The sequence below is a fragment of the Diabrotica undecimpunctata genome, chromosome 3, assembly GCF_040954645.1.
Source record: "Diabrotica undecimpunctata isolate CICGRU chromosome 3, icDiaUnde3, whole genome shotgun sequence".
NCBI classification, from domain to species: domain Eukaryota; kingdom Metazoa; phylum Arthropoda; class Insecta; order Coleoptera; family Chrysomelidae; genus Diabrotica; species Diabrotica undecimpunctata.
In genome coordinates, this window is record NC_092805.1 from 66,421,567 (window position 1) to 66,493,655 (window position 72,089).

Below are 72,089 nucleotides of genomic sequence, written 5' to 3' on the forward strand. Positions count from 1 at the left end.
TAAATATGACCCGTTGCTTACTTTTTGACAGTGAACTGCCTAAGAATTTATGGGGTGAAGCTGTACGAACAGCAACATATATAATTAATCGATTAAAAACCACTGCAGTGCCAAGTGGTAAACTTCCAGCAGAAATTTGGTTTAATAAAATAATAGATCTAGAAAAGTTACGAATATTTGGATCAAAGGCTTGGGCTCATGTTCCTCAAGAAGTAAGAGGAAAGCTCGATGAAAGAAGTCAAGAAAAATATTTAGTAGGATACAGTAATAATGGATATCGTTTATGGAATCCATTAAATAATAAAATTGAAGTTTCTCGAATAGTGATATTTGAAGACAATCAGTCATGCATAAAGATTGCTTGTACTTTAGAAACAAAACGATCTAAACACATAGATGTTCGTCATCACTTTATTAGAGATTGTGTTTTTGAGAATAAAATTAAACTAGTATATGTACCCAGCGAACAGCAGTGTGCTGATATGATGACAAAAGCATTATCTTGTGTTAAGTTTAAAAATTTTAGAGACTGTATAGGTATCTGTAGTATTGCTAATGATAGTGATCTGTAGTATTGATACTTATCCAATACTGTTGTTTAGTGAGAGATTTAACCGAACTGTTTTAAATATGACCCGTTGCTTACTTTTTGACAGTGAACTGCCTAAGAATTTATGGGGTGAAGCTGTACGAACAGCAACATATATAATTAATCGATTAAAAACCACTGCAGTGCCAAGTGGTAAACTTCCAGCAGAAATTTGGTTTAATAAAATAATAGATCTAGAAAAGTTACGAATATTTGGATCAAAGGCTTGGGCTCATGTTCCTCAAGAAGTAAGAGGAAAGCTCGATGAAAGAAGTCAAGAAAAATATTTAGTAGGATACAGTAATAATGGATATCGTTTATGGAATCCATTAAATAATAAAATTGAAGTTTCTCGAATAGTGATATTTGAAGACAATCAGTCATGCATAAAGATTGCTTGTACTTTAGAAACAAAACGATCTAAACACATAGATGTTCGTCATCACTTTATTAGAGATTGTGTTTTTGAGAATAAAATTAAACTAGTATATGTACCCAGCGAACAGCAGTGTGCTGATATGATGACAAAAGCATTATCTTGTGTTAAGTTTAAAAATTTTAGAGACTGTATAGGTATCTGTAGTATTGCTAATGATAGTGATCTGTAGTATTGATACTTATCCAATACTGTTGTTTAATAATTAGTTTTAAGTTATTTTGGCGGAATTGAGGGGAGGTGTTAAAATACCACAATTCCCGCCTTGATTTTAAAAGTGACATATGTCATGTCATACTGTAACTAGAATATGTCAGTAGAGTTCATTTTTGTATTGATTCATTATTATGGTATTGTTATGGCCGTTTGCTATCAACATTCTTTTTATTAAAAGCATTTAATAATTATTGTTTGTTTTACTTCTTCGAATCCAGTAATCACTTCAATAGGTAAGTTTTTAATATATTAATTGTACTTACATGTTTCGTATACCTTCAAAATCATGTATATGTTCTTATTTTATTGTAAAAATTTTGACTTAATACATTTTTTCTTAGACAAAATATCAAAATACAGTGTTGAGTAATATGGCCAGGTGAAAAGTAGGGTTATATGGCCATGGCCATATTTATCTTACGTGGCCATATTACTCTACAATGCATATTTTGTTTGCTGTATTGATATTATTTCTTTTATTACAGAAATAAAAAATGCCCCAGTATCAGCGCAGGGGCCTACGAGGCAACTGGACGGAAGAAAATTTGTCAGCAGCTTTAAGAGCGGTGGAAAATGGGACCGCAGTTAACACAGTTAGTCGTACATATCACATCCCAAGGCGGACACTTCGACGATATTTAGAAGAGGGAAAACAAGTAAAGTCTTGTCTAGGGCGAAAGACTATACTTACAAATGCCCAAGAAGCAGAATTAGTTCAACGTATTATCCGTCTTTCGCAAATCTTATCCACTTACTGCAAGGGTACTTTGTAAGTGTGTATATCGGTTTACAGAACTCAATAATATCCCAAATTCTTTTCAAGAAAGCAAAGGAATAGCTGGTCGTTATTGGCTACGTGGTTTTATGAAGTGCAATCCTCAAATCAGACCTAGGAAAGCACAAAACTTAAATACGGCTAGGGCACAAAAGCTTAATAAATTTATTGTAAAAGATCATTTTACTAAGCTGAAAGGTATTTTAAGAGAAATGGACATACTTGATAAGCCCGAACGGATATATAATGTAGACGAGAAATGATGCAGGTTAACACTTCACCACCAGCAGAAAGTTTTGGCGCAAAAAGGAGCTAGAAGAGTACATGTTGTTGCAAACGAACATGAAGAAAGTGTTACCATTGTTTCTTGTGGTAATGCTCTCGGTACAGCAATCCCTTCAATGGTACTTTTTAAGGGTAAACGTAGTAAGCCAGAATGGGTAGACTCACTACCTCCAGGTGCTGTTGTTCAAATGACTGCGCATGAATATTGAAACGTTTTCAGTTTGGCTTCAACACTTTCCAAAATTTAAGGTTGCTGGTCCATGTATATATATATTTATATATATATTTATATATATATTTGATGGTGCAAGATGCCATTTGGATCACACTATTGTAGAAACTGCCGAAAGATACGAAATTACTCTATACTGTTTACCTAGTAATACTACTCACGAGCTACAACCAATGGACAAAGCTGTATTTAGAGCCTTTGAATATTACTGGGATGATGAAGTTATGAAATATTATTCTATTCATAGCGATCGTGTTATTACCAAACAGAGATTTGGGGCAATTTTTTCTACAGTTTGGGACAAAACAATGACACCATCTAACATAAAATCGGAATTTTCTTCAACGGGAATTTATCCATTCAACCCAGAAGCTATCCCAGAGATAGCATTTGCCCCTAGCACTATCACATACCAACATCAATAAGATAAAGAGAATGTCACATTATCAGAAACTAACGCTTGTAATAAAGCAGATGATTTATCCATGCCATCAACTTCAGGCATTCAACAAAAATATTACCGTTGTCATTCTACTTTGGGATTACAACCGAAAAATAACTCAAAAGAAGTATGTCTGGTCACTGATAGTAGTAACTCTTGTCGTCCCTCTACTTCGGATTTTCAACCGAAGAATCGCCCGGAAAAACCGTTTCTAGACACTGATAGTAGCAACTCTGACTTATCCTTTAGTTTGCATGATTCTAGCAGTGATGAAGTTATTGATTCAGAAGACGATCACAGTGATTTCTTAAACATCCAAAATACTTCATTCACAATTATGCTCGAAACACCTGAAAATGCAGCAATAAAGAACGATAACAAAAAGCCTAGAAAACCAGCTATCAACAGTCGATCCCAAGTTGTTACTAAAGATTTATTCGGTAGATGTATTGGAAAAAGTGATTCAGAAAATATTGAAGCCAATACGCATACTACAGATGGTAAAAGAGTCTCGTCGATGCTACGAAAATTACCCAATCCAAAAAACAAATTTAAGACCTTGCCTGCTAAGAAAAAGGAAACAAAAAAACAAGAATCTTGGTTCTGCAAATTATGCAAGGAAGACAGGATGGTAGATATGAGACTGTGTAGCGTATGTAGCACTTATATCCACGAAGAGTGCATGGGTCTCACAGTTAAAGACAAAATTGATACGTTCTTATGCCCTGATTGTAAAAAATAAGACAATATTAAGTTTCTGTACTGTATTTGCTTAACATGTAATAAAACTGTTAAAAAATCTGAAACTATTTTATTCTATTTTGTGTTAAGCTTCATAATTAGATATAAAAATTTATTTTCTGTAGAGTGGCCATATTAGCGACACCATGTTGGTAATATGGCCAATAGCAGTATTTTTTTAATTAAGTCATAAATATCATATTTTTATCAATTTTTGAAAAATTATACAATAAATATATATTTAGATAACCCATGTAACTCTAATAACAGTTACTTTTTAAAAAAATTATATTTGGCCACAAATACGGACAAAAGTTCTTAAGGTGGCCATATTACCTGCACATACCTTACAATTCATCACAAATCCATGCGAATCCTTTCATTTCCTTTTTTTAACTGTAAATATTTTCATTATAAACTTCACTATCGAAATCCTATCCAACTTAATTTTCAGATCTCAAAACCGTTTAGATAGGCAGATACGTCTAATAGGGCACACCGTAAGAAACCCGATATTAATATCTATTTTAGAGCAGCTTGTTTAAAATAATTTCTAAATTTAATAAATTACCACATAAACGAGAAGTGTAACAGGTAACAGGCAATTTTTCGCATTAGAAACCAGCGCCTTGGGGCAAAAATGCTGGTGATGAGTTTACCTATCTACGGTGATGAGTTTACGCACAGAGTGCCGGTAATCAGTTTACTATTATATCTCGGAGGGTCTAATAATTTTATGAGGGACTATAAAGCGATGAGTTCGTACACGTCCGATTTTAGAATACTTGTTGAAAACAACAATACTAAAATTCTATAATCAATCTAAAAACATCCAATAATATTTTTTTAACAGTTTAAATATGTGTCCAACAATGCTGTTAATCTGTTCTTGTTTTCACAAAAATAACGCATTTTTTTGTGCTGCCATTTTTGGGTTAGGGATGGCGGTTTTTTACAAAACACCGGTTTTCGGTTATACCGGTTTTTTTTGCTTACGGTTTAACCTGGCGGTTATAACCGGCCAAAAAACCAGTTTTCGTTTTTTTTTAATAAAATAGGTTACAAAGTTACATTTATAATGCACTTTAGTTTGCGATACTACATTCGACTCGATATCAATATAATCAAAATTAGTACTATCTAAAGAACATCAATATAAATTTAAATAAAACACAATTTTTAATAAAACCATTTTATTCTACTAATTATTATATTTATTTATTATTTTATTATTATTATATATTTATTGATTAATATTAAATATAATATAGCGTAAGATTAATATATACATATTACAATAATATACAAATATACAATAAAAGTATAATATAAGTAGAATGAAGTAAAAGTTTAGTGCCTCTCTCTTGAAGGCTAGTTATAAGCTTTTGGCATAACTTTTGGGCTGTACTAAGGTTTGGCTTGAGGTTTTTTAAAGATCATTCGATAATAGACACAAGGGGGATAATATGGCTAGCAGTAATGTACTGGGAGTGGGAACCCGAGATCCCCTTTGTGGCCTCATCGAAAGGCGATAAAATTTCAGTAGTCAGATGTAGAGAACAGTAAACCAAAATTAATGTACTACTGCTCAACAGAGAGCGCTAAAATAATTCAGATTCTATTGTCATTGAATATATTATGAGAGTAGAATATAATATGCAACTATTGTATTTAATTAATGATGCAAATTTAATTTACCATTTAAAAATATAATCTTCTAAAATACCCACCAATTTTCCTCTCCTCCCAAACCCAAAAAATTCCCCACCCCAACCATTTCAACTTATAAAAAATTTCCCAGACTCTTTCAAATGGGATTTAAAAAAAATATATCAACATAAATATTTTACTTAAATAAATTGGATAATGCAATTCATCTTTTATTTTTACTACCATCAAAAAAAATTTATCATGTATAACTTTTAACACGTTTTTATATTTGTATAACAGATACATTTTAACTCATTTAATACTTCCTGTATGGGTGTATCGTTTTTAAAACGTAGAAAAATGCTTGGAGATTCGTATTCGTAATCGGTAATTCGATATTCATAGTCAGAACATTATTTTTGGTAATCAGAAAAAGCCATTCTCCCACTTTCAATGTCAGGAGTCAAGTGTGAAAAATTGATGATGTACCAGATCGCTTCTTATGTAAATATTACGACTACAAATACCTTTTCAACGAAATATTATAATAAAACTTAATTGTTTCTGGCTGATGTGAGTTTGCACTTTCAGTTTGTTTCTGTATTTATAAAATAAAATAAAATTTGAATTATGGTTTTTATGGAATAATTACTTGTGAATAATAATTATGATTGGTATCCAAAATAATACCTAACCTAATCCTAATCACGGTAAAAACCTAATAACCGGTTTTTAATTTAAAAATAAAAAACCGGTTATAACCGGGACAAAAAAACAACCGATAAAACCGGTTATTGCGAAGTAAAAAAACCGGTATTCGGTTAAAACCGGTAGGTCTTTCCCATCCCTATTTTGGGTACTGTATAATAATTAATTGTATAACGAGCGGAAGTAAATGATCAAAAGTCATAGTTACTACTACAAACTGTAAATCTGGCAGTCACGCTCGTAACTTCTACTCGTGGACGTGTACATACCCATGAATCAGCAGATCCTTGACGTCCGCTAGCCGATTGTAAGGAGCATATGCGGGGGAGACGAACCACAGGCACGCGGTCGGCACTTTGAACGGCAGCCACCCGCGGTCAGGGGCGGAACTTTCCCACGAGCGTGAGCGTGACGCACACAGGCACGTGTAACGGCCGAGGTCTCATTCTGTTATTCTCAGTCGTAAGATCAGTCGATTATATGCAACGTTGCCCTTCTACCAATAAATGGAGAAAATGAAGTTATAAATTGTAAATTTTTTGTATGATTTTCTTTGTTTCTTTTTAGATGTCGTATTTATGAATTCTGCTTTTTTAAACTTTTTCTCTGGACAACATTTTTGAGATCTAGGGTCTATTTAATTAATTATATTCTAAATATTTTGTTGGATTTTATTCCAACAAAAATATTGTTGGAAAAGTAAAAACAAAAACTTAAAAGTTCATTACTTCACAAAATATTGAGGTTAGATATTAAAACACACTAAAAAATATTACAATATGTATATGTAATAACAACTTTAGAAACTATGCTGTCAATTTTACTCGGTACAGGTGGCTACACAAGTAAGGTAAACTTACCATTAAAGGGAGTGGGGGGGGGTATTTTGGCAGGTAATAATACAAAAATAATGACTTGCGACCTAATGCCGTATAAAAGTATAAAAATATTGGTACCATTTCGGCAATTTGATACAGTACGGCATTCATACACATTGTTTCGGATCGTTATTTAGATTACTTTTTTGCAGTACATATATCGACTGAGAATGATGACTAAATGATTACTTACTGCGTACAAGAATTTTTGGCATCTATGCCATCTAAAAGTTATGGTACTTGCAAATATATTATAAACAGTTATCTATTGGGGAATAGAATTGTTGTTTTTTTCGGTAAGATATTTATTTATTGTAAGGTAGTCACTTTCTGGACAAAATATAACTGAAAATTATCAAACTAATTCATAGCCGGATATAATAAATGGTACTTTTGAGGTGTTTTAAAAGTAAGTAAGTACTATATATAAGCATAAGTTCAAGTTTGTGTGTTCGCCACCTTTGTCCCGCGGTCGTTATCTAGGAAAAAGGGGTGCATAGGATTTTCGCGCCATATCTATCTATATATATATATATATATATATATATATATATATATATATATATATATATATATATATATATATTGAAGGTTGTGGTATTCAAAATTGCAGGGTAAAAATATTATTTCAGAGATTATAGAAAATAAAAAAATGGAATTAACCAAAGGTAATCTTAGTCATAAATAATCTTTTGTATAAATATAACAAGTGAAATAGTGCGGGTACAATGACTAGAAGTTAACGATGGTTTTTCCCCATAAGCCATAAAGTGTTCCGTAAGCCGGATTTGCGCCATGAAAAGGACAATAAAAACAGTTAATAAATAAATGATTGTTCGGAATATGTAAATACCCAGTAGAAATTAAGTGTCCTTGTAGAAATAATATGAATTAGGAAAGTTTGTAGATATTTCTGATTTTATGTGGGAGTGGTATGCAAATTTCTGATTGGCCGAGAATTTGGAAAGTGGTGATGGGTGTGTATAATGAGAGGTTGGATGAATGGATAGAGGAGATGAGAGAGTCAGTTAGTTCCAGTTTTCTTAAAGGGAATGGATGGTTTTCGAGGTGGTATCCAAGGGTAGTAAGTGATAAAGAATAAGTTGTGATTTGGTGAAGTAATTGTGTCCGACGGTAGCTGATCTGGTACAAATTTGTAAGTAAACTTTTCCTACTTGTATTCTACGTATCGCTGTTTATTTCGGAACGAGAGATTAAGTTTGGCGGGAGGAAAAGAGGCTGGCATCATTGGAAAGGTACGTGCATTCGAAGGAGAGCATTGAAGACACTAAATTGCAATATCTTGTATAATATTGCCAATTACATAGGAGGCTGCTGAGAACTGATAGTTCATTTTGCATAGAACAAGGAATTGGACAACTCAAGGCAGAGGAAGCGTTTCAACGGGAAAAACATTCATAATACATTAAATTTGAGAATTTTGGGTTAAAAAAATATTATATCATATTAGTAACGTGTGAATAAGTTGTCGATAGTCGAAGGAGATCAAATTTGTTCTGAGAGGGGACACGGAGCTGTGGAGAGAATTGGATAATTCATACAAATTTTTCTTGGTACAATCGTTATATCAAAATTGCATCAGAAAGGACACTGAATATTATTTGATTTGTTTATGTAGAATATTAAGCTGAATCTTAGATTGTAGTTGTATTATATTATCCATGTATTATTGAAGGTTCACGTACGTAGAACGAATTTTGTTTGATGAACATTGCTATGCTAATAATTTTTGGTGGTATTTTAATCAGTTTATTTTATTACATTATTTTCATATCATATTATGTTGTTTTATTCCGTTAGTCTTTGGACCTAACCCATCAGCTGTAAAGTATAGATATTGAAGCACGAGTAAAACCTGAGATAACAAAATTGAAAGGTGTGATATAAATAATAAATCAAAAATTTTAATAATGTTTTATATATATTTTTTGTAAAGTTTTAAAATTAAAATTCTAGATATCACATTAATATATATATATATATATATATATATATATATATATATATATATATATATATATATATATATATATATATATATATATATATATAGTAAACTCTTACATATTGGGGAAATCTGCAAGAAAGACTCTAATGAGTACCAATTGTTTCGCAGAACGTTTTCGCCAAAGAGAATTAATTTGGCTTCTTCAGGGCTGAAAGAGAATAAATTATAATTAGCTACCATATAATCTATTAAAAACATTATTGATCTTACCGTAACTTAGAATTGTAGAGTTAGAATATTAAAAAACTTTGCTAATAACATAATGGTGTTTTTTGTTACTATGTGCAAAAAAAAGTTTTTTTTTTAAGGTTTGAAATGTATGGTAGCTTTGAACTTAAAACGCAAAGGTTTACCCAAGGTTAATCGAAAAACACAATGTAACTACATTTAAAAGGAGGTAATTCTTTGAATTGTCGGCAATTACTAAATTTTTTTATTGTTAGAAAGTTTAAAAGTGAGGTTCTATTTTAGCCAGAACGCATGCGCTGACAAATTCAAGTAGTTGTTATGAATTTTTATGTCGTTAAGGTTCATGGGTAAAAACGAATGAAATTAAATCCCAGTATAGGGAAATATTATTTTGATTTTCTATTTTACTTATATTCTATTGTTCATGTATTATTATATCTTATTGAGATAGACTTTTTTGGAGTTCCGAAGTTGAACGGGTTCTTAATTACTTGTAAGAATAGGGTAAAAAAGAACCATTAGACTTAGTTTTCTATTATATATTTTTTTTCATATAATTTTAAATCAATGTATTAGTTTCTTAATATTATTCTTATTATTATTAATTTATTATCGATCCTTTCCGCCACCACAAAACTTACTTTTATTAATTAGATTAAGATAAATTTCTTGGTAATGAAAAGAACAAAACAAATAATTTAATAGACCTTTTCAAAACTACTTTTCAATTTAGGCACCTGACAACCTGAAAAATTATAATTTTCATAGTGTATTAGAGGTAGAGTATAGAGTTTTCCAGTTATAGAAAGCACGTATTTTCGCTTTTTTGAGATTTTAAATTGTTTATAATTTGAAAACTATCAAATTTATGTTGATCTAACTAAAACTATATAAATTATCAATGTTTAAACAATTTTTGACCAAACATTTTGCCCGGTCCCTTTCTGTCCATCAAAAATGTTTGACCTAAATACTTCCCCACCTGTTCCGATAAAAATTGACGGCATAGTTTCTAAAGTTGTTATTACATATTGTATTATTGATTTATATGTCATGTTGGGTCAAATGATCCCTTAAAAAGAACTCATGGGCTTGCAGTTTATTATTCCTCTTGTTATTCCTTGTATGATCAGAACCTTTTTTCGAATATTTATTTTATTATTTTTCGTTTATTAAATAATAATATAAATTATAGGACCTAGTAACTTTTGTGCAATTAATTTACTGCTGTTTTTAACTTTGGATGTCTGGAAGTTTACAAAGGACATCTGTAGTCATTTGTAAAATTCTCTTTACTGCTAAAATCTTTAAAGGATTGGAATTGAAGTCTCAAAACTTTATTCCGTTGTTTCAAATAATTACCTAATAATGATTATTTAGTCACTCTTTGATTCAGAAACTTTCCCAGATAGTTTTTCTCTTTTTCCTGATGTTCATCTGGTCTGTGAATGACATAGTCCAAATTTCGTCAGTGGTACTGCACATTCTTATGGTGTGTATCTTCTGGTGTTATCCACTTCAGTATCCTATTATTATTCGTGTTTATGGCTCTTTGACACAAGAAACAATCTTAAATCATATAAGATGACTTATTCACTAAACCTTACAACCTTCTCAGGTTGTGCTAGTGTAATGTCTAAAAAGAGGCGGCTGTTACATTCAAATATGGAAGCAGCGTTAGCAGCTAGAGTAAGAATGAGAATAAATTATATCAGTTTCTTTCTACTCTATTTTAATTGACATCGAGAGCATATTCGGCGTGGAGGGGAAATCATATTTTTCATTGTGTCTATTATTTAATTTTTTATTTGATACCACTCAAGATCCCAAATAACGTTTATAAATAACACGATCCAAGAAAATGATTCATTTACTATTAGTATAAACTGACTAGTCTAGTATAATCTGACAACGCCGCATCAACGAAATAGCTAGACATACACAACACCACGAACCGTGCACAACACCTACCTGTTTATTCATCTCATATTATACAATAATGGCGCAGCGCAAGTATCGTGATCACCTCTGATTCTCTCCTGAGTTTGTTCCAGAACTCAGCAGGACTGGTTTGTAGAATGTTTAAGTAGTTTTACCCGTTTGTCTCGGAGTGTGCTACTGTTAGGTCGAATGCCGACAGTATTCAGGACAGGACCGCAGAAATACCGTAGAGATATTCCTAAATTTGAGTTAAGATAGCGAAGCCTATTAAGAAAATCTAGGAGTTTTAAAGAGTATTTCACAAGATGAAACCAAAGAATATAGATGCTTAGCGTCTATATTCTTTGATGAAACGGTTATTCAGATAGAAACATGATAAGTGTAAATAAAACATATTGCTGCAAAAGTCACGTTCGACCAATAAAATTAAGTAACCCATTGTAACACGTGATATCAATAAAATATGTGTATGCAGTGGCGGATCCAAGGAGGGGTCACGGGGTCATGACCACCCCCAAAACAAAATTAAATATCAGTCAAATAATCCTAAAAAAAAAAAATTTAAAAACCCATCAACCCTATACTTCCACGAATTTAGAGTTACGCGATTTTCAAATTTTGTCAATTCGTCATTTGAGTGCCAGAGGCTGGTATAGTTTCTCATCAAACCTGTCGTCAGAATTTACCCCTTTTAGACAATATCTTAACTGATTTAGAAGAACGACTTTTACCGAAAGTTATGAATCTATTTAATCTTCAAGTCGTTTTACCTAAAACTAATAACACACCAGAAGATAAAGTTACATTAAAAAATTGTTGACACCAGAATATTATTGAACCAACTGCTTACTGCATATTCCACAGTAGAACAAGAGTTTTCACTGTGGATTCAAAAGTGGAAAAGAGTCGTGCAAAGTAATGGAAAACTTCCAGATTGTTTTTAGAAGTATTAGAAAACTGCGATATTCATATGTATGCAAATATCAGAATATTTCTGCAAATATTAATTACACTGCCAGTCAGTGCAGCAACAACAGAGCGTTCTACGCTTAAGCGTCTAAAGACTTGGCTTAGAAATAGAAAGGTTAACTGGTTTAGCACTCATCAATGTGCATCCTGAAATTTCTCTAGATGTTGGTGCAATCATAGAGCGATTTTCTAAATCGGATAGGCGAAAAGAATACATTTTTATAAAATTATATAATATTTATTATCTTATCTTATCTTATCTTATTCTCTTAGTATTTTTAATCACTGAACTTTTATTTATCACTCGTTGCCGGCTGTTGCTGAGAATTCGTTAGAAAAATTTCAAATATCGAGTAAAAAAATATTTTACTCACTTATAGCCTAATACGCCTAATTATAGAAATAACTATTCCTTAATTATATTATGTTTTTTGTTGAATACTACTACTACTTGTCGGTTTATATTGTTCTCCGCCGTTTTCCGACTTCCAATCGACACTTAGTCCCGTAGTTCCATAGGTCTTCTTCTATGGACCTCTCTTTCAGTTCTTTATTGATTGTCTACTTTGCCAATTTTTTCTCGGTCTATCTCGTTTTCTATTTCCTTCTGGTTGCCATTTTAATATTTTCTTTGGTATTCGTTGTTCACCCATTCTTTGTATTCGTCCGAACCAGATAAGTTGTTTTGTTGTTAGGTCATCTGTGATTCCCATTATTTCTCTAATGCGTTCGTTGGTAATCCTTTCTCTCCTTCTTCCTGCAGTTCTTCTCCAAATCCTTTTCCGTCGCTTTCAGTTGAATTTCATGTTTGTTTACACTTATTCTTAAGGTTTCTTCATCATTGCGGAAGGGTGGCAATAACTACAGCAAATTGCTCTTTATCTTGAGCTGTTCTTCTTATCCTTCTACTTTCCCTCCCATTATGAGTCGTAGAAAGTTATATTTTTCTTTTCTGTAAATATGTTCTAGATAACTCGTTTTTCTGTTGTTTACAATATTTAGGAGTTCTCTCTCAGTCCACATTCTTCTCAGCACCTCGTTATTGGTCTGTCCACCAAATCTTCAGCATTCTTCGAAAAACACACATTTCAAAGGCTTCTATACGCCTCATACTTGTAATTCCGAGAGTCCATGTTTCCACTTCGTATAGCAATAAGGAATAAATGAATGTTTTTACAAATTGATATCGGATATCTAACGATAAGATAGAGTTTATTAGGATTGTTAAATACATTCATTAATGTTTACACTTACATTGAGTTATTGCATTTAAATTACTTAACTTTGGTTTATACTTATTTATCCTTGGTTTGTTCTTGATTTTGTAGCTATAGGATAGGTGGGTTTAAATTAATTGTCTTTAAAATACCTAGTTTAAATTGACAGTCCTTGATTTTTCAGTATTAATATTATAATAACTTTCCTTTGGTTTAATAGTATTGTACACTTGATTTTACTGTCATAGAGTATGCGGGTTTAAATTATTTTTTTTTGTTTAAGTTTAAGACCCCTTAATGGTGTACCCTTCTTTGCGCCCGTAAGGTATTTGTGTTTTAATAACTTCGCATTGGTTTAATATATCGCCTAAAATAATTATTGAAAAAATCATTCCCTTAGATGAGGCATAAATCATATCAATCGTAAAGGTGCAAAAATCTAAATCCTATATCAAAATCACCCTTAAGACCCATGACCCCCCCCCCCCTGAAAACAATTTCTGGATCCGCCACTGTGTGTATGTTTATTCACCTTTGAAACAGCCAGTTTTAAATTCACTTTTAAAAAATCTTTTTACACTTTTACACTTCTTTTGTATAATAATTTTGTAATTTACTGCCACCTACCTACTCTTCTTCTTTAAGTGTCATCTTCGCGACAGAGATCGGCAATCATCATAGCTATTCGGACTTTACAGACGGCTGCTTTGAACAGTTCATTTGATGTACATCCGTACCATTCTCTCAGGTTGTGCAGCCATGATATTCTACGTCTCCCTGTGTTTCTCTTCCCTTGGATCTGCCCATGCATAATCACTTGGAGAAGGTTGTATCTCTCTCAGGTGTCATCCGAGATATTCCAATTTTTTTTTCTTGTTTTGATTGTATTTAAAATTTCCTTTTCTTTATTCATCCTTTTCAGAATCTGCTTGTTTGTGACTGATTCAGAATTCTTCTATACACCCACATCTTGAATGGTTCTTGTTTTTTACTGATGTCACATTCAAAGGACAAGCTTTTATTCCATAAAACAAGGTCGAAAAAACGTGGCACACCGCCAACTATTAGCTTAAACTTTTAATCAGTTGTGTAGAGCACTCTACTTATTTTGTGAAAATTTGCTCTAGCTTTTCCAGTCTGATTTTGATTTCCTGGAAGTAATTATTGTTCCAAGATATGCATATTTGTCCATTCCTCGACATTAGTTCTGTTTATTAGAAGATTCTGTTTATTTCTTTGAGTTTTCCATATTCCCATTCATGTTGTCTTCTTGACGTTTATTGTTAGACCATATTCATTCCCATATTCCGCTACTCTGGTCACGAGTGCCTGAAGATCTCCAATATTTTCGGCTTAGATCACAGTGTCATCCGTACATCTAATGTTGTTAATAGGATCTTTATTTAGCTTTATTTTAGCTGTTTCACCCTCTAGAGCTTTTTTAGAATCTCTTCCGAGTAGGTATTAAAAAGAAATGGCGACAATTACACCACAATACGCATCCATGTCACCCCACGTCTAATTTCATTTTCCTCTTACAGCTATTCATTAACACGTACTTTTGCTCGCTGCTTATGGTATATATAAATTCGATTTAATCCTGAGGTCATTGTAGTCTGTCTTCTTTGATTTCAGGACATTCATTAATTGTTCATGGAGTACTTTATCGAATTCTTTACTGTAGTAAAGTAGTACTATCTTTGTATCAGTATATTAAGTGAAAATAGAGCTTTACGCGTTCCTTGGCCCTTGTGAAACAAAATTGTGTATCATTAATGTCTATGTCCAGTTTATGATATATTGGTTATGGATAGCCTTTAGTAGTAATTTTAGCATATGGGACATCAAGCTAATGGTGCAATAATCGCCGCATTCTCTTGCGTTTTTCTTTCTGCGTCTGAACTATAAATTTGGGTCAAGAGTGTCCTAAAATATCAATGTGCTTCTCGTCCATAATTTTTATTATTTTGATAGAAACCATGTCAGGTCCAGAGCTTTTCCCACTCTTTATTGTTTTAACTGCGTGTAATATTTCTTCTTTTGTAATCTTTTTTTTTACATCTTTAAAGAGAATAAGGAAAATCTGCATACAGACACTTGTGAATTACCCAGGTAGTGTTGGGTTCCTAATACCTTAACGAAGTTATGCCAGAACGAGATGGCTAAGGGGATTAGACCTTTGAAACTTAATCCTGCTGTCACCTGATTTCCATTATTCCTCCCACACATTCATTCACGGATTCAAACATTCTACAGTTACACTATCTTTTAAACCTCTCTTTCATTCGCCCAACGCTCGCACTCCAATATCGTATGTGTCACAGTATACGAAAGACCACAGTAAAAGCATTGATTGCACTGTGCCCTCCTAAAACTAACAAGGTAGCTACGAAAACAGCTACGCTAAAGCACATCTATTGATCCCCTAATAGGAGCTGGATTTTTTTGGGATCTACTTTGTTCTGGTCTAATAAAACTTGGAAATATTTCACCTATTTCTGGTCCAATTCAATTGGATGAATCAAAATTCACCACAACTCATTGCAATTTTAGTATGAATGATGACACTTCTATAGAGTTTTCATTAAACAATCAATTGGAAAGATTTTGGGATATTAGTGAGTATCCTCCAAGTAAGCATTTTTCTCTCGAGGAATCGTATTGTGAAAAACATTTCATGGAAAATACTGTTTTAAACCCAACTGGTCATTTTGTTGTTAAATTCCCTTTGAAGAAACCTATCAGGAAGTTAGGAGAGTCTCGATATATTGCTGAAAAACGCATTTATTCACTAGAAAGAAAATGTGCTAAAAATCTTGATTTAAAAATTCAGTACTTGAAATTTATAAATGAATATGGATATGGGATAGATGACATTGGTTGCTAATTCAATGCTATTTTTTACCTCATTATTGTGTTTTTAAATCTGATCGCACTACTACCAAAGTGAGAGTTTCATAATTTGATGGTTCTACTAAGACTACTTCTGGGCTTTCCTTAAATAATCTTATGATGGTCGGTCCTGTGGTGCAGGATGATATATTTTCAATTCTATTTCGTTTTAGAAAGCACAACTTTGTATTGGGAGGTGATATTGAGAAAATGTACCGGCAGGTACTAGTTGATCCTAAACAGCGTTCACTGCAACGCATTCTTTGGCGAAGTGATCCTTCTGATCCTGTATATGTGTATGAACTAAACACTATTACATATGGGACAGCATTGGCTTTATTCATTGCCATCCGTTGTCTGTATGAAGTAGCTTATAATATTCCAGACACACATCCTTCCATTAGAGTCATTCTAAAGGATTTCTATGTTGACGACCTGCTCACAGGTGAATCAACGATTGAAGGGGTTCAACATATAAACTCTATTTTGTCAATCGTTTTAAATAATTTTGGATTTCCAAGTAGAAAATTGAAACTCTCTTGAAATTGCAAACTCAATTAATGACCCTGAATCATTTGTCAATTTGGGCATAGATGAACCTACAAAAACCCTTGGACATTTATGGCATCCCAAAATTTAATAGTTAACGAAATAATAAATAAAATAAATATATTAGCGGGATAGAAAAGTAGGATTTGACAAAATAACAGAATAATTGGATTTTACATCAAACATTTTACGTTTTATATTAAATTAAAGTCATAATCAAAATGTTTTATTTATAAACCAAATTAAGAAATAGTTAAAGTAAATAACAATAAACTTTTTGTTAGAGTAAGTGTTCGATATGTCCACCATTTTCATTATTTCATTTGTCAATACATTTCATAAAAGATCGTCTCATATCAAATAGCATCATTGGTTCTAAAGAAACTGCTGCAGTATTTATAATAAGTATTAAAAGTATAATAATAAGTATTCTTTTGGGATTCTTATGCATTAAGTAATTATATTAATATCTCACCACATGACCAAGGAATATGCCTACCACGAACAATCCAACGTTCAGGAAAGTTGTATTTAAGTATGTTCCCACTGCCCTCTCTCTATAATGTGGTGGTGTACCATCTTGCATAAACCACATATTTCGCCTTAAGTTTGATGACAATTCTTTCAATAAATCAAATAAAATCATTTTATAAAAAATGTAAATAAATCTCACCATTCAAATTACAAGGTAATTCGCATGTCCGTAAAAAATAATTACCAATTATTCCAAACCATACGTTTATTTAAAATTCATGTTTAAAATGCATATCGTATGGTTTGGTACCATTTGTATTATTTTTTATGGACATGCGAATTACCTCGTAATTTGAATGGTGAGATTTATTTACATTTTTTATAAAATGATTTTATTGATTGGTACACCACCACCTTATAGAGTGCAGTGAGAACATAATCAAATACAACTTTCCTGAACGTTGGATTGTTCGAGGTAGTCATATTCCTTGGTCATGTGGTGAGATATTAATATAATTATTTAATTCATAAAATTCTAAAACGAATACTTTATTATTATATTATGTTTATTATATATATTATACTTATAATACTTATTAAAAATTAATACTGCAGCAGTTTCTTTAGAACCAATGATGCTATTTAATATGAGACGATCTTTTATGGAATGTATTGACAAATTAATTAAAGAAAATAGTGGACATATCGAACACTTAATTTGACAAAAAGTTTAATGTTATTAAGTTTAACTACTTCTTAATTTGGTTTATTAATATAATATTCTGATTATGACTTTAATTTAGTACAAAACGTAAAATGTTTGATGTAAAATCCAATTATTCTGTTATTTTGTCAAATCCTACTATTCTATCCTGCTAATATATTTATTTTATTTAATATTTCGTTAACTATTAACTTTATTGAATTCATTTTATACCAAAATTCAGAAGTATTGATGTTTTTGTCTAATTTTCTTTCGTTGTCTGGAGTAATTGCGTTAAATCTGAATTAAGTAGTTTATTTGTAAAATGCGATTATCTCGAAAACTGTTGAGTTTTGAAGTTATTAACAAGTATACCTTTTTTTTGGTAAAATATTGTATCTTTAATATTTTTTATCACAAACACCGGTAACTTAAAAAGCAAAAAAGTTAAGTGCAAATGTACGCCACATATGTGGCATATGTGGCGCCCTTTATCAGCTACATTAAAGTATGCATCAGATTATAATTTCTGATGATCAAAAGTACCCAGTTATGAATTTTTGTACATAAATGTTCACAAACATAAAAGTTATAGTGAAAATGAAAATTTTTAATTTCCACTTTAACACCCTGTATCTTTCTTAACATCAACATTTTGTTAAAGCAATTTGATTTAAATCGAAATATTTTAAAGTGTAGAATCTATGGTTTCTTTTTGTACAATTACTTAAGGACCACCCTGTATATATATATATATATATATATATATATATATATATATATATATATATATATATATATATATATATTTTACCTCAAAGCTAAACTGTATTAATGCAATTTTTTTGAAAAATTGTATTATTTCACTTTCTACATAACAGACTTCACATCTTTCATATGCAATACCTATGCAAATCCTATTTAATGGTTCCAAAGATAAGTGACCATAAAATAATTGTATTAAGTCCCTCAGTAGTACCGAGCTAAACAGTCGATTACACTTAATACCCAGCAATATATTAGTGGAGTTAATATACATGCACGACGTAAAACCGCAGTGTGGCACTGTAGTCAGTCTGTTTATGCTATTTCAAAGTGATCGTGTGTGTTTAGTAACCTTCTAAATAATGCGTACCAGAACAGACAAAACTGTGAAAAAAGCTTTAGAAAAGCATTAAAAGGTATGCTTTACTCCTTTGACGCAATGAACTGATTCTGTGGAAAACAATCAAGCATTATTCTATTCATCGGCGATAAATGAATCTAACCTCAAAATAGGTAAGTACGTCTTAACAAATTTATTAAAAATAAAAAATTATTAGTCTTTATTATTACATAAAAACTTAATAGGAATTTAGGTATTTGGGCGATTTTACGAGGTATTTTAACCGAAAATCCTTGTATTAGAAATGGAAATACACAATAATTACTTTAAGACCGACAGACTGTATTAACTCCATAATTCGGTTTATAACTTTAATATTAAATGTAGTTATCAAATTAGGATAACAGTAATTATGTTTCAGGAAAAGTCGGCGATCCTGATGAAGGTACAAAAAACCAAAATATGCCTATTAAAATTATTTCTAATGTGTTAAAATTGCGTCACCTGTATCTTGTGAAGTTGTTATAGACAATGTTTTGCCATCTGTTTCAAGCAAAGGTATAACACAATTATTTCGGTTTTTGTAATTAAATAAAATAGGTACACGTTTTATAATTTTTAGAAAATAATTTGCTCATATCCTTACATGGAAATTACACTAATAGTATAATATCAACCCTGAATGATGAATCCACAAGTATTAATACACAAAATGTTGTAGAACTTGTCTCAACAACAGGTATATTTATTTATACTTCACAATTTCCTATTTAAATTTAATATTTTTTTGTTTAGTTTCAGAAAATAGAATCGTTGCACAGACTGCTTTACCCATCACGTGTAGTCCTCAAAGTATGGCAATTGTAGTGCAAGATAGAGAAGAGGTAGATCATGTAGATTTACGCTTGGACTCCGATGACTCTATCAAGGATAAAACATATGGACCAACTGACAACGAAAGAGATAATTCTGAAAGTGAGTCAGATAATCAAAAACTCCCAGGTAAAAAAAGAAAATCAAATCCTCTACGTTGGAAACGGAACGTTCGTAAAAAACAAGTGGCAGGTGGTAACAAACGCCAAACCAAGAATACAGTTTTGCAATCGAAGTAACTTGGAGCTCCATGTAAAGAAACCTGTAGCGTTAGGTGCACAAAAACTATAACTGAAGATAAAAGACGTTACATACATTCTGAATTTTGGGATCCTAATAAAAACATCGACATGAAAAGAAAATTGTAGCATCAATGATAGAATGCTTACCGGTGAGACGTATCCGAGAAACAACAGAAGCACGCTCTGGCATAAGGGAGTTTACCAGGCATTATTTATTATATTTTAACCATGTAAGGAATAAAGTTTGTCAGAAATTCTCTTTTTCTACCTTAAGTGTATACCCGAGACATTAGTTACAACAGCTCTTGCGAAGAAAAAGGAATGTGGAGTAATTAATACAGATCAAAGGGGTAAACGTGAGAATGTCATTAAAATTCCCGAATTCATCAAACAAGGCATTCGGGATCATATTAGCAAGTTCCCAATTGTAGAACCGCATTATTCTAGAGAGCGTTCTCAGAAAAAATACCTTGATTGTGAACTAAATATTACCAGAATGTATGAGATATACAGATCTGAGTTAATGGAAAGCAATACATCCGAAGAAAACATTGCTAAACTTTGGCTGTATTCCGAAATATTTAACACAGAATTTAATCTTTCATTTAAACTTCCATACAATGACACGTGTGATGAATGTGACAGATTAAATTTGACCAAAATTCAGATGGTAGAAGGAAAAGAAAATATTGAATATTATCAACAACATCTTTTGGAGGTATGAATTAAAAAGACTTGATAAGGAAATAGCAGCAACAAGTGATGGAACAATAAAATTATTGACACTGGATTTACATAAATACCTGCCAACGCCTGTTCTAAGTAACCAGCAGAGTTTTTATAAGCTCAAGTTATGGACATACAATTATACGATTTCAGACACTTCAGGTAATGTTACGTCTTGCATGATGTGGGATGAATCAAAGTCTGAACATGGAGCAAACGAAATGGCTTCGGGCTTTTTGAGGTGAACTGAAGCTATAAATGAAAATGTAAGAGAGATTACTGTGTGGTCCGACAACTGCCCATCCCAGAACAGAAATATGATAATGGTCATGCTTTACTTTTGGGTACTTTATAAGTATCCACAGACAAAAATTATAAATCACAAGTTTTTGTTACGTGATCATACCCATTTAGAAGTGGACAGTGATCATTCTCTTATTGAAAGAGAACGAAAAAAATACCCTTTTTAAAAATCATGACTCCCTGGGATTGGCAGCAGCTAGCACGACTTTGCTGTCGTTTTAAAACATTCAATGGAATTTATATGGAACTGAATGACTTTAAGGATTTTAAGACTCTTTACAACAACTGTTCACCTTTTATTATAAGGAAAAAAACTGAGCAAAATACAGACTTTCGTATGTCAGATGTTGTCCACTTGCAAGTACGCTGCTATAATTTAGGATTACTTGTTTTCAAAACTAATTTTAATCCGGAAACATTTCAATCTGTTGATCTTAACAGAAATACTAGGCGTGTTGTGTTTCCTGCGTTCCTGCCTGTAATTCGCGATAAGCCAAAGAAAATATCTATAAAAAAATACACACATCTGAAAAGTTTGCTCACCTGGGTGCCAAGTGAATTTCAAAATTTTTATAAAAATTTATTCCACTCCGACAAAGTAGATGAGGATTTATAAATTTTTTCCAAAACAATTCATAATCACAAACTCATGATCCTTTTAGTTTCGTTTTTCGTTAATTTTGTTCACTCATTTTATTTTACAGATATGACTTGTTTATTTCATTTAATTAAATAAAAAGAAGTGTTCTTAAAGAGCTATAAAAATAACAAATAAACTAACATATAGTATCATTTATACCTCTCAAATGGTGTTTATAACATAGTAGAAGAAAAAAAAATAAAAATTCTATTTAAAATTTATTCTTTATATTTCTTTTAATCTGCTCTCCTGTAAAATTCAATTTTGTGAGTTAATACAGTTTAGCTCTGAGGTACAGATATACCTATACATATATATATATATATATATATATATATATATATATATATATATATATATATATATATATATATATATATATATATATATATATATATCTTGTCGTTTCCTCATTGCTGAGGATCGTGATTTCCTACAATGCGGGCTGTCAATTCTCTCCATCTCTTGCGATTTTGGGCTGCTCTCATGGACTCGGAGAACGTCTCTCCAGTGGCTTTCTGTACTTGATCTGACCATCGGATAGGTGAGCGTCCTCTGCCTCTACGTCCTTCTACGTTTCCGCACACAATTAGTCTTTCTAAGTTGTCATTGTCTCTTCTCGCAATGTGGCCAAAAAACTTTAAAACATTTGCAAGACACTGAGAGGAGAGTCTGGTCTGAATGTTTAGCTCTTCGAGAATCGACTGATTGGATCTGTGCTCCGTCCACGAGACGCGTAGCATTCGTCTCCAGCACCACATTTCGAATGCGTCAATCCTTTTCCTATCCTCTGATTGTATTGTCCATGTTTCGGCACCGTAACTGAAGATTGAAAAAATGAGTGTCCGTACCAGTCTCATTTGAGTTTTTTGGATAAAGAGCGGTCGTTCCATATTTTTGACAGTCGACTCATCGCGTTCTTGGCCATCCCTATTCTTCTGCGAATTTCCGTATGGGAGGAGGCTGTATTGCTTAAGGAAGATCCTAGATACGTGAACTCGTCTACTTTCTCGAATTGATTTAGGGCGCCTGTTGTTTGGAGGATATTCGCGTGGTCCACAATCATGATTTTTGTTTTCTGATTATTAATCTTGAGCCCACACTTGTTGCTTTCGGTTTCTACTCTCTTTATCAGTCTCGACATCTCCTCTTCAGATGTTGCTATCAGTGTTGTATCGTCTGCGAATCTTAAGTTTGAGATCTTTTTTCCTACAATGGAGATGCCGCCTCTCCATCCATCGAGTGCGTTCCTCATTATGTATTCTCCATATAAATTGAACAGGTCTGGAGATAGTATGCACCCTTGTCGTACACCTCTGCTGGTTTTGAAGGTATCAGATTGCTGGTTTTCAATAATTCTTATTTTAACTGAGTTATCTTCATATAAGTTTTTAATTATATATATATATATATATATATATATATATATATATATATATATATATATATATATATATATATATAAATTAATAATAATAATAATGAAGGTAAACATCGTGCCAGTTCAAGTTCACATCTGGTTAATGAATGTTTAAATATTAAACATTGATGGTTATATTAATTACAAATTATTTATATTATATGTTAAGACTATTTTTCGTTTGAATACTTATGTGTTAAAATCGTACTACACATTCTACTTTTAGAAGAAATTATTATCAATGGGGATTAAAAGATTGAGAGAAACGTCTCCATTCCTTTTTACAAACAAATTTTCTTCGTCCCTTATCTTTCTAATCTATGCTTGTTTACCATTAGATATGATATAAACTATTTACAAATCTAATTTTACAACAAAAAACTTTATAAGAACTAGTTATTTTAACTTAATTCTATGCAGAGTGATTTTTTAGGATATGTCTTTACTAACCCAAAAATTCACTTATTGTACGAATATATTTTATTTATTTATTTATACTAACTGATATTAATTATTTACATTAGAGATCTCTATTGACGCTCACAATTTAGAAGTTACTTTACAATTTCCATTACTTCAAAGATATCAAATGATTACAACTTCGGTAACTTTGTTAATGCTTGGTTACATGGCATTATTGACAATTTTAATGTATCTTCTTACATTTTTTCCATATGCAAGAAAGACCAGACTTGAGGGAACTCACTGCCGTAGCCAGCTCATCCAAAGTAAAAAATATCTCACTCTTAGCCTCGACGTCTCTCCGTACACTATTCCAATGTCCTTGTGGAAACAGTTTGGTGACTGTCTTCAACTTCTGAGCCAAAGGCATATTATATGGAGCACAGGAGTCGAAGTGCTTCATTGAATTATTATACCCTTTACCCAAGATGTCGTCTTCCAACTTGTCACACAGTTCCCTTCAGAGCCGATTTTTTTCGGCTCAGATCCCTCTATTCAATTTCTTCTTTCTCACACGGTAAGGCGTACCCACACGTTCCACCTCCTCTGCCCTCTGACATATTGTCACTCTTGTCAAGTGCCGACAAAGGGTCATGCACTCGCTTCTCAGTTGCTATATTTCGACACCACCAGTAAGAAATTCTTCCCGCATGCTCAGTTCTAATTATACTGATATGCATCGCGGCTTTCATAACCTGCTGGAGGCCTTTTACCAAATCTGTAATACGTCGAGCCCCATGTACCTCCCATCTAATACTCTCATCATACACACTCCAGTCCACCTGATACCCCCGATCACTCAATAGGCAAGATTTGAGTATACGCCCAACATCCCCCGTCTAACCAATCGAGGAGCCGATAAATTGGTGTTCCGTGCCAATATAGTCCGCCAGTAATGCCCAGTTCTTGACACACCGTTTTGCTTTCTGCGTAGCGAGGTGACGTCGATGTACGATCTGGAATCGCCTCTTACAAATATTGGCTCCAAACTTGTGTTTAAAACCACTAGATCTAGTACCCAGATCCATTCCATTAACATTTGTTTCCACGTGCTGGTGAACGGCGAACCCCATTCGGCAGATTTTGCGTTGAATTCGCCGAGCACCACGCACTCGTTACCCAGTCGCCTTACCTATTCCATATTTGCATTTAACCTATTCTCGTACTTATCTATCGCTCTATTCGGTGAAATATAGCAGCAGACCAGATTAAGTCCCTCCATTCTCACTGATAGATAGGCCACATAAGCATCGATGCCATAGACTCTTAATTTGTGATTTCAGATATGCACACTGACGACAGCGGCGTCATTTACAAACCAGCCTCGATTCCTGACCAACGTAGGGTTTGTTTCTGCCGCCACGAGAAGATTATATCTCCCCTCAGTATTAGAAGCCTGGGCGAGATCATGGGACAGTCTCGCCCTGTCTATATTAGTCTAGAGAACCCTCAAACCCTCAGCTTAGCACCGCGATTCATTGCTATGCTAAGAGGATGATATGCGCCTCTTTATGGCCCACGTTCGGAGCAACTAACTATTCGTCGACCAAGTGTCTGAAGTTATTACAGTCTCTCAATTCACTCAAATGATCCTTTACATTTACTTAAGGGTGTGCCCTTCTTAGTCTCATCCCCTTCAGTCGTTTCTTCTTTGGCAATACATTCGCAACATTCTCTCCACGATGGTGCAGTATTAAAAATGAGTCCCTCTCTGGACTGTGATTTTACCTCGACGCCGGTGGGAGGGCCGAGTAACTGGTCTTGGTCCCTAATATTGTAAGGGGAACACGACCGGTGAAACCAAGAACAGTCCAGCGTCCGGTGTCGTCGCACCGGGTGGTCGCCGGACTTCGCCACCGGACGCCAAAAGGCGCCGCAACTACTCCCAAATTGCGACACCTTCCACACCTCTTTTTACCACCCCTACCGATTCCTTATTTTCCCGCACTGCAGGGGAGGCAGCAACTGCGCGAAAATTCCAGGTAGTCTGCAAAGCTCCCTAGGGGGGAGCAGTCAATCCCAGTTGCTCCGCCATATTCTTTTCCCTCTCATCTAACAACATTTACAAAGCGAGGGATTCCCTCCCCCTTCCTTTCTCCCAAATCTTTAATCCAACCTCAGGAGACAACCTGTCGCAAAAAAAAAACCGATGGAGAAAACCAGCGGGAAAAACCCGGAATCCAAGGTGTGAGACACCGTGCTGAAGGATGAATGGCCACACGACACGTGGTCGAGAACGGTTCCCTTGGGGCATCTGGCGACACCCCATTGTAAATAGCCTTACTGCCGCAAGCGGGGCTCTGCGACAGCGGACAGGTTCCTTCCCTAGCTACTCGTGGGAACAGTATGAAAAAAATTTCCTTACTGCAAAAAACCGGTGGCGACCCGTCCGGTATAACGGGAAGATTCAATAGGGAAAAAGGTGGCAGGGAGAGGACGTACTCTCTTCCTGATAGCCTTGATTTACCTAAGACTTCGGGGGCTAAGCGGAAACTTAGCTCGCCGAACATAGATTCCAAACTATACAAAAAAAGGAGAGTTCGGAATACTTATCCTTAATCGAAAGCATAGAGATGCAAGAAAAACTGACCGAAGACCTCTACAAATTAATTGGGGAGGTTCCTAATACTACTAATAAAATAAAAGATGTTGCCCAAAGACTAAAGAAGAATGTAGCAACCTTTAAAAAGGAATCTATTAGAAAGTGGTTGGAAAACTACAGATTCGAAGCGACAGAAAAGATGCTCATTGATGCGGACGTACAGACTGAACCATGCGCGGTCCACACGACGTGTTAAATGACTAGCAAAATAATACAGACAGACCCAAGCCTGGCTGAGGGGATCACTACAAGTAAACCCCTAACCGCTGAGATTTCAACGCAGACTGACCCTTGGCATGGACCGGGGGTCAAGTCTGTTTTGAAATCAATAGATCATATAGATTCTCCCCAAACGTGGAATAAATATAAAGACTGGGAATGGCCAGAGAGCCTTTTCAAGAGATCCACTGTCGTAGTCGGAAACTCTGTTAATGCCCCAGATACCCTCACTAAGGTGGTCCTGGTTGAGCCCTCCGATCCAAAGATGGAGAGGAGTGTTCAACGTTTATATAGAGACCGGTACCCTGAACTAGAGCAACTGGACGAAGATTTTGACATCCTCGAAATTAGGACTGCCTTCCGGTCCAAGGTCTCAGCTGACTTGGTCAGGAAGGTAATCAAGGTTAAGAACGCGGCAGATGAACAGACACTCTGGGACAGGCTGGTCCAAATTAAGGACGAGATAGGTAATGCAGGCAAAGTGGCGCTCCATCATGTGAGCTTTCTTTCGGTCCAAGACCTGAGGAAGATGTGTGAGTGCATCTTCCAACATACAAACACAACAGCGTACATTTATACCACTGCTACATCTATTAGTCGGCCTACATACGGCATGATTGTATCTAAAAAGGACACAACATATAAAGATCTTCTTACCACAGTCAAGACTGCTGTGAACGTGGCGGGTGCCACAGACGTCATCCGTACCCTTAGGAGCACAAAGGATGGAAAACTGCTCATCACCATGAATAAGGACCAAGGTGCTCTGAAGCAAATTAAAGCTGCTCTAACGGACAAAAATAAGGGCATGACCACCCTGCAGCTGGGTGTGGAGAGGCTGGTGACTATCCATGTCAAAGGAATGGAGCTAGGCACCACAGAAGATCAGCTAAAAGAAGCTATTATGGCGCAGTCTGGTTCATGGGATGAATCCTGGAAGGTCTCAGAAATGAGACCTTTCAGAGGCGATACGCAGGCAGCCTCAGTAATTTTGTCTAAGACAGCCGCGGAGATTCTCCTCCAGGGACAGTACCTGCGAGTTGGCATGGTATGCTGCAAATTAGAAAAACGGCTGAGGGTGCCTAGATGTCCCAGGTGTTGGTCCTTCGATCACACCCAAGATAACTGTAACGGGCCGGACAGGAGTGGGTCCTGTTTTAACTGCGGTAAAACGGGACATGAATCTAAATCATGTCAGTCGACGGCTAGTTGCGTCCTTTGTGATGCACCTCACAGATGTGGCACCACGAACTGCCCTAAGTTCAGGACTGCACTTCAAACAGTTCGGAATTCTGAGAAGAATCAAGTCCAAGCAATCGCCGGGTCCAGTTACGGAAGCCCCCTAGTTCCTAAGACCTAAAAAAAAAGACAAGGGTAGGATTTTGAAATGGCTGCACAAGGGACAAAAAGACTAAAGATACTCCAAGTAAACATCGGGAGGGCCAAAATGGCACACCAACTGATATATGCAAAAGCCCTCGAGATTGGAGCAGACCTACTTGTTGTCCCTGAGCCCAACAAAACCATTACTAAAAACAAAGGCTGGATAGCGGATATAAACGCAGATGTCGCTATATACATAATGAATAAGAATGTATGCATAAATAAGATTGTCAAGAAAGAGGGGCACGTGTTAATTAAAATAGGAAGCCTGGCTATTATTGCCTGCTATATCTCTCCGAAAATCAGCCTGATGCGCTACAAAGAACAGGTCGAGAATATCATAAGGACATCACAAACATATCGGGATTTTATACTTGCTGGCGACGTGAACGCCAAATCAATCATATGGGGGTCTCCCAGAAATGACCATAGAGGGGAGATGTGGAATGATTGGATATTCGCAAATGACCTAGTAGTGCTAAACAATGGAAAACCCACATTTGTGAGAGGAGAGAGTCGAAGTCACATAGATATTACCCTTGTGAATGAAAGTTATGCCAGAAAGATTGCGGGCTGGGAGGTGTTGGAGGATAATCTCTACACTTTTCAAAGATACATAGTCTTTGAAACTGGCATCAAGGTCTCGAAGATCGGCCGGAAAAAAGTAACCTTTAATAAAGAAGCTTATACGAGGCAGATAAGTAACCTACAAGAAGACGACACTACCGAATTCTAAGATTTCAGACAGAAAATTATAAATGCATACACTTTAAGTAGCTCCACCGAGAACGTCACATATACAGTGCCATACTGGTGGAATGATGAGATCCAGAGCAAGAGAGCCGAATGTTTAGACTCAGGCGTACGGCACAAAGGTATAGGACTCCACAACACACTGAAAATTACAAGCGAGCTAAAAAAGAATTGGGCAGAGAAATTAAACGGGCAAAGCACTCTTGCTGGCATAACCTATGCACAGAACTAGAAGATGATGTATGGGGCGAAGCCTATAGAATTGTCACAAAAACATTAAGAACAGAGACCCCATACAGCCTTTGTGCAAAAAAACGAAAGGAAATAGCTAATACCCTATTTCCTGCTAAGCCCCCACAGCAGTTCACTCAAAATAATGTCAACGTTCGACCTGTTGATTTTTCGGCTTAAGAAATAGCAATAGCGACAAAAAGTATTAAATTAGGAAAACCAGCTGGTCCTGATGGTGTGCCTCCTGAGGCGATAAAGATCATCATAGAGAAAAATCCTGAGATGGTTCGGAGGATCTTCAATGAACTTCTCCAGAAGCAAATGTTTCCCATAATGATTAAACAGGCAAGACTGACGTTAATACTTAAACCGGGCAGGGATCCCGAGATTGCCAACTCATACAGGCCGATCTGCCTTCTAGACAGCCTGGGGAAATTTTATGAAAATCTTATTAAAAATCGCCTAGAAGACGAATTACAGATAAATGGAAGTATATCTGACAAACAGTACGGATTCAGGAAATCTAGATCATCCATCGATGCGGTAAAAGAAATAGTTGACACTGTAAAAAGGACGAGGAAGAAATGGGCCGCCCTCGTGATGTTTGATGTGAGAAACGCTTTCAACTCAGCCAACTGGGGTCACATTATCACCTCACTGGAAAAAGCAAATGTGTCAGATTATTTGATCAATATAATTAAGGACTACCTCAATGAAAGGTATGTCCAAGTGGCAACACCTAAAGACCTGAAAACATCAGCAGGTGTACCGCAAGGATCCGTACTAGGACCAATGCTTTGGAACATTTTATATAATGAAATCCTAGAAATCCACTATGGAGCAGAGACCAAAGCTATTGCATACGCAGACGATTTAGCTCTACTCATTCAGTGTAACAATAACTTGGAGTTAGAAATGTTAGTCAACAGAAGCTGTAGAAAAGTCAAAAGATGGATGGTGAAACAAGATCTAGAGTTGGCAACAGAAAAAACAGAAATTCTGATCTTGAAAGGCCCTAGAGCCCGCCCAAACCTGGCTTTTGTAGTAGGTAGTACAAGTATAGAGCCTACGTACTGTGCTAAATATCTGGGCATCCAACTAGACACAGGTCTAAGATTTACAAAGCACCTGATGAAAGTAGTCCAAAGAGCAGAAGAGAGAACCGCGGCATTAATAAAAATTATGCCAAATATCGGCGGTCCAAGTGCCCTCAAAAGAAGAATGTACCTTCAGATTGTGCATTCTACCCTCTTATACGGCGCTCCCGTATGGTACGAAGCCTTGAGAATGGCTAAGTATAAAGAACTGCTTGCAAAGGCACAAAGGAAGCCTCTACTAAAGGTAGCAAGCGCATACCGGACTACTTCTACGATTGCCCTACAGGTCATAACAGGTACGCTCCCCATTCACCTCATAGCTAAAGAAAGAGATACTTTATATAACAGAGAAAACGGTCATTTACCGGAAATAAAATTCGAAGTAAGATCACATATGCTCCAAATATGGCAAAATGAATGGGAGGCACAAACGGAGAAGGCACAATGGACCAAAATGCTAATCCCTGATGTGGTAACTTGGTCTAAATGTAGGTTCAGAAGGTTAAATTACTTTTTTACACAATTTCTCACCAGCCATGGCTCCTTTAGGTCGTACACGTATAGAATAAAGAAGACAACAAATGATTTGTGTATAGACTGTGGTGTCATAGACGACGCAGAACACTGCATTTTTGCTTGCACTACTTTCCAAAGAGAACGGAATAATCTAATATCAAGGCTAGGAGCGATAACGCCCAACAATCTGATACAGAAAGCGACGCAAAACAAAGAATCCTACGATGTTACTGTCGACATAATTACGCAAATTATAAAGAAAAAGGAGACGCTAGAAAGAGCGAGACAGGAACAGGGTGGTTGAGGTAACAAATTACATAATACGCTGTCATGAGTTCTTTACAGCTCGGCTGCACGACGGAATAGACGGCACCTTTACAGCCAGATCTGTAATTATATTACGTACGTAGTTTTCACGACCTCATGCCTCTTTTAATTCACATTCCTTCCTTGTCAGGCTGAACACACCTGCACTTTTTATGAACCCATATTTTGTTTCCCCACAATTACCGTCTCTGCATATCATTTTAAGTGGTTCTTATCGTTTTTAGGTAAGAACCCCTTTACAATTTTCTCCCAAATTTTCAGACTGCACAAGGCATCTCAATGTTTCGTTCACCGATTGAACTCGTCCGGGGGTGCCTTGTCCGAAAAAGGGGTGGTTTTAGTTGGTAGGCGACTGGTCAGGGATGCATGTGGCGCATATAATCCATACTTTTGATGCTATGTCCTAGCATGTGCTCCTTTCCGGATCGAATCCAACAGTACTAGGGACATCTTCCCTAGTCGGTTTAGAACCTTTCCACCTCAGTCCAAAAAAAAAAGTATTAAAAATGAATAAAGAACTTATCATCGCTGGTCGTCACTTTTGCAACGCAGGCGGACATCGAGGCGTAAACTTGTCTGGCCCCTTCTACCATCTCACTACCATCCTCCAGCTCGAGGAATCTCTTGACTTTTACACTCGCTTGATGATAATACTATTCCTGGCACACAGGCCCGTCCTGAACTCTTGTAGGACTTCGACGTAAGTTTTGCCCGTTGTCTTCTCTACAATCACCACTCTATGTCTAACCTTGGACCTAATCACCGCCTTTTCCAAACACTACGACCTACAAGTTCCTGTCTTTGAACGCCCACTCCGCAAGCTTCCTAGATAGTCCAGTTCCCAGAACTGCCTGAGCGGCAATTCCAACACTCGTCTTCCCATACTGTTCCATTCTCTCCCCCAGTAGCTTACATACCAACAGGAACTGCAATGCCGCGGAATCCTCTCCCCTTCCGAGGATGATCTTGTATATGCACTTTTACGTGCAAACCTGTTGCGCATCCTCCTTTACTACTCGCACCCCGAGAACATTGTTGCCACGCCTCCGCTGACATCTCCAATTACCATTACCCCCGGCAGTTTTCGGTATATCTCCCGAAGCTTGCCGCTCATTTGCCGTGTCCACGGATCCACGGCCATATCGCCAGCGGATTCGAGGGAACTATGCTCACACATACTTGTCTTCTCAAAGAACAGTTCCGGCCATTCTTGACTGAAAAAATCCATAATCTAGTCAGCGCCCTTACACTTATCCCAACCCTTTCGAATTTCGTTCGACCTCATTCTCATTCACCTGCAGGTCATCAGACGCTTTAGCCTGCACACCTGTCTTCCTTTTATTACCTTCGAGGAGAGACGCCTCCATCTGCGTTTCTGTTAAAGCCACATGCTTTGTTGGTGCCTCTTTTTCATTATGCCCCTGTCTACAGGTCGACGAGAAGAGCTTCCCGACACGGTATATCACCCTCTCCAACCCACAGAACAGGGTGTTGATCTTTTTACACCAGAATTGATGTCTTGCTGTCATATGGGCCCTGAAGCGGTTCAAACATTTCCTGCAGGACCAGGCCTTCACATTGTACACTGACAGCAGAGCTCTACTGTGGCTGGATCGCTACAAGTCCGATAAAGCCAAGTTGTCACGATGGGCTCTGCTGCTACAAGAGTTCAACTTCAAGGTGATCCACGTAGCCGGTAGAGACAACCAGCTGCCAGACCACCTATCACGCCATCCGACCACCGAGGAGGAGACGATCCACGACCCTGACGCTGAAGTCGACCGCCTAGCCTGGCCACAGCAACCAATGATGGAAGACAACACCTTCCCGTTGCTGTGCCTCCTAGAAGCCCAGGAAGATGGTGCCAACCACCCCATCCTGGACGACCTTAACGACATGCCGCTGCAAACCCGCATCCAGAGGGCACATCAAACCCACCATGGAGTGCAGCGGTTCATCACTCGTTGGCGTCGAATTCAGACCAGAGGGCCTCGTGATGACGTCGAGACAAGCCTCCTCGACGAGTTCCTGGTAGAAGACGACACTGCCTACTACCTCCAGGATGGCTCAAAACGACTCCTTGTCCCTGGTTGCTTCCGAGCTGAGGTTCTGCAAGTTTACCATGACAGTGAGGAAGCTAACCATCCGGGACAAGAAGAGACGTCCCGGGCCATCCGTGAACTTTACTTCTGGCCCACCATGTCCAAAGATATCATCAACCACATCAGATCTTGCCTGAAGTGTGCCACAACGAAAGCATCAAAGAGACAACCCAGAGCTCCGATAGTTCCGAGGGCCCCCGTCAATCCATGGGAGAGGATCTCATTCGATGTTCTAGGTCCCTATCCTCCTGCTCGAGGAACAAGGAACCGCTATATCCTCCTGGCCACGGACTGCCTCAGCAATTGGGTTGAGTACCGATGCACCACCTCGGCAAAATCAAGAGATATCACGTCCTTCCTCCAGGACGAAATCTGCAATCGATGGGGACGACCGAACACCATCATCACGGACAATGGCTCCCAGTTTAGAACACCAACCTGGGAGAGGTTCCTGCGTCGTCACAACATAGAGCACGAAAAGGCGCCCATATACCACCAGAGGGCCAATCCCGTCGAGCGCAGAGTTCAAGAGCTAAAGAAAGGACTACGGGCAAGAGTGTCATCACCTGAGGACCCCCGATGGGACTCCTACGTCGGAGACGTCGTCTTCACTCTTCGAACCAGAGCCAACGACGCCACCGGACAGACTCCTGCGGAGCTCCTACTCGGATATAGGCCAAGACGAGCCCAGGAAACCAACTTCCAGGCCAACCAGAGGGAGAACAGGGAACAACGAGTTCAGCGAGCGGTCCAAAAAGCACCGTCTACGCCAGGAACCTGTTCCCGGACAATCCTGATGCTCGTCCTCCACCTCAGTACATTCCTGGACAACAGGTGTTGGTGAGGAACCACCAGCGAGGAAACTTCGGGGAGACCTGGACAGGACCCCACTCGATCATCAGGGCAGCCGGCAACCATACCTACGAAGTCCACCGAGACAACGACGTAGACCGGCTGATCCATGTTGACGACATCCGTCCCGCACCGCCTCCACGTGTCGACGCCATCGCCGGAGAAGACGCCGAGTGAAGAAGTGCAAAGACAATCTTTTTGTTTTTCAGAGACAATTTTTTTCATTTTTTTGCAATTAACTATACAATTGTTTGCTTTCACTTTTTTATACTTATTATTGTAAACCAATGTTTTTTCAATAAAGTAAAATCACCAGAAGGATCTTCGAAGCGGGGGGGATGTCGCCCAGCCTGCTGAATTGTGATTGGTCAAATGGCAACAGTAATTGCAGCCAATCATAATTCAGAAGTCTGTTGCTCATTTTCTGAATTATCGTTGGTCGAAATGCACCCTTGCTGCAGCCAATGATAATTCTGAAAATTGGGCATTGGTCGCCGTGCTCGGTCAATCGTAAAAAGGTCCAAAACGACCGTTACGATTGACCTACTTTTTTCTGCATAAAAGAAGTGCACGACGGCCAGGAAATCAGACCGGGTCAGGATATGTCCGCTGGTCCAGCCTTCTAGGCAAGTAAGATCCTCTGGTTGATTCAGTTCCTAGAGAGTTCTTGTTTTTCTTTCAGCTCACCTCTAAAACCCGGAACCTAACGTTCCACATCTTTAACTACGGTTTGTCTACAAACCACGGCGGCCATTTTTGAAGGATTTATTTATGCTTTTTGACTTAGTCAAATTTGCTGATAAATTCCTTTAAGAGCGTCGCGATTTTTCGCCGAATTAATCTGTGTTTTTGGACTTAGTCTAAATCCTGATTATTTCGACAGGCTTACAGGTCATGTAAGAAAATTTCTCTTGCAGATTTGCTAAGTCCCTACTTTACGGGACTTTGCCACCGGACGGTGCATATATCCTTTTTTGCAAAGATTGAGATTTAATAAAGACTTCCTGTGTTGTTTTATTTTTCTCTTTCAGGCATATCGATACTTGCAAATAAACGTACATAAACTGTGTTTTATTTCCTTTTTCTTTTTCAGGTACACTGCATAAGGTTGGTATTTGATATTTAAACTTTGAATATAACTCTTTTGATATATATATATATATATATATATATATATATATATATATATATATATATATATATAACTTGTATGCTATTTCTCTTTTCTTTCTCTTTCAGGTACACTATTAAAAATAACTTGTACTTTTTTCTATCTTTGAATTAATGATATTTATTTTTCAGCTACACTGTTAAAATTTCTATTATTATTTTTATGACCTTAATACTTGTTGTTTATTTTATTTACTGCTATTTTGAATTGATATACATTATTTGTGCCTATTTGTCACCATTTGATTATTTTCTACAGGTCCAACTGACTTAGAAAATTTGTTTGAAAAATAATTTGAATTTTTGCTTATAATTATTTTTACAGTGTACTTCTTCCCCATTTTATTGTTGATTATCCCGATTGGCATAACAACCGACATTCCTGTCCTTATCCCGAGTTTCTAGCTCAACTCCTTCCTACTCCGAGTACTTTTGACAAGTGACATTTTCTATATTTACTAATTTGAATTTTGTTTATTATTAATAACTAACGTGTATTCCCTTCCAGATTCTTAGTTTAAGACTAATTAGTATAATTATTCTCCCGATTTCCGGATCAGGAGATAATTATACGTCTCTTTCAGATTCTTAGCATAAGTTATATTATATCATTTCTACTTATTATAATTACTGTGCATTTTAATTAATAAACTTTTATTACTGTGTTATTCTTTGAAAAAGGCATTTAATCCCTAGCTAGGTAATAATGGCTTCCGACAGAGAGCCTTACTCTCTGAGGTCACTCCAAGCGACGGATAGAGCGGTTAACTTGCCTTCTCCCTCTTTAGAAGAAGATGGGAGTTATATCAGTTACCGACATGCAGGGTATAAGGCACAGATCACCTACCTCTAGATGCTTCACGACAATACTTTAGTTAGATATGAAATTCAGCGCTCCAAGAGATTTGTATCGGAACTAATTCAAGCGGGAAATTACGCGGGAATTTCAAAATTTAATTTTGGTGGGAAAATTTATATAAAGCTTAAAATATTTAAATATAATTTGGTATTTAAAAAAAAATTGCATTTTAAATTTTAAAATGTGCAAATTATTTTTAAATTAAAATATACACGATACCATTTACGAAAAAATAAGGCAAAATATAATTTATTTATTTATTTAATACATATAAAACAACTTTGTACATACATAAATTTAGAATACAATAGAAATATGCTTTATTACTACTGAGAATTGTACAATTTTATGGACAAAGCTTACAAAAAGTCAGAAAAATAACAACAAAATTTAAAATGTACTGAAATTACATAAATCGTAAATATCACAAAATAAAAGATAATAAAATACACAAATTGCAAATATATTGCAAAATTTAAATAAATTGCAAATTGCATAGTTTTAGTTGCTGCATGTGATACTGAAATATATATTTATACGAATACTTTAGTTACTTGTACATAGATTGTAGATTGTGCATCTCTACTTGTTGAAGAACTTTTAACTAAAACAAAAAGTTAATATAATAATTTATACCATGATTCACTTCAAATAAAATAATTTTTATTAATTACATATCAGGGTTACTTACTTTCTGTTACATTTGCTTCCGCATACAACATTGAAATACTTCTGGGATGTAGATTAGAGCAGGAATCTAAAATCAATCAGCTATTTGTTCTCGGGAATTGCATTTTGGTACAAGCTATGACTCCATGTAAAAGCAAACTTATCTTCAAAGTGGCTGTGGCATATTCGTTTTGTTTTAAAAACTGTAGTGGAATTGTGGAATTCATCATATCAAAATTAGGATTATTTAAAACACTAAGCCACTTCCTAAATCGTATAATCTCTTTAGCAGAATTTGGTGTTGACGAATTGGTACATTGTAGGATACAACATTTATTGTGAAAAACTATATTTAACTAATTATTATTAATCTGCAAAATACTATTGAAGTCCAGGAACATTTAAACACAAACTAATTTGAGGTTGATGCTAACAATAACCCAGAGATATTAAACCAAGTTTAGTTTGATTTTTTTTACTATTAAACTATTGAACTATTAAATCAAACAATTTAGACGAATAATAACCATCCGAAATCTGATTATATTGACGCTAATCAACTACTGACACTTTGCGATTGACAATTATAATTTTTAGTTTGGCTTTAAACCTAAACTGCAGAGTATAGACTATAGACAGAGTATAGCGACATCTTAAGATTTGTATCGTACTACAAATGACATTTAGTTTAGTTTGACCTTGAGCTACCTGCGTGAAATGTCTAGTTATTAGTGGTCTGTGGTATAAGGTAAACTTTAGTCGGACGGAAAACTGAATGGTATTATAAAAGGCTCCTCAAATGCACAATGCCAATACAAGTACAATAAATACCTACACAATAAGCATAATATACAGGCTTTCCATTTTAAGTTTGTTTAAAAGAGAAGGGCATAGCATAACATATTAATCAGGTAGTTGTCAACAATAGCCGTAGATATCGTCACCAAAGAAAATTTAGATATGAACATCTGAAAGCCCTTCGAGCAAAGTGCTCTAGGGAGCTACCCTACACGGTAAAACCATGAGTTAGACACTACTATCACAACTATCACAACTACCTTGAGATCCGAAAATGTCCCATATTTAAAAATAAATTAACTTTTATATGAAACCTTTTCATTTCTCGACCAATTAAATTTACTTATTTGTTCCAGAAGGAAGGGCGATGCACATCGAGATGCGTGATTGTGGCATCTGATGACATCCCCCCTGCTTTGGAGACTCTGAGGCTGATAAAAAAAAGATGATTTTATTAAAAAACTTAAGAAAACAATTTTTTTTTACAATCACATAGAAAAGAAAAAAAATGCATAAAATATATCAAATATAACATGAAATATATCAAAATGAATATGTCTATATTGTCAAATTAGTGCGTACACTCGCGTAGCGCGCACAAAAACACTCACAGGCGGTGGTCGATGTTGTTGACAGCATCTGCAGGTCTATCCTCGACGACGTGCTCTCGTTCTACGGCGGCTTCGTCCTCTCTAGCTGTACATTTCCCATCTGCATGTCGCCGGTGGGTCGTAGGCGAGTTTGCCGGGCCTCCGTGGTGCTCTGGACCACATAATGGTAGGGCAGGCAGTGACTGGCTACTGCGGAGACATCCATTGCATCAGGTACTTAGCATCAAGTAGGCTGGCTCGACGGAGATATGGCACATCGACGGTTTCAAGGGCTGCAGAAGGTGGATATCGGCATGTTAGTTTAGTGTACTAACATCCGATGCTTCTCCCCCGCTGTTTTCTTGAGTGGTTTTGATGCAGGCATCGTGTTGGAACTATTTGCGATTTTCGATCGCGGAGCATGAGAACTCTAACATCTCGGAGTCGTGGTAGAGTTCGTTGAAGGTTGGGCGCCATGTCGTCTCCGGTGTAATTAATAAACGTATGAAAAACTGATTGCAACTTGGTGCAAGTTTCCATGTTTATTAATTTATCCAACTATTGCGCAATATGGTGTTATATTGCGTAGTTGGCCGGTACGCTCTTATTGTGGCATTATCTTGAAGAGACAATGCCATTGAGGTTTTATTAGGTGGTTGAAATAAAACACATTCTTTCTAAGAAGAAAAAAACTCAGCTTCAGAGTCTTAGAAAGAAACAGAACCCTTCGAGCAAAGTGCTCTAGGGAGCTACCCTACACGGGTAAAACCATGAGTTAGACACTACTATCACAACTATCACAACTACCTTGAGATCCGAAAATGTCCCATATTTAAAGATAAATTAACTTTTATATGAAACCTTTTCATTTCTCGACCAATTAATTTACTTATTTGTTCCAGAAGGAAGGGCGATGCACATCGAGATGCGTGATTGGTGGCATCTGATGACATGCATTATGGTATTTTCTTCATTCTGTTTCAGATATTCCTAGCGTACAGACGTGTGCTTTGGTGAGTTTAAATCTGTGCTCTGGTGAGTGATAAATTTTGAAAATTTTGATTTCTTTGAATATTTTGACTTTTTTGATATAACGTTTTTTGGAAAAAATTTTATTTCTTAATCTATTTTTGAATATTTGCTTGTTTTGTTTAAACATGATAGCTAAACTTATTCAGCTAATTGCGTCCATCTTGGGGTTGATTAGAAATGATTATCAGGAAGATAATGTTAAGAAAGGGCTGACTGAGTGTAGGAAAGCGTGTAAAAAGATACGCGATTCGATGAGATATGCCAAGACGATGGGTGAGAAGCAGCATTTAGAAGCTCAGATGAGGCATGTGAAAACGTTGAGAAACCATCTGAAGGCCGAACAAAGAAGGGGCTGGACTTACACCTATGAAGGAGACTGCTAAGCATAGAGTACAATAGGATGATTCCTTATCAGCGTTCAACTCAAGAATTCGAACTGGAGTCATCTCAAAACCTCAAACACAAAGACCCCAGCAGTTTCCTAGTAGATTGCAAGGCGCTATTCAAACGTAGGATTCAAAACGCGCTAAAGAAGGATGAGGTAGTTAAAGTTAATACTGCTTTTGGGGGAGAATTCGAGATAGCTAGCGGAGAGAAAATTCTAAAAGACACTAAATATTTTACCACATCAAACTCTCCAATATACAAAGACACAAATCTTGACGAATGGTTTGAAAACCATGTGTCTGAACCCCTCAGCAAAAAGCTAGAGGAATTCCAAGAGCAGAGATAGTGGCTGGGCACTAAAGGCTGTTGTTAACCTGGGGGTAAACATTAACAAATACACACCACAACTTGGTTCCTCTTATATTGAACTTCCTCCTCAAATAAAGAGAAGGAAGCATGCGTTAACGTCAAAAATGATGATGAGGCATGCTTTGCGTGGTCTGTCATATCAGCGTTGAGTCCTATTGATAAAGATCCTCAAAGAGTGTCTAAATATCCGCACTACTCGCAAGTGTTGAAGTTGAAGGAATACAGTGGCCAATGACGATGAGGCAGATTCCTAATTTTGAAAAACAGAATGACATTTCAATTAATGTATACGTTTTGAAAAAAGACAAAGGAGATTTTACGACCCTCCCTACATTTCTAACTAAAAACAAGAAGGATAAACATGTGAATTTGCTTTTAATTCAAGATAAATATGATGATACCGAAGGTCCTATTGGATACCATTACGTTTGGATAAAAAGCCTGTCCCGCCTCCTCTACAAGCAGTTTAGCAAACGTGATGGAGCCAAATATTTCTGCGATGCCTGCCTCCATTACTTTCGATCACAAGAAAAGTTAAATATTCATAAGGCATGCTGCAGCGGCCGATCAGATCTTATATGTGATAGATGCCTACAACCGTTTTCATCGTCAAAACAGCTTGAAGCTCATATGGTAGATTGTATAAGAATTAATGAAACAGCCATTAAAATGCCCGACGAAAGTCATAAAATGTTGAAATTTAAAAGAATTTTCGTAATAAGATTAAAGCCCCCTTCGCCGTGTACGCGGATCTCGAGAGTGCTTTGAAACGTACAGGAGATCCTAAAAAACCTCAAGAGCATATTCCTGTAGCAGTTGGTTATTTCTTTAAATGCTCGTATGATGACACTTTGTCGTTTTATGACTCATATCGAGGAAAGGATTGCATGAAATGGTTCGCAGATAAACTTAATCAGCTTGCTGAGGATGTTTCTACGGTGTTTATGTGCCCATATGATATAAATATGACAACTCAGCAAGAGAGCGATTTCCATGCAGCCACTCATTGCCATATCTGTGAGCAGCGCTTTTCCCCCAATGATAAGAAAGTGCGAGACCATGATCACTTTATTCCTGACAATAATTATAGAGGTGCAGCTCACGAAGGGTGTAACATTAATTACAAAGATGTTCATACAATTCCAATAATATTTCATAATCTCTCCGGATATGACGCACATTTTATTATTAACGATATTGCTACACACATCAAAGGTCCCGTAGATCTTTTTCCTATTACTAAGGAAAAATACATTTCTTTTACAAAACATATTGATGATGCTCGAATTAAATTCCGTTTTATTGATAGTTATCGATTTATGTCTTATTCTCTTGATAAATTAGCTTCGTACCTCCCCGAGTTTCCTAATCTCAAGTCCCAATATACTTCGCTTCCTGAGGAGAATTTCCATCTTCTAACTAAAAAAGGTATCATGCCATATGATTATATAGATTCATTTAAAAAATTCTGTGAGACTTCTTTGCCTCCTATTGAGTCTTTTTACAATAAACTTGAAGATAAGCCATGTCCTCGTCGACATTATCGTCGCGCTCAAGAAGTCTGGTCGTCATTCAATTGTGCAACTCTCGGGGATTATGTCGATTTATATATGAAAACTGACATTCTTCTTCTTGCAGATATCTTTGAGCGATTCCGATCCAGCTCTCTTCGAACTTATAATCTTGACCCTGCTCACTATTATACTTTACCTGGTTTTACGTGGGATGCAATGCTTAAATATACAGGTCAAGAACTGGAGCTTTTAACCGATCCTGACATGCATTTGTTTGTTGAACGTGGTATTCGTGGTGGTCTTAGTCAAGTTTGCTCTAAAAGACGTGTGAAAGCTAACAATCCATACATCAACAACTATGACCCATCTAAACCAAAAACGTTCCTTATGTATTTTGATGTTAATAATCAGTATGGTTGGGCCATGTCTCAATATCTTCCATATGGCGGTTTCGAGTGGGTCGATGCCAATATTGATGTCCTTTCCATTGCTGACGATGCTTCTGAAGGGTACATTCTCGAGGTTGATCTGGCGTACCCTCAACATCTTCATGATCGTCATAAAGATATCCCGTTTTGTCCTGATTCTTTAAATTCTAAGACTATGCTTCCTCCTACACGTCCGCGAGAGCAGACTAAATTAATGGCTACCCTACAGGATAAAGAAAGATATGTAATACATTATAGGGCACTAAAACAGGCGCTTGCAAATGGATTGATCCTGAAAAAGATACATAGAGTATTGAAATTCAAACAGAGCGCTTGGCTTAAGCCATATATCGATCTTAATACAAATCTCCGGAAGGCAGCGAACAATGAGTTTGAAAAGGATCTTTTTAAGCTTATGAATAATGCAGTGTTCGGGAAGACTATGGAATCAGTGCGCAAGCGCGTTGATATAAAGTTGCTTACTTTGTGGGAGGGTCGTTACGGAGCTGAAGCAAGAATAAGTAGCCCATTGTTTAAGAATGCAACGATTTTTAGTGAAAACTTGGTAGCTGTTGAGATGCGTAGAGCTGAAATATGGTTAGATAAACCAATCTATATCGGAATGAGTATTTTAGACTTGGCTAAAACAACAATCTATGATTTTCAGTATGGATACTTAGCTGGCAGGTTCGGAGAAAACTTTACAACTTGCTATACTGATACCGATAGTGTAATCGTGGAAATACGTGAACAAGACCCATATGAGGCTATGAAAGAAGATTGCTACAAATATTTTGACACCTCAGACTATCTTAAAGACAATATTTATGGTATCCCTCAGGTTAACAAGAAGGTGTTGGGCATGATGAAAGATGAGAATAAAGGTCGCATTATGACTGACTACATAGGGCTCCGATCTAAATTGTATACAACAAAAGTAGCTGCCACTGAAGATGAGCTAAAAGAAAAACGTAAAAAGTTGAAAGATGAAGAATATGAGGATGAAGAAATTGAAGTAATTATTAAAAATTTTAGGTTAACAAAGAAGGCGAAGGGGATAAAGAAATCTGTGGTGAACACGAAAATTACGTTTGAGGACTATGTAGAGTGTTTGGATAACTTAAAAAAGGTGTATGCTTCACAGAATCTAATACGCTCAGATAAGCACCATGTTTATACCATAACACAAAGCAAGATTGCGCTAAGCCCCAATGATGATAAAAGACATCACCTTCCGGAGTCATATGATACACTTCCGTGGGGGCATTATTTAATTGATTCTAAGATGGATGTTGATTAAGGCAAAGTAATATATCTAATATATCAATAGTCATATTTTAACATTTATCCTTGATGATTGACTTTAAGATGGATGCAAATTGTATATTGTCGTTTTTATAACGTGGTTTATTTATTACAACTTAAAATATATCTGATTCAGAATTTATTAGTCATTATTTCACCATTTCATTTCGCTTTTCGTTTTTTATATTATATGATAATTGTAATAGATCTTAATTTTCTAAATATTATTTCTAAATCACGATACTTAAGATTAGCGCATTTAAAAAAGATGTTTAGATATGACCACTAAAAAGATATCATGGACCGCTGGCAAATTAATGAACCGTTCTGGTTAACTCCAGAGCTATGTGTTCGTGCAGCCTCCTAAGACAATCGATAACTTAACGGCCTTCTTCGATTTAGTTTTAAGTTTGTTTTTCGATAGCCTGTCCCAAAACAGGAGTCGGAGAATTTCCTATTTTTAAAGATAACCTAGAGTTATTAGTCCCCAATAATTCATTTGAACGCTATACAACATAGTAACTAATGAATTTACACCAAAGTGTCGATGTCTTAACATAAAAGATGTCCATCAATAAAAGATGTCTTCTAAACCATGTTAAATTATGAGCTGATCTTAATAAGTATGTAAATGACTTCATTCATACTAACTGTTTGTCCCATACTAACATAACCTCTCCCGGCGGTCGTGTAGTCGTACCTTCACGTTGGTGACTGCCGTTAAGAATAAATTTTTGTTTTTCAACAAATGTTTGTTTGAACCGAATTGACTACGTTCCTTTCATGGCATGCTTTTAATCATTTTTATACATGGCTTTATATTCATTAACTTACTATCATTCCTTTTCTTAGATACTAACAGCAGTTTATTACTTATTACATTTACCCATTACTTATTACATTTAAGCATTACTTATTGCTTGATTGTCCTTGCTAACATTTTTATGTAGTATGTAAAAAATATAGTATGCAGCTCGTTACTTTTCATGCGTTACTGTGAAGATTATAGAGTGGATGAATGTTGGTTTGGTCATAGTGTAAGAATGGTAAACGTTCCTATTCGTTTTATTTCCAGCGATAGCCGCTGCTGTACGTTATATTCATTTGATACCTCATACGTAGTAATCGGGTTAATAGACCCTGAGATACGTTATAGTGCCATTTTGGCATTGATTTTGTTGCTTGTTTTTCATCTCAATGTATTTGTTACCCCCTCCTCTTTCATTTGACGCGTTATACGTTACAATCAGACCAATAGACCCTGAGATACGTTATAGTGCCGTTTTGACTATACCGCCATCTTTGTTTTTTCTCTCTACGTGTTACCCGTTTTCTTCCCGTTCGTTTGACACCTCATACGTTGCAATCGGACCAATAGATCCGGAGATACGTTATAGTGCCGTTTTGACTATGCCGCCATCTTTGTTTTTTCCCTCTACGTGTTCCCCGTCCCCTTCCCGTTCGTTTGACACCTCATACGTCGCGATCCAACTAGTGGTCGCGCCTCCACTTCGAAAAGCGTCAAAAATGACCAGAATGGACCTTAGATTTTGGTGGTTACGCTCCATAAGAATAACATGGGGCGCCTCCGCCAAATCGTCGTTTTTGCGCTCGAACTGTCCTAGCTATTTTACTCATGGTACCCGCCGATTTATAGAAAACTATTCAACAATAGCAGGACCACTAAACAAGCTTCTGAAAGAGAGAATAAAATGGAAATTTACCGATAAACAGGAACAAGCTTTTAAAGAGCTTAAATGGAAACTTACACCAGCATCAGAGCTAGCATGCCCAGATTTTTCAAAAACATTTTACCTGCAAACAGATGCGTCAAACTGTGGATTTGGCGTTGCATTAACACAGAAGTTTGGCAGACAAGATAAAGTGATCGCATATGCCAGTCGAACTCTCACACCTTCTTCTTCTTCAGTGCCTTATCCGGTCCGGATGTTGGCGATCATCAAGGCTATCATGGTTTTGTTGACTGCTCTGCGAAACAGCTCCGCTGAGGTCATCCCAAACCATTGTCGGAGATTTTTCAACCACGAGATACGACGGCGTCCCGGTCCTCTTCTGCCAAATACTTTACCCTGCATAACAAGTTGAAGAATTCGATATTTTTCTTCGTTCCGCATCACGTGGCCGAGGTACTCAAGCTTACGTTGTTTAATTAAATTAAGCACTTCTTTTTCTTTTGTCATGCGCTGTAGGACCTCAACGTTGGTGACATGGTCCACATAAGATATTTTTAGTATCCTTCTGTATATCCACATCTCGAAGGCTTCGATTCGTTTTTCAGTGGCTTGCGTCAGTGTCCAGGCTTCAACTCCATATAGTAATACTGGAAGAACGTAGCACCTCACTATCCGCATCTTGGTTCCCAAACTGAGATCACTGCAGCACAGCAAGGATCTCAACTTAATAAATGTAGACCGTGCCATTTCAATTCTGGATCTAATCTCTTGAGCGTAGTCCCATTGTACGTTGAGGGTAGTTCCAAGGTAAGTGAATCTGTCGACTCTCTGGATCTCTTCGCTACCTGCCATTAGTGCCCCGGGATCTAAATTTGTACGGCTGACAACCATGAATTTAGTTTTCTTAATATTAAGGTTCAGTCCGTATGATACGCTCACAGTTCGCACTCGGTCTAGTAAGGCCTGCAGATCGTTTAGGCTGGTTGCTAGTAACACAGTGTCATCGGCGTAGCGGATATTATTGATGTATTCACCGTTCACTCGGATTCCCATGTCTAGGTTTGTGAGGGCTTCATTAAAAATCTCCTCAGAGTATATATTGAAAAGAGTCGGCGATAGCACACATCCTTGCCTTACTCCTCGCATGATCTTCACTTGGTCGGTCAGTTGGTCTTCGACCTTGACTTGAGCACGCTGGTTCCAGTATAAATTCATGATGATCCGAATGTCCTTCTCATCCAATCCTACTCTTTGTAGTGCGGTGACCATCTTCTGGTGCTGACAACGGTCAAATGCCTTGGCGTAGTCAATAAAACAAATATAGACATCACAACTGACATCGCGGCATCTCTGAAGTAGGACTTGTAAGGTGAAAAGTGCTTCACGTGTACCCATAGAATTGCGGAATCCGAATTGCATTTCACCGACATTTTCTTCGCATTTCTTGTAAATTCTGGCATGTATGATTTTAAGAAAAATTTTAAGTGCATGACTCATAAGACTGATAGTTCGGAAATCTTCGCATGTTTTCGCAGATAGTTTTTTTTTGGTAGCGTTACAAATGTTGAGAATAGCCATTCATCTGGGATATTACCTGAACCGTATATGGCGTTGAACAGTTCAGTTAACTCCTTTGTGCTCACTTCACTCATCACCTTAATAAGTTCAACGGGTATTTCGTCCGGACCTGTAGCCTTACCATTCTTAGACTGTTTTAAAGCAGCCTTTACCTCGCTTTCTAGAATTGACGGCCCTGTCATGCAATTTATTTCCGGAAGGTTGCCGCGGTCGTCCCAGAAAAGTTCTTCGATATATATTTTCCAGGTAACCAACTTCTCATTCACTGTCGTCGCCAGATTACCGTCTTTATTTATGAGGAGGTGTGTGTTTCTCCTCTTGTATTGACCAGTGGCTTCACGAATCCTTCGGTGGATATTTATATGATCGTGTTTCTCTTGGAGCTCCTCGATTAGTTTACATTTTTCTTGCATCCATGTCTCCTTGGCTCTTCGTATTTCTTTTTTAATAGTCTGGTTGGTTTCTTGGTATTTCCTCGCGTCCCTGTTTTTCATTAATCTTCTTTGTTCCATCATCTGCAGAATGTCATCAGTCATCCATTCTTTATTTTTTACTCTTTTTTTCTTTCCAAGATGTTCTTTTCCCGCATTCAGCATGACGTTTTTGATATAACTCCATTTTTGTTCTACACTCTGTTCTTGTTGTTGAGCCGTTTCTAGTTTTTGTCTCATTGTATCTCTCACGTTCTGACGAACTACGGGGTCTTTTAGAGTGTCATAATCCAGGTTCTGTTTAGGTTTATTTTTGATGAGTTTCTTTAGTTTGAGTTCTATCTGGCCCACTAATGGGTTGTGGTCCGATGAGACGTCTGCTCCTGGGAAGGTCTTCGCCGAAGTCAAGCTGTTCTTGAATCTTTTATTAATGAGAATAAAGTCTATCTGGTTTCTGATGATATTGCTGGCTGTATCTGCAGGTGACTTCCACGTATAAAGTCGTCTTGGGGAAGTTTAAACCACGTGTTAGCAATGGTAAAATCTTCTTCCCGGCAAAATTGCATGAGTCGGTCTCCTCTTTCGTTTTTCTCGCCTAAGCCGTGTTGTCCGACGATGTCTTCTACACTGCTTTTGCCAACTTTGGCATTGAAATCACCCATGATGATGGTTAGCTCGTTCTTCTTGGTGTATTTTAGTGCTTTTTGTACAATTGCGTAGAACTCCTCGATATCCTCTTCTGGTTTTTCTGATGTTGGAGCGTAAATTTGAATGATGTTCGTAATACTCTCACACCGGCCGAGACAAAATACTCTACAACCGAAAAAGAATACCTGTCAATCGTATACGGAATAAAACAAATGAGGCCATACACAGAAGGATACAATTTTAAGGTTATTTCGGACCACCAGTCCTTGAAATTGCTAAAGAACCTCAAAAAATCTCTCGTTTCGATTAGCTAGGTGGAGTTTAGAACTATAACAGTACGACTTTGAGGTAACATGCAGAAAAAAAGTCCTCAACAAGGTAGCAGATGCTTTATCACCTGGCAGCCACAAGAAACTCGTAGCGAAGAACCAGTGGTGGAATTATTAGCATCAGCACTAGAATTGTGCAAATGGTACAATAATTTATATAGAAAGGTCCTCCGAAACCCAGACAGATTTCCGTATTTACAAATATTAGACGGCAGACTGTAAAGACATATTTGGACTAGCTGAAATTTAGCAGACCCAGAATTTAACAATCCATGGAAATTATGCGTACCGGGGTATAAAAGGAAATAACTTTTAGAGTAGAATCACGACATGACTACAGCAGACCACTTAGGAATTGCGAAGACAATTTGCCGAATAGCACAAAAATACTACTGGCCTAAAATGTTTAAACAAATTGAAAATATACTGTCTCAACCGATTTAATGGGATCATTCCCAAGATCTACAAAACGAAACAATTTCTTGATAGTCATCCAAGACCGCTTTACGAAATGGGATATAGCCGAACCGATAAAGAAAGAATCCGAAGCCCCATGATCAACACTTTACCCTCAAAAGTATTTATGCAGTTCGGAATCCCAAAGAAAGTCATCTCGGATAACGGTTCTCAATACGACAAGTAGCAATTTTAAAACATTCCTAAAAACATACAACATAAATCACTGCCTTACACCACCTTATTCAAACATGATTCGACAGGATTTTTACTTTATTAATTTCAGATGCAGCCAAATGCCGAGATATACAGGAGTACTCGGAAAACTTAAATAAATTAGAAGCATTGAGTAACCTAGCAAAAGCACACATTGAACATGCTTTTGAAGACCAGAATAAGTATTACGATCACAAGCAAGGGAACTGGCGTCCACACCCATGAGCTCAGGTCATGAAAAAGGAACACCATATAGTGAAGTCACACTTCATCTCGGCAAGTGAAGCTTTTACCAGCAATCTGGCGACAACATATTCAGGTCCATACACAGTAGCATCAGTTATATCACTGGTGATGGTAAAATTATAATTGTCGAATAGTAGCAATCGCAAAAAATCCTATCCCCACCTGAGACAGACAGTACTTAAGCAGCGAATTCTGAAAACAGAACTCAGTTCAATCAGCAAACAGCCATGTAAGACATACTAGATGTTCCTGAAGAGATGAGCCCACTAGGAACACCAAAGAGACCTGGGCTGCCTGCCATGCCAGGAAAGGAAGCCTAACGCATCCTCAATGAGTTTCACCAGTTATTTGGTACGCCACCATCACCACCAAGGAAGCGCCGTGCTGACGACACACCGAGGGGAATTGAAGCCGCAGCAATGACGACTCCGGGGTAGCGACAACTAGTAAACAATTCCGACCTGACGGAAATCGTCCTGAAAGAACTGGTGAAAAAGGGGACCAAGAAATTCCGGGTGACCTGCAACAACGGCAGAAGAATAAAAATCAAGTTGCCAAGTTGCCGTTGTAGACTCCACGCTACAAAAAAAATGTATGCTACATTTATTTTTCTCAAAGAGAAGGGGGTGTAACGATTTGCATCGCCAGATACCGTCAGCGATACACACGCATCCCCACCAGAAGTTATTCCTCCATCGATGTGCTCTAGAGGAGATGGAAGACCTTCGACCGTATAAAAGAGCAGCCGCCGCAAGAGAAAGCAGAGTTCTGTTGGAGTATTGATCTGTAATTGCTCGTGAAAAGTCTTCCAGAACACCTCGAATATACGGTCTGCCCAAAATTCATAAACTCGATATTGCTCTACGTCCCATTGTCAGTGCACACAACTGCCCTACACAACCATTGGCTAAGTACTTAAAACTCTACAACCTTTCGCCAAAAATGCTTCATTCTTCGTCAAAAATTCTTTTCATTTTATCGAACTTCTTAAACAATATCTCCCATCTCACTGCCATCTCACCGTCAGACATTCTACTAAGTTTCTTTAACTTTCTAAACTTTGAACATTCTGAAAACTAAATACAGTATCCAGCAATACCACTTATCTATCATTAAACATTGTACGTTCAACACTTATTTTATCTTCCAAAATCAATTCTACAGACAAATAGATGGTGTCCTAATGGGCTCCCCACTACCTCCAGTAATTGCCAATATCTTTATGGAAGACTTCGACACCCGGGCACTATTCACTCAATGCTCAAACTCACATGTTGGCTACGATATGTTGACGATACATTCGTCATTTGCCCCCTGGCAGGGATGCTTTGATGTCTTTTCAAATCCATCTCAATGGTATACATCTTAATATCCAGTTTACGATGGAGGTGGAAACTGATTCATTTCTACCGTTTCTCGACGGTATCTCATACCAATCGTTATTTGCATGCCAACTCTCATCATCCATCGCCACAAAATAACTCAGTCATAAATATCCTTGTCTCCAGATCAATACGTCTTTGCGATGATGCAAGTAGACCCGCTGAGCTCTCTTATTACATCAATAGGAGCATCCACAGACATCAATCTTCCAGTCAATCTCAATTCAAAGACTCAGACTCTCATCATACGAAAGCTTTTTTTCCTTACATCAAAGGTGTCACTGACAAAATCGACAAAATTCTTATAAAGACAATATTTACCCCCCCCCCCCCCCCCCACTCAAAAACTGTTATCTCTTGTCCAATCAATTAAAGACAACATTCCAAATGAACAACACGGAGTTTATGAAATTCCTTGTGCAGATTGCCCCCCGATTCTATATAAGCCAAACAAATCGTAGAATCCAAAATAGGATTTATGGTCATTCCATTTCTGTTCGCAATTCCGATTCAATTTCAGCTCTCTGTCAACACCATCTTCATACCGGTCACAAAATTGATTTTCAAAACTCCAGAACCATAGCCCCCATCCGCTTCTATAAACTAAGAATTATCCGAGAAGCCATAGAAATTGAAAAAAGGCCAAATTGTATCAATAAAGGAGATGACGGCATACGGTTACCTTCGACATGGAGACCTCTCATAAAGAAAATATTGTCCGCTCCATCCGTCAGAATAGAACTCACACAGCCTCCCAGTGGGGGTGCTTATTTTTTGTTTATTTATTTTGTTGTTAAAGGAGAAATGTGTTATTGACACTAATATGGTAAGAAAACATTGTAAAATCGGTAAAGATAACTTCTTCGCTTTAGTCAGCTTCCTATTGAATAACACATATTTCTCCTTTAACAACCAAATATATAAACAAAAAAATAGGCACCCCCATGGGAGGTTGTGGGAGTTCTATAGATATAGTCATCCCTGTTCTTCGGTTCAAAATAACCTTTCTAAAGAAATACGTCGACGATATATTCTTAGCCCTACCAAAAGACATGATTACTGAACTCTCATACATTTTTAACAACTTCGAAGACTGCAGCGGATACAAGAAGATACTCCAAGAAGGACTGAAGACTATTCTAAACAAGAATGGAGACGACCCAGAGACATTCCAGTTTCAATCAGCAGAAGAAGCAGTTTTAACGAAAATAATTGATGGAAAATTCAAAAATGTTTCTCAAAGATTCGATGAAACGTTTCAAATTGTTAAAGAAGCAGCTAGACAAAACGATGAGAAATTCGAAAATGTTTCTAGAAGATTCGACAAAGTATGTAGTCAGAACAATGAGAAATTTAAAGAAGTTTCTAGAACATTGAATAAGGTAAAAGAGAAAATCAAACAGCTAGAGACTGTGATAACTAAGATGAAAGTGCTACCACCAGTTAATGCAGTAGTTTTCGATTCGGTAGTGAAAAAAGAATCACCTAGAGACGAAACGACACATCATATGAGATTCAAATTGCCACCATTTGATGGAAAGTCTTTTTGGTCCATATGCCTTGGACAATTTGAAGCTATTGCAACAGCCAATCATTGGACATAACAAGAAAAGGCTGTTTCCTTGACTGCTGCTTTAGGAGGTGATGCTGCGGATATCCTAAGATCGATTCCTAAGGGTCAAGAAAAATATTACCAGACCGTGTTCACTCGACTAGACAAACGTTACGGAGATGCCCATCTACAACAAGTCTACAAATCACAACTAAGAAGTAGAATTCAACGATCAAGTGAAAATTTGCATGAGTTTAAAGCCGATGTTGCTCGTATAGTGCGGTTAGCTTATCCAGAGGCACCAGACAACATTTTTGAAGAAATTGCTGTAGATATCTTCGTCAATGGGATAAAAGACAATGAATTACAGAAAGCTTTACGGCTAGCAAGACCGAAAGTTCTAAATGAACAACTAGCCAACTGTGCTGTCCAAGATTTTGAGATGTTATATATTTTATAAGAAGTTCGGTCGTTTGGACGAGTTAAAAAATCAGCAGCCTACAAGTTGAAAGAGTACTGAGATTAGAAGATGGTCCTCAATCTTCGCTGTGCATGGTGACCAGGAAGTCCTACACAGACAAGGCAAGCTACGAGGATATATGGCGTGCTCACTAATTTGAAGAAAATCGTGTATAACTATGATATCAAGAATTTGCCTTACCCAAGATAGGCCATGCACTAGAAAATCTAGATTGGAAGATTGTCACAAGCATGCTTGAAGTGATCTTCCAAAAAACCGGCGAACAAATTATTGTGTGTTGTATTAATCCGAAGAGATCGTGTCCTTCAAAGACAGTAGACTGTTATTTCTTTTTGACGGGTTCATGCAGAGCTAAACAGTCTTGTAGATTCATCCATACTGGGCCTTCATAAGTTGCTGATCGGGACGTTCAGATCTAAGAGAGGAGCAGTGTAACGACATAGCCCATCTCCGATGAGTGGTACGTATCACAGTCCTTAGAAGTATGGATCTAGAATGTTTGATCGTTGGCATTATCGATGCGCTTTCCACGTGAAGGATAGAGGTGGACTACTCCAGAATATTCTAGTACATAATAATTTGTATATATAAGTAGCTCCGATATTAGCTAAGTTAGTTGATAAGATATTTTCGTGCTGAAAACTTATAAATAAATATAGTTATATAAATTAGAACCGTTCGTTTTATTTAAACTCGCTACATTATTTACTACACATTGAAAAGCAAACATTATAAATAAACGCACATAACTATTAAATAATTAATATAAAACAAAATGTAATTTTAAATTTTTCAACTAAAACACACCTTTACAGTAAATCTCAATCAAACAAACTGCTACGACATCAACGACATGTAACTGATTATCTTCTGGCATAATTCAATCAGTAACATCCGATATTTGGTATTTCTGGTACTTAACCTTAATGACAGTCGCTCAACTTAACGTTTTTGTATGTGTTTTATTTTTAATTTAAATTGTGTTTGTGCTTATATCTTCAATGTTAAAGTAAATTATACAACCATCAATATATATATATATATATATATATATATATATATATAGATCTAGCGGTTAATGGGGGCTCCGTACTAAAACGGTATTATACTAACTCCAGGCGAATATACATCGTGTATATTATTATCTGGGTAGCGCTTTATGTGGACTCCGACCAACACGTCGGATTAAGTGGACTCCGTAATAGGTTAAGACACTTTTGGGATCCGTTTACATTTCTTTGCGTACACAACTAAACTCCTCCGATGTTGCCAATAATTTGATTAGTCGTAGATTTTTAAATTTTACAGCAGGTACGTTTTGGAACTTCAAATTTATTTAAATATCAATCAATTTAGTCCTCGAGAAATTTCACAAATAGGTACTCGGTTAATGTAGTTAAATATTTTATGGTGGTTATTTATATTACTTGCTTTAATTATTTTCAAACTTAAAAAAGTATTTATTATAAGCTTGGAAATGGCTAGTTTTCGTTTTATTTATTATTATTTTTTGTTAAAATGAATATGCACTTAAACATTTAGTCTCTAAATGTACTAACATCGAGTAGAGTAGTCGTGTAACAGTTTAAGAAAGTAGAAGCCCTTCGGTATGATTATAATAAACTACATAAAATTAAAAGAAACTCTGTAAACAGGAGATCTTTGTAATTTTTCAATTCCTGCAATTTATGACGTGCAATATTTGTTTCATAAAGTAGTTAAATTTAAACTATAATATTATTTTTGTTAAAATGAATATGCACTTAAACATTTAGTCTCTAAATGTACTAACATCGAGTAGAGTAGTCGTGTAACAGTTTAAGAAAGTAGAAGCCCTTCGGTAGGATTGTAATAAACTACATAAAATTAAAAGAAACTCTGTAAACAGGAGATCTTTGTAATTTTTCAATTCCTGCAATTTATGACGTGCAATATTTGTTTCATAAAGTAGTTAAATTTAAACTATAATAATTTATGGGAAGCGTTTAAAGAAGTAATCGCTAACCTTAATTAGAATACGGCACAATAAGAAGATGAAACTTACTGTATTTTTACTTATTATATTCACAGAAAGAATATCCAAAGTAAAATTTAACACGTTTTAATAGAGTTGTAGTGAAATTTGACTTCTTATTACGATACCGGATCCTGTAAAATTTTAAATACATTAAATCTCCCGTAAATTACTAAACTTATTCTTAGAATAAAATAATTAGTAATTAGGTACAATATACCGTTCACAATTATGTGATAATGTATAGGTGTCAAGATTGCACGGTCATGTGCCATAAGGTTTCATCTTTCATATAAACATCGATAGTTTTTAACTTTGGGTGTATTTGATTCCACCGTGCTGTAACCGATCCAACTTGAAAAGTGTTATTTTACATAAAATTAGCACGTTGGCCCTAATAATGACCTATAAATATACATTGCTAAAAATTGTATACATTTATCAATTTAAAACATTCTTTGTCGTCTTCTGATCTTCATCTCCATTCGTTCCTAATTAAGCACATGTTATCCACAGGATACCTCTCTCATTTTTAAATCATTACTCTTTTTGCCTTTTGCCATGGATTTCTTTATTTTGTTCATTCATATCGTTTTTACTCATAACAAATATTGGGTAGATTATTGTATCATTAAACTTTCTCCTTATATGTCCGTATCATATAAGTTGTCTAGTTATTTTAGCGTATATAATGTCGTATGTTAATTCCATTTTGTTTAACAATAAAACAGCAAAACTTCTACAAAATTATTTCTATCTTATCACTACAGCTGTTTCGGAGAGTGCATTTCTCAAGTCTCAAGTTTCTCGAATCCATCAATCATCCATTGTATTTCTTATACTTTCATTTTAATCCTCTCCAATCAAAGATTTTGAAGCAGCTTTGCTCCATAGTCCATTTTTGTTGCTTTTTGTCACTGTTTCTCCTTTCTCTTTATCATTATCAATACGTAGCGCTACAACACTGGGTAGGTCTTCGCTGACTACAACTTATCTCCAAGTTGATCGATTTTCCACGAATCTGCAATCAAATGAAATGTTCATTTTTTGAGATATGATTGGATGTTTTCTCTCCATTGTATACTGACATGCCCAAGTGGCATTCTTCTGTGCTAACTTCCTTCCACACCAGTTCTACAAGTTTGACATCTTGGCGTCTATGCCCGTGTCCGATATACCTTAAGGGATTTATTTTCCTGAACAATATCGTTATGCGAGCTTTCTTTATTCAGTATATTTTCTTATTCTATACGGATTTGTAGCGATATGATAATGAGTTCTGAAGCTATTTTCTTGTGGCATTTTAAAGTAATTACTATTTAAATGGGAATAAGCCACAATTAAAGCTTAAAGTTAGTTTATTGACGTTTCAATTTCCACTTCGGAATAGTCATTCTCCATGACTCACATCCATGTATTAAAATGAATTATGCTCTGTATTTCTTTAGTGGCATTATTACTAACCGTGATTAGTGATCTAAGATATTTAAAGTGTTCCATACTTTCGAAGTTGTAGTTGTTGACTTTCTAAATTTATTGAATTGGTTGATTGGTTTTCTGTTGATTCGCTTGTATTTGGTTTTTATTTCGTTGATTTTAAGTCAAACATTTTTTGTGCTCTCTTCACTTTATTGAAGTTTGTGGACGAAAGAGTTTCTCATTAGAGTTATGAGTTCTATATCATTAGCATATGCTAGGAGTGCTTTGTCCCTTGGGCCGTTAATGGATTACATCCTAAATAGGCGTTATTTCTATTTTAGTAAGCTGTTCATTAATTTTTTGATTATTGGAATCGAGAATCTGTATTTTATTCGACTGTTTTATAACACAGAGTTTCTTGGAGCATATTTTTATCTTTGGTTTCCAGTATCATTATTACAAGGATTTTGCTGGATATGGACATAGTGAACCCGGTGGTATGTACATGATGTTTTCATAACCAACGTTCAAAAATTTTTCTTACTGTAAATTTATGATTATTTTACTAGGAAATATAGTGTTGTTTAATAATAATAAAGTTCAAGCAACAATTCCTATATGCATTAACTCGGTAATGATAATTCTGCTCCCCGATACCAGGTAGCAGTACCGAAAACATTAAAACTGCTACACTCATGCTTCTCATTATCCAACAATTAGCCAGTCCAGAACTATACGCCTTATTATGGTACTGATATTGCTGCTGCTCCTCATAAGTGAATAGAATATGCAAGGAAGGTTTTGACAATTTAATAGGATTTTGTGTGTTAGAATATTATTTCTCCGAGAAAGTGAAGAATATCTATTTGCTATCCGGATTTAATCCATAAATTAAATAATAGAATGCTCTAAAATAATGCTAGTAGCAGCAAAAAAAAGCGGTCTAATATTCATCATCATCATCATCATCAATCAGTCATGAGTTGTCCATTGTTGAACATAGGCCTCCTCTAGACTTTTCCATCTGCTTCTGTTCTGCACCTCTGGTATCCAATTGGTCACGATTCTTTTGAGGTCGTTGGTCCATCGCTTTGGGGGTCTTCCTCGGCTTCGCTTGTCAGCCCGTGGTCTCCACTCAAGCAATTTTTTGGTCCAACTGTTGTCTTTCATTCTTGCAACATGTCCTGTCCATCTCCATTTTTTTTTGTAATATGTTCGATAATGTCTTCCACTCCGGTTCGTCTACGAACTTCCTCGTTTCTTATTCTATTGCTTAAGTTTATTCCAAGCATTGATCTCTCCATCTTTCGTTGTGTCCTTCTCAATTTTTCGGCTGATGTTTTTGTGAGAGTTAAGGTTTCTGCTCCGTATGTGAGGACTGGTAGAACGCACTGGTTAAAAGCTTTTCTTTTTAAATGGATTGGTATATTTGTTTTAAATACGTCTCTCATTTTTCCGAATGCAGCCCAACCCAGACTTATTCTTTTGAGTAGCTCGCATGTTTGGTTATCTCGCGTTAACCTTATTTCGTGACCCAAATACACATATTTTTCTACAAGTTCTATGGGCGACTTTTTGATTTCTATTAGCTCATTGGGGACGAGATTGGTCATCATTTTTGTTTTTCCATAGTTTATTTTTAAACTGACTTTCTGGGTTACTTGCTGTAGTTGTTGTAGCATAACTCTGGCTTTTCCTAAGTTGTCTGTTATGAGAACAATATCATCGGCATATCTGAGATGATTGAATATCTTTCCATCGATTCTAATACTCTTTGATTCCCACTCTAGCCTTTTAAATGCGTACTCCATGACTGTTATAAATAGTTTTGGCGACAAGGTATCTCCCTGCCGCACCCCTCTGCCAATTTTTATCTTCTCAGTGCAATGGAGGTTAACGGTTGTTGTCGCATTTTCGTATATATTTCGAATAATATTTGCATACCTTTGATATATTCTGCATTCTGATAGTGCTTTTAAGATAGCAACTGTTTCGACTGTGTCAAATGCTTTGTGGAAGTCGACAAAGATAAGAGCAAGGGGTCTGTTATATTCGATAGACTTTTCAACTAGAGTTTTAAGGCATTGCAAATGGTCGTTTGTTCCGTGTCCCGCTCGAAATCCTGCCTGTTCTTCTGATTGATAGAAATCGAGTTTTGCTTCTAATCTGTTTGTCAGTATTCGAGTAAAGAGCTTGTATAGGTAGTTAAGCAAACTAATTGGCCTATAGTTTTCGAGATCTGCTTTATCCCCTTTTTTGTGGAGGATGATTGTAACCGAATTTTTCCATTTACTTGGAATGTTTTCACTATGCAGACATAGATTAAAAAGTGTTTGGATTCGGGACATCAAAAGTGGACCTCCTAGTTTAATTGTCTCAATGACTACAGTATCTTCCCCCGGACCTCTATTATTTTTCATATTTTTGAGGGCATGTTGAATTTCCTCTCGTGATATATCTGGTATATCCTCCGATCCTACATTATGTACCTTTTGTATTGGTTGTTCGATGAGCTCTGGAATAAGTTGACTTTTATATAATGTTTCCATATTTGTCTTTAAGTTGGAAGATTTCTTTTTTGTCATTTTCTATTTTTCTCCTCAACGCTTTCATGCTTTTGTTGTCTTCTATAGTTTTTATAATTTTCTCGTTGTTGTATTTTCTAATATCCCGTCTGATGGCTTTAGAGATTTCTTTATTTATGTTGTTTATATCTTGTGAGTCAACATTTCCTTGACTTCTCAGCATTCTACGATCTTCCATTTTTTGTTTCGTTTCTTTACTATTTTTTTGTTCTTTTCCATGTTTAGGGCCAAATTTTTCCTGATCTTGTGTTAATGTATCTACTATTTCTTCGTTTAGGTTATTTATGTCTTCTCTTGTTGTATTTCTGAGTAAGTTACTGGTGATATATTTTTCAAACTCAAGTTCATTCGTTGGGCGCATCCAAGGTTTGAATTTTTTACTTTTTATCATCTTCAGTCTTTCGTGCTTAATATTGACTTCTACAGTTGCTCGGACCATTCTATGATCGCTTGCAACCGAAAATTGATTTAATACTGTAACATCTTTGACTATATGTTTTTTGTCAGTGATGATGAAGTCGATCTCATTTTTTGTCTTACCATAGGGGCTCTTCCAAGTCCATCTTCTATGGATCTTCTTATAGAAGAAGCTATTCATTACATGTAGATTGTTTTCTAATAGGAAATTTAAGAGTATTTCGCCCCTTTCGTTTCTACCTGGTGTGCCAAAATTTCCGAGGGCATTTTCAGCTGGGTCAGTGCTTATTCCTATTTTGTCATTAAAGTCGCCACATATTACCGTAAAATGTTCTTGGTCTTCTGAAACAGCTGTGTACAAGTCATCATAGAACTGTTCTATTTCTTTGTCAGCGTGACTCGATGTTGGTGCATAGACTTGAATGATCTTTATGGAGTAACGGGTGTTTAGTTGTAATTTTGCAAGTATAACTCTTGTGGAAACTGCTTTTACTGATATGATATTCTCAGCTAGTTTTTTATTAATAAAGAGCCCAATGCCTCCATTCCCATAGTTTTCTCCGACATGATAGAAAATGTTACCGGATTTTAAAGTGGTTAGGCTTTCTTTAGTAGATGTTCTAGTAGATGTTCTTTAACATACAAAAGAGAGGATCGAGGGTAGGGCATAACGGAACAATAAATCCATATAATTTTGAAAGATTGCAGCGTCTTAGATGCCGTAGGTAATGTTGTTACATAAAAAATAAAAGGGAATATTTAGGTAGTTAACTGATGTTTATGTATATATAACCCTCTTTTAAATCCAGAAGTCTAATTCGAGTCTCTAAAATCAGGATATATAAAATAGTGATCAAACCAGTGCTAATGTGTGGATACGTGACGAGAACGTATTAATTAGACCAGGATTGCTAGAAAAGCCATCAGAGGTATTTTCCGACTTACAGAGGTCCGAGTACTAACCAATACCGAACAGAGCTAATTCCAAGATCAAACACATATATAAAGATAGCAACGTCGTACAAGAAACTAAATCTCAGTGCTAAAGTTGCGCTGGCTTTATCCAAAGACTCTATAATAACTGCATTGCCAAGTTAAATTGGGAGGATGCCCCAAGAGAAAAAATGCCTTTAAGACTTCCACAAATGAAGGAGGAGGTAACATATGGTCAAATTTAGGAATAATGAGACTATCTACCGACCCATTATATTTATCAACACCTGCTATCCTACCTACAATCAATACTTATCTGTTGTGGAATATCAAATCAATTACATGTAATCAAACGAACTGGGCTTAAAAAAATTATCCAAGGAAAGGCACTTCAGAAATATTGACATAAATTTTAAAAACGTCATTTACCTGGCTGTATTTTCAATAGGAAAGGGAAGACAAAAAGAAGAAAAGGCAATAGAATCTTGTTCCGTTCTGACTATACGATGACGATGATCTTTATATAACATATAGGGAGAAAGAGAGAATAATGTTTATGTTTAATTTAGAATTTGCTGGTTTTCTCCCTTTTGAATTGGGTATGTATATGTATTACCATAGAAAATAAAAGCAAGAGAACTATAATTATAAAACGAAAAGATTACGAAATGAAAAGATTATATAAATCCCTTATATTTACACAGACTGTTTTACAAAAGGTGACCGAATGAGCATAAACGGACAGCTGTTTTACAAACTTAATATTATTAGACGCATTTAGGATCAATTTCACTCAAAATATGATATGCTAAAATATGATACGACACGAAAAAGGCAATGACTTTTACAGCTGATTGCCACATAAATATCAATGTAAACCAAGTATAATGATTTTTGCCACAGCAAATTTAAAATGTTCCATACTTTAGAAATTGTAGTTGTTGACTTTAATGTTTTTTCTAAATTTATTAAATTGGTCTCTTCTGTTGATTCGCTTGTATTTGGTTTTCATTTCGTTGATTTTAAGTGAAACATTTTTCGTGCACTTTGTTAAAGATGTTTGCGGACCGGAGAAAGTTTCTTATGAGATCCATATCATTAGCATATGCCAGGAGTGCTTTGTACCTTGGCCCGTTAATGGATTACATCTTAAATAGGCGTTATTTCTATTTTACTAAGCTGTTTATTGATTTTTTGACTATTTGAATCAAGAATCTGTAGTTTATTCGACTGTTGAATAAAACAGACTTTCTTGGTGCATATTGTTATCTTTGGATTTTTGTTTGCCGTCTCCTTATTACAACGATTTTGCTGGATATCGACATAGGGAACCTGGTGGTATGTACATGATGTTTCCATAACCAACGTTCGAAAATTTGTCTTACTGTAAAGTCATGATGATTTTACTAGAAAATATAGTGTTGTTTAATAATAATAAAGTTCAAGCAACAATTACTATATGCATTAACTTGGTACTGATATCTCTGCACTCCGCTAACAGATGGCAGTCCCGAAAACATTAAAACTCATGCTTCCCATTATCCAACGATTAGCCAGTCCAGTACTATACGCCTTATTATGGTACTGATATTGCTGCTGCCCCTCATAAGTGAATAGAATATGCAAGGAAGGTTTTGGCAATTTAATAGGATTTTGTGTGTTAGAATATTATTTTTCCGAGAAAGTGAAGAATATCAATTTGCTATCCGGATTTAATCCATAAATTATTAGAATACTATAAAATAATGATATTAACATAAAAAAAAACGGTCTAATAGTCAGTAATAAAGCATATAAATGTTCTTTAACATACAAAAGAGATGACGTAGAGTAGGGCATAACGTAACAATAGACCCATATAATTTTAAAGGATTGCAACATTTTAGATATCGTAGATAACGTTGTAACATAAGAAATAAAAGGGAATATTCAGGTAGCTAACTGATGTACATATAACTCTTATAATACTTTTAAATTCAGAGGTCTAATACGACTTTCTTAAATCAGAATATATAAAACAGTGATTAAACCAGTGCTAATGTGTGGATATGTGGCCAGAACGCTAACAAAACAATGTACGTAAAACTCAGGTAGTAATTAGATCAGGATTGCTAGAAAAGCCATCAGAAGTATTTTCCGACTTACAAAGGTCCGCGTACTAACCAATACCGAACGGAACTAATGCCAAGGCCAAACACATATATAAAGACAACAACGTCGTGTAAGAAGCTAAATCTCAATGCTAAAGTTGCGCTGGCTATATCCAAAGGCTCTATAATAACTACATTGCCAAGTTAAATTGGGAGGATGCCCCAAGAGAAAAAATGCCTTTAGGACTTCCACAAATGAAGGGGGAAGGTAACATAAGGTCAGATTTAGGAATAATGAGACTATCTACCGACCCATCATATTTATTAACACATGCCTGTTCAACTACCTGCTATCCTACCTATAGTCAATACTCATCTGTTGGGGACTATCAAATCAATTACATGTAATCAAACAAACCAGGCTTAAAAAAAGTTATCTCAGGAAAGGCACTTTTAAAACGTTATTTACGTGACTTATTAAAATTTAAATTTTTAATGAAAAGTAAAATATTAGCCATTTGTTATGGGGTTCAGAGAAGAAGCTTCACGATGTTAATTTTTTAAGATATGATTGGATGTTTTCTCTTCATTGCATACTGAGACGCCCAAGTGGTATTCTTCTGTGCTAACTTCCTTCCATACCAGTTTTACAAGTTTGACATCTTGGCGTCTATGCATGTGTACGATCTACCTTAAGCAATTTATTTGCCTAAACAATATCGTTATATGAGCTTTCTTTATTAAGTATGTGTTCTTCTTTTATACGGATTTGTAGCGATATGATAATGAGGTTAAAACAATTTTCCCATTATTTTCCTTTCAAATATTCGTAGTTCTTCCTTATCCGTTTTAGTCATTGTCCATGATTAGCATCTATGTATTAAAATAGGTAAAAAGTTTAAATTATGATCTGTATTTCTTTAGTGGCATTATTATTAACCGTGATTATTTATCTAAGATATTTAAAGTGTTCCATATTTACGAAATTGTAGTTGTTAACTTTAATATTTTATCAAGATCTATTAAATTGGTCTCTTCTGTTGATTCGCTTGTATTTCTTCTTAGCTTGACGAATTCTTCTTTTTTCATTCTGTGAACTACTAGTGGGTTCTTTTTACGGAATTTTTTCATCACGTTTAGGTAATCATCAACGGTATATAAACGTTGTTGAAATTTTAGGGCATTTTCAAAATCTCCAAAATCACTACCATTGGGTAAAAGCTATGACTAGGAAAGAAATAGCGTAATGTAATTTTTTCAATGGTAGGATGAGTTTCCAAAATCATTTTCAGAATCAAAACTATTTTAACGCTGCGGTTTTGGCCGCCACAAGAGTCTGACCACAAAATTACATGTATTGCAGAAGTAAAATTTTCTTCAATGTGTTTCTTAAGACAAATGCCTACGTCCTAACTGCCCGACCAGCTTCACCTTCTATCCAAATATAACAATGACTTTTTTATCCTTGGCGGTATGGATACCAAGGTTGTAAATACATAATTCACGCTTATAATATACAATATTTATTAGAATTCTCGAAAGGGGAAGAGTTTTTCTTTAAATCAAAACAAAAGGTTTCCACTTCTGGTTGATCGTTGCTTATCTTCATGTCTAGCTTTCTTTCTTCTAAGTGCACATTTTTTCTTTTGTTAACGCTTAATTGTTCGTTATCTGCGCAATTTTTAATTTCTAATTCGAAACAATCACATCTACTACAAGTATCTTTTTTCAACTTTTTTCTTTGAAGATTAAATCGTGTTAAAAATTTTTTGTAAAACGAAAATTTAACAAGATCATTGTCTGCTTCTTCAATATACAATTCATACATTTTACTTAATGTTATGTCTTTTGTTAAGTATTCTCTTTCTGTGTTAGCTCTTCTGTAATGTGACTATTATAGAAAAATTTAAGCAATAACTGCCACTACTTCTTAACCTAAACGCCTCAACAAGTTGCCAACGTCACCATTGTTAACCACGTTTATGTACATATGTTGCCAAATATTCGATTTACAATCATTAAAACGCTCGCAAGAGGCGCTTGGTCCAAAACTAATACACAAAAATTAGTCGCTTGCTCTAGTTATGCAAAATTCAAAATCCAAAATAAAAAGAAAGGTACTTAATCTTTTTAAATATATCTGGTTATCCGTTACTAACAGGTTAATGGGATTTATTACGTAGATAGTTTATGCCTTTTTCTATCTTCTTCTTTAAGTTCCATCTTCTATCGAAGGTTGGAAATCATCATGGCTATACGGACTCTGTTGACTGCCGCTCTATAAAGTTCTGCACTACTGCATTCAAACCATTCCCTTAAGTTTTTAAGCCAGAATATTCTTCGTCTTCCCACATTTCGCTTTCCTCGGATTTTGCCTTGCATAATAAGTTGTAATAATGCGTATTTTTGCCCTCTCATCACATGGACTTGTTTTACTGTTCACGCTTCCAAGCCATAAAGAAAAGTAGAGAACACGTAACATCGAAGCATTCTCAGGCTCTAACTTTATATCCCGAAAACAAAGAAACTTTTAAAGTTTAAAAAATAATGCACGTGCTATTTCAATGCGTGTCCTAATTTCTTTTGTTTGGTCTACATCTGATGTTATCCTGTTGTTCCTCTTTTCCACCAGAAAGCGCCATAATCCACAATTTAAGAAATTGGGGCTGGGTCTAGTGACGCATAACGCCGTTCATATAGCAATTTGTTGTCACATGTTTATAGTTTTTCAAAAAAATGAACTTCGATTTAAAGATTAAAACTTAAAACAAAATATAAAAACCTATTGAACCTTATTCAGAAAATTTCAGAAAAGAATAACTTTTGTGAAAGATTGTGGGACACAGTCATATTTTAAGATAAAAACTTCAATTCAGAGAGTGGACATTCTTAATAAATGTATAATCTAATATGGAAGCATGTTTATGTTTTACAGACTTAGAAAGCACTGAGCACACAAGTATTTATTTTTTTATGTACTAGGTCGTAAAATAGGTATACTCAAAACAAATAAATATTATCTACCAAGTATTCTACTCCACTTTAATATCAATGCATCAGATATATTATAAAGATTTCGTCGTAGTTGTAAATTAATAGGAGATAAAGCCAAATGTAGAGCATATAGTGAAATCTGAATATCTTAGAATAACTATATCGAGCGGGAATATTATTGATGAGCAAAAGGGAGACCCATCGCTGAGAAAGTGACAAAGCAATTGGCAAAAGCAAAGGGTACTTTGTACTAAAGTACCCATACTCTAAAGCATAAGCAGGTCTTTTCGTACTCTTTTAGTACCTAAGTGATAGATTCGACCGTTACTTGATGGAAATTCATTTTATCTAACAATTAAACAGGTATGCGTTTACACGTCATATTTTGTAACTGAATAAGTTGAGGAGGGGATAACTGTTTGTCTCAAGTTGGTCATTCAGAATTATGTCTGTATTTTTTAATTTGCTAATTTCCATAGATTCTAATATTCATGGAATCTACAGATAGCTTAAGGCCTTTATTATAAATACACTTTTTTAGTACTAAAAATATATAAATAGAACCTAGAATACGCCTGTAAAAGTATGTAACCTTTGATCTCTGGGATAAACCCATCTCCTGAACAATGGTGCCGATATATGTAGGTAAAATTTTCTACACCTATTTTAACCTGTTTATTTCCTCATTATCAATATATATGAGTTGTAACCGATACCACAAACTCATTTACTTATAGAGACTATATATTGACTATAGTTATTACTATACAAATCTGACTCGAAATATCGTCTTAAAATAACAGTAACAGAAAAGTGAAAGATTAGTCATTTTTTATGAAGTTTAAAGTAGAAACGTTCACGAAAATTGAAGTACTAATAAGACCACCGCAATCGGGCGTACCCTGGGTAATGAATAATTAAGTAATCGTTAATTCTTAAATCACCTGTTCAATATGTTTTTTGTCAAATTGGTCCTTTTTAGGACCAACTATTCTAATTATGTGTATAAATATTAAGAGTATATCTAGAGATAAAGACACTCCACTTTACATATGCGCTTAACAAAATGCAGGAAGCACGTAGATGGCCAATCCTATGGTATTTGGTATTAAGCTAATCGCTGAAAATTACATATTAAATGCAGGCAAAGAAGCAAAAAAAAACTTATAATGAGAGAAAACAAAACCAGTCAGCTGAGAGAACCTTTCAACGATGTTGAGCTTGGATCCGCTATCCACGTATATAATGAACAATATTACGGCTCCTGGCTAAGGATCTGAGCACAAAACTAACTATAAAATTGGAACTAAAAATACAACAATGGCTAATATTCAAAGTCTTTAGACAAGCAAAGCAAAGACAAAGTTGTTGCCTTGCTTAAACCTGGCAAAAACTCCAACGACCACAAAAGCTATCGGCCAATATATCTATTTATTTTGTCAGCTATACAGAATACTTCTGTACATGATCCTTAATATAAACCGATAATAGAAGAAAAACTCAAATTAAAAGACAAAAGTGGCTATATATGACAGGTTAGATCATATATGTCACAAATACTAAATCTTGCCCAACACAGCGAAGAAAAGTACGAAAAATATCAGGTATGAGGAGTGGTATTTGTTAATCTAAATGCCGCTTATAAATATTTATTTAAATAACTTATAAAATATTTAGTTATAAATTAGTCAGCCAAATTCAGGGAATATTAAGACTCACATCCATACATAAGCTCTACAATATCGTAGCTATCAATTCACCTAATATCCGAAGATAAGTAGCTAGAGAGAAAAAATATAAAGTCCAGATTCGTGACATCCACTCCACGAATACCAGCCCATTTTATGACTAGAATCAAGGAAAAACTGGCTATATCAACACATCTGCAAGATATACAAACAAAAATAAGCTGCTCCTCTCCATCTGATCCCTCGAACGGAACTTCCTTATGGTAGTTATCTTCCTTAAATCTGCCAGGAGGACTCTTGCCTGCAAACACCGGTTAACTTGTGTGCATGTGGGGTGGTACAAGACTTATCGCACTTTCTTAGTTAACTTTACCGTTCATATCGCTCTTTTTGAAGGGACAAGGTTTATTTATGTGAACTGAACATGTTAAGTACAGTCAGTAAGCTATTACTTATAAAGAACATTGCAAATTTGACACTAACTCCACTTATATTGATTACATATTACTCCTAAATACGAGATAAAACATTCAGAAATATGTAATATTGGTGAAGTGGTATAATTCATGTTAGAAAAATTAATCATTCTTCCTTTTTTTGTGCACTACTACCCATTTTAACAAAAAAATATCTATTTTAGCACTTAAATATTTATTTTGAGATAACCTTCTATCCAGAATTAAAAAATAGAATAATAAGAAACAGAATCCAGAAAAAAATAAAATAATAAAATAGAAGAATTAAAATAATAAAAAAGCTGTATATAAGATATCATGAAACAATAGATGAAATAAAAAAAGTTCTTATTAACCGGATTCTTAAATAAAACGTATAAAGACATACTCACGTTAACAAAATACATTAGGAAATTTTCGCATATGAAAAAACACATCCAACTTGGTAATGAAATCCTTTTGTATCTATAAATCTATTTTTAGAAAAGCACGTACCTACCAAAAACAGGTATTTGGTAGTACACATATCTGTTACATACTGTAATGCGTATGAATGATAACAAAAGTAAGGAGTCTATATGAACCGTTTAGAATATACGCTGGAAATAAACGGCTTAATCCCATGGTTGCCAAACTATCAGAGCTTACTTAAACCGATATAAGTATGGTTCCAATATACACGGAACAAGATCTGAACGACCCCTATAATATATACACGTGAACTAAGCGATATACATTCATGATACAGGGGTACTTAGGGGCTCCACAAAATTTTTAAAAATTGTGAAACTATACATGTTGACGAATCGACAGAGCCAATATTATGGAATGGTCAAGTGAGCTCCGTATATCGGTGGCCACTTGACCACGGAGCTCACTTGAACCTGAATTTTAACATGGGCGGAGTCCACTTTATGCCGTAGATATATATATATATATATATATATATATATATATATACATATATATATATATATATATACATATATATATATATACATATATATATATAATATATATATATATATATATATATATATATATACATATATATATATATATATACATATATATATATATATATATAATATATATATATACATATATATATATATATATATATATATAAAATATATATATATATATATATATATATATATATATATATATATATAAACTAAGGTACACTCGAAGAGTGGTGGGTTTTTCGGTCAAAGTGGAGAAATAAAAGACAAAGAAGGTGGCTACTTCATCTATTTATTGAAGACGTTTCGCTTTCTGCTCAGAAAGCATCATCAGTTCATCTAAAAAGAACAATATGAAACCAAACATCCATAGAGAAGTTACAACAAAAGTGTGTTACCTTACAAAGACATGTAGCAGTCAATGATGTTAAAAATATGAAAAAACTTACGAAACTGGACATTCAGAGTTAACGTTGTATAAAATAATTAATTGAAACTAGGTATAGTTTGCAATTTAACAAAATTAGCACAGCAAAAGAACATGTGATAAAAATACATGTATTAAAAAGTTATTATAAAAACTTAAGTAAAAAACATTAAGGTTTATTTTGAAGTGTAAAGAACTAAAAAGATCATACGAATGCACTTCCAACAAATTTATTTAATAAATTAGATTTTAATTTTAACTTTAGGTAACATTATAAGTTATTTAGAATAATAGTGATAAGATAAAATGAAGTTACCAGTCTTTAGCTTACTGAGACTCGCCGATAAATGAATTTACAAGTTTAACACCCACGAAAACACGTGAAAATAGGTGGCCTTGAGGTCAGAGTGACATAAGTTGCCTTGCTGCTTTGTCTGTAGAATGGAGCAGCAAGGCAACTTATGTCACTCTGACCTCAAGGCCACCTATTTTCACGTGTTTTCGTGGGTGTTAAACTTGTAAATTCATTTATCGGCGAGTCTCAGTAAGCTAAAGACTGGTAACTTCATTTTATCTTATTACTATTATTCTAAATAACTTATAATGTTACCTAAAGTTAAAATTAAAATCTAATTTATTAAATAAATTTGTTGGAAGTGCATTCGTATGATCTTTTTAGTTCTTTACACTTCAAAATAAACCTTAATGTTTTTTACTTAAGTTTTTATAATAACTTTTTAATACATGTATTTTTATCACATGTTCTTTTGCTGTGCTAATTTTGTTAAATTGCAAACTATACCTAGTTTTAATTAATTATTTTATACAACGTTAACTCTGAATGTCCAGTTTCGTAAGTTTTTTCATATTTTTAACATCATTGACTGCTACATGTCTTTGTAAGGTAACACACTTTTGTTGTAACTTCTCTATGGATGTTTGGTTTCATATTGTTCTTTTTAGATGAACTGATGATGCTTTCTGAGCAGAAAGCGAAACGTCTTCAATAAATAGATGAAGTAGCCACCTTCTTTGTCTTTTATTTCTCCACTTTGACCGAAAAACCCACCACTCTTCGAGTGTACCTTAGTTTATTTTGGATTGACGGTCGTACTCCTTTTCTCTCTCTCTATATATATATATATATATATATATATATATATATATATATATATATATATATATATATATATATATATATATATATATATATATATATATATATATATATATATATATATATATATAATATATATCCTCTTTCTTTTTAAAACATAACCTTTTAAGAACTCCTTATCTTAGAGATTATGTTATTGCCACACTTAATTTTTGTAACGTTACAACATCCGTTAGTTGTTTTTTATATAAAAATGTCACATGTATGCTGTTTACAATTATGATCTAGTTAATATGTATTAAGATATTTAAAAAGGTACGGTAAAATACCGCGGCCTTGGGAAGAACCATTTAAATATTTCGTAATGAATTAAGATAATAAGAACATGAAAATATGAAAATAGATTCATTGACAGCCATCAACGATAATTATGATTATATTTATTATAAATAGGTTTAACTGATAGTATTACAAAATCTCTCTTATGATTCAGTTTAAGCTGATAAGCACTAAAAGTGAGGAAATTTCAAGAAACATTTTAGTTTTCAATGCCCATTATAGCTTTAAAAACAGTCAGTATTTTTCAATCCTTGGCAATACCTAAACATTGCCAAAGATACGTGCTCAAAATAAAATTTAGAAATTTAGTTATTTATTTATTTATTTAATACATGGGATAATCCCATTCTTCTTCTTTCAGTGCCTATTCGTTCCGAATATTGGCAATCATTCTGGCTATAATTATTTTATTGACTGATGCTTTAAATAGATTCGTTGTTGTTGTGGAGAACCATTTCCTCAGGTTCTTCAACCATGATATTCTCCTTCTCCCAATTCCTCGCTTTCCGAATACTTTACCCTGTAGGATTACCTTCAGTAATCTGTATTTAGTGCTGTTTCTCATTATATGTCCGAGATATTCCAACTTTCTCCTTTTAATGGTATACATCACCTCTCTTTCTTTGCCCACTCTTCGTAATACGGTCTCGTTGGTTATCTTGTCTGTCCATGAATTCGCCTGTATAGCCACATCTCGAAGGCTTCAAGTTTTTTCTCCATTGCTTCAGTTAGTGTCCAGGATTCAACTCCGTAATACAATATTGAGAAGATATAACATCGTAGGAGCCTTACTTTTATCTCCAGATTAAGATTGTGGCTTTTAAAGAGTTTGGCCATGTTATTGAATGCACTCCTAGCCTTCTCTATTCTACATTTTATTTCCTGTGAGTGATCCCATTGTTCATTTACTGTTGTTCCAAGATAGTTATACTGTTTTACTCGGTTCACTGGTGTATTATTGATAAGTAGTTGAGCGTCTCTAACTTTATTTTTGCTGATGATCATAAATTTAGTTTTTGTTATATTTACTTGAAGTCCAAATCTTTCACTTACTTCATTTACTTTGTTTATCAGTTGCTGTAAACTGTTCAAACTGTCTGCAAAAATAACGGTGTCGTCTGCATAACGGATGTTGTTTAGGCGTTCTCCATTTAGAAGTATTCCATGTTCGCATTTTTCCAAGGCTTCACTAAATATTTCCTCTGAATATAGATTAAATAATATAGGTGAAAGTATACAACCTTGTCTAACGCCTCGTAGAATCTGGATCATTTCCGTTGGTTCACCTCCAAAATTCGTTCTTATTGTGGCTGATTGGTTCCAGTATAAATTTTGTATTATACGCCGATCTTTATCATCCATTTGGGCTTTTGTTAGAATATCCATCATTTTTTGGTGTTGAACTGTATCAAATGCTTTTTGGTAGTCCACAAAGCAGGTGTAAATATCGCAAGTCATATCTCTGCATCTTTGAAATAATACTTGTAGACTAAACAGTGCATCTCTTGTACCTACGCCCTTCATGAATCCAAACTGTGTGTCTTGTATTCTCTCTTCGCATAGCTTGTATATTCTACGATGTATAATTTTAAGAAAAAGTTTTAATGTATGGCTCATTAGACTTATTAGCCTATATTCTCCGCACTTTTTTGCTGCCTGTTTCTTTGGTAAGGTAATAAATTCTGAAAGTAGCCAATCTTTTGGGATATTGCCTGTGTCATAGATATTATTGAAGATTTTACATAGTACTCTTAAAGATTCATCATCAAGAAGTTTAAGAAATTCAGATTGTACTCCGTCTGGTCCTGGAGCTCTACCTTCTTTTAGTGATATTATGGCTGCTCTTATTTCTGCCACTAGTATAGGTGGTCCTGTTTCCGTAGGTATTGGGGGCTGGTTCTCTCTCTCATCAAAAAATAAATTTCTTATGTAATTTTTCCAGGTATCATTGATACTCTCTTTGTCCACGATTATCTCTCCATTGTCATTAACAAGTTTACTTATTCTTCTGTTTTTACATTTACCTGTAATTTCTTTTACCTTCTTATGCACGTTGAAGTCGTCGTATTTACTTTGGAGAATTTCGATTTCTTGGCATTTTTTCTCCAGTTCTTTCTGTTTGGCTTCTCTGATCTTTCTCTGTATCTCTCGCTGTAATGTTTTATACATGGAGTTATCGTTCTTGTTTTTCCTTCTTTCTTCCATTAGTTGCAGAATCTCTGTCGTCATCCATGTCTTATTCTTACCTTCTTCGTTCTTCATAAAATTGTCTTTAATGTCGTCTATTGTTTTCTTAAGGGATTCTATCTTATCTTCTGTGCTTTCCGTTGTATTATCGATTTCTTTAAATTTTCTATTTAATGTTTTGCTGACTATTTCTTTTACTTCGCTACATTTCAGTTTTCTCATGTCATGTTTTTTTACAGTTTTTCCGCGTATTTTCTTTAACTTAGTTCTATACACGCCCACTAAAGGATTGTGGTCAGATTGAATATCAGCGCCTGGGTAGGTTTTAATACTGTTGAAACTATTTCGATATCTTTTGTTAACAAGCATATAGTCTATTTGATTTCTAATAATAACGTCTTCTCCTTTGTCTCTAGGTGATTTCCACGTATACAGGCGTCTAGGCGGTAGTTTGTAAAATGTGTTTAGCACGATTAAGTCATGCTCAGCTGCAAAGATACTCATTGTTTCTCCGCGTTGATTTCTCTCTCCTAATCCATGTGGACCAATATGTTGCC

At 35.5% G+C, this 72,089-nt stretch overlaps 1 protein-coding gene and 1 long non-coding RNA gene across 2 annotated transcripts; both read left to right on the top strand.

Annotated features, from left to right (window-relative positions):
- The first annotated feature begins 19,455 nt into the window (after positions 1-19,455).
- Positions 19,456-20,415, top strand: LOC140435629 (uncharacterized). The gene is made up of 3 exons (XR_011950202.1): positions 19,456-19,578; positions 19,643-19,759; positions 19,816-20,415. It is a non-coding gene; the product is annotated as an uncharacterized lncRNA (long non-coding RNA).
- Positions 20,416-39,879: 19,464 nt separating this feature from the next.
- Positions 39,880-42,884, top strand: LOC140435840 (uncharacterized). The gene is made up of 2 exons (XM_072524556.1): positions 39,880-40,275; positions 40,365-42,884. Exons 1-2 carry the CDS (start codon positions 39,880-39,882, stop codon positions 42,882-42,884), a joined length of 2,916 nt encoding a protein of 971 aa, XP_072380657.1.
- The last annotated feature ends 29,205 nt before the right edge of the window (positions 42,885-72,089 follow it).

What these genes read in the sequence shown, in the direction of transcription:
- LOC140435840 (XM_072524556.1), top strand. Translation starts at nt 39,880, where the DNA reads ATGAGGCAGATTCCTAATTTTGAAAAACAGAATGACATTTCAATTAAT. An exon ending in AACAGCTTGAAGCTCATATG is followed by an intron (nt 40,276 to 40,364) that starts GTAGATTGTATA and finishes TTTCGTAATAAG; the next exon opens with ATTAAAGCCCCCTTCGCCGT.